Source organism: Gossypium hirsutum, chromosome A13 (assembly GCF_007990345.1).
Source record: "Gossypium hirsutum isolate 1008001.06 chromosome A13, Gossypium_hirsutum_v2.1, whole genome shotgun sequence".
Taxonomy (NCBI): Eukaryota; Viridiplantae; Streptophyta; class Magnoliopsida; order Malvales; family Malvaceae; genus Gossypium; species Gossypium hirsutum.
This window is the reverse complement of record NC_053436.1, coordinates 7,191,619-7,263,707: the sequence shown is the minus strand read 5'-3', so window position 1 is coordinate 7,263,707 and position 72,089 is coordinate 7,191,619. Positions and strand designations below refer to the sequence as shown.

General features: G+C 32.1%; 5 protein-coding genes across 7 annotated transcripts; all 5 read right to left on the bottom strand.

Annotated features, from left to right (window-relative positions):
• Window positions 1-22,685: 22,685 nt before the first annotated feature.
• LOC107956433 (protein PELPK1) lies at window positions 22,686-23,284 on the bottom strand. The gene has a single exon (XM_016892109.2). The coding sequence runs from the start codon at window positions 23,218-23,220 to the stop codon at window positions 22,867-22,869; it is 354 nt and encodes a 117-aa protein (XP_016747598.1). The 5' UTR covers window positions 23,221-23,284; the 3' UTR covers window positions 22,686-22,866.
• A 7,291-nt stretch (window positions 23,285-30,575) lies between these two features.
• Window positions 30,576-31,808, bottom strand: LOC107955739 (uncharacterized). The gene is made up of 2 exons (XM_016891548.1): window positions 31,574-31,808; window positions 30,576-31,441 (listed from the first exon to the last, which is right to left on the bottom strand). The coding sequence occupies exons 1-2, from the start codon at window positions 31,806-31,808 to the stop codon at window positions 30,576-30,578; spliced, it is 1,101 nt and encodes a 366-aa protein (XP_016747037.1).
• A 5,137-nt stretch (window positions 31,809-36,945) lies between these two features.
• On the bottom strand, window positions 36,946-37,299 carry LOC107956434 (protein PELPK1). The gene has a single exon (XM_016892110.2). It carries the CDS (start codon window positions 37,297-37,299, stop codon window positions 36,946-36,948), a length of 354 nt encoding a protein of 117 aa, XP_016747599.1.
• Window positions 37,300-38,748: 1,449 nt separating this feature from the next.
• LOC107944634 (2-oxoglutarate-dependent dioxygenase 19) lies at window positions 38,749-44,315 on the bottom strand. Of its 3 annotated transcripts, none has more exons than XM_041084669.1 (5): window positions 43,841-44,315; window positions 43,525-43,752; window positions 42,350-42,386; window positions 39,289-39,579; window positions 38,749-39,145 (listed from the first exon to the last, which is right to left on the bottom strand). In XM_041084669.1, the coding sequence occupies exons 1-5, from the start codon at window positions 43,900-43,902 to the stop codon at window positions 38,894-38,896; spliced, it is 870 nt and encodes a 289-aa protein (XP_040940603.1). In that variant the 5' UTR covers window positions 43,903-44,315; the 3' UTR covers window positions 38,749-38,893. The 3 variants fall into 3 exon arrangements, with proteins under 3 accessions (XP_040940603.1, XP_040940602.1, XP_040940601.1); XM_041084668.1 differs by having other exon boundaries at window positions 42,350-42,365; window positions 43,525-43,773; window positions 43,896-44,292; XM_041084667.1 differs by having other exon boundaries at window positions 43,525-43,773; window positions 43,896-44,288.
• Window positions 44,316-65,157: 20,842 nt separating this feature from the next.
• Window positions 65,158-67,409, bottom strand: LOC121212254 (uncharacterized). Its single transcript, XM_041084666.1, has one exon. It carries the CDS (start codon window positions 67,132-67,134, stop codon window positions 65,335-65,337), a length of 1,800 nt encoding a protein of 599 aa, XP_040940600.1. The 5' UTR covers window positions 67,135-67,409; the 3' UTR covers window positions 65,158-65,334.
• Between the last annotated feature and the right edge of the window lie 4,680 nt (window positions 67,410-72,089).

Sequence of the window (72,089 nt, the reverse complement as noted above, 5' to 3'; positions counted from 1 at the left end):
ATTATGAGTTTGGATGAAAATATATATGCATTCGACAATGTGTAAAATATTGATTGTTTTAAATGGTTCGTAGTTAAGTGGAAATGGAAGCTTGATAATAAAAAAATCTGTTAAGGATGAGTAAGAGGTATGTGCATTCGGCCATTAAGCATGTGCTTAATTGTTGATGAATGGTTGTAAAGAAAATACATATAGGTCAAATATAGCCTTGGATAAGAAGATTTTTATGTATTGAATTTGTAACATGGTTATGCCGATTGTGAACATGTGATAAAGAATTATTCAAATGGTTGTTTAAATAATATTCGGTTTATTAGTATATGCATAATTAGTTAAAGTGTAAACTTTGCATGTGTATTAAAGGTTTTTATGTGATATTCAGCCTTGGGAAATCTAAGCTTATAAAGGTTTGAATGTTAATTGGGTTGTCTCTTTAATGGCCGAATGTGCTAAAAGCTAATGCATGATTTAGTTTAATCGATGTAATGATACAAATTATGATATTTACTTGTGGTTTTGAAGTATAGAAAATTTGTTAAGTTGGTTAAGTGGTTGCCGAATGTGAAATTTAGGTAAGGAAATGTGTACAAATAATATTTGTATGGATAATTGGTTTAAAGGGGTCGGCATTATACATTGTTGATATGGTGTTATTAATGTAAAGCACTTTAGTATAGACGTATATACATATGGTCACTTAGAACGTATTGAGATGGCCGAATAAGACTAACGATGAGTATGCTTTGATTTTCTATAATACTTAGTAATTTGTTTAAGGTGATTAAAGATGTGTACGATTATTTTATATTGTACTAAAGAGAGTATTAATGCATGTTTGGTACTTGAGATGATTGAGGTGGTGATCTCGAAGCTAAATGTTATAAGGAATAAGTGTATTTCTTGCTAACCGAATTATAATATAATCGAATGTGGTTTTACACAATAGTGATGTGATAAGTTTAAATTTGGTTCATTAGCTCAAGAACTCAAGGAAACAAAGTCGGATCGCGGAAAAAGGGAAATTGGTCGAATAGTCGGAATTGACGTACATTAGCAATCGAGGTAAGTTTTAAGTATTAATGCCTATAATGTGATTGAGTATGATATGTTAAGCACATATTAAAAGAATCATAACTCTATTGTAAATCTTTATGCATATAGCCTAATGGTTATTATGAAGTATAGGTAAGTTATTGATATGATATGTTGCCAAATGGATATGATATTATGAAGTGCTGAAAGGATATGTCAGAAGAGTAAAATTGTGATAAACCTGCTCAGGACAGCAGCAGTAACATGAAATCAGAAAATCACCATAAATTCATGGATTTGAATTAGAGGCTGAATGAGACATGAAATTAAAGCTTAATGAGTCTGGTTTCTTATAAAAGAAACCGTGTAAACAAAGGAATTTCTGATAATGAGAAATTTGATTCGTAGTGAAGAGTGGTCAGATTAGTCAAACAGTGAAACAGGGGAAAACTTAAGAAAAATCTGGTGTTGATTGGCCCAACCTAAAATTCTGGAAATTTCATGGATGGAAGATATACGAGTCTATATTCAGGAAAAATTAACGGCAAGTGATTTGGAGTTTTGTAGCTCCATTTATAAACAATTTAGTGACCATTGCTCAGGAAAACAGCTCGTAGTGAATATGTGATGTTGTTGTAAACATGGATAAAACTTGTTTTAGTTACTCATAAGCTATTGATTAAACCCATACTTGAATTCTAAATCGTGATATTGTAAGCTTATGATAATTCGAATATGAAATGATAGTATGGCGTAAAATTGAATTATTCATTGGAAAGTGATGGATGTAGATTCGGTCAAGCCCAAGTCTGTACATGATAGTATATGTGGTATGTGAAGTCTAATTGAATAAATGTGAAAGTGTATATGTGTGAATAGGGCCGAATGGCCAATGTGATGAATGTGAACATGCATATATGAGATAAGGCCGAATGGCCAATGTGATGAATGTGAACATGTGTATGTGTGATAAGGCCGAATGGCCAATGTGATGAAAGTGAACACGTATATGTGTGATAAGGCCGAATGACCAATGTGATGAAAGTGAACACGTATATGTGTGATAAGGCCGAATGGCCAATGTGATGAAAGTGAACATGTGTATGTGTGATAGGGCCGAATGGCCAATGTGATGAATGTGAACATGCATATATGAGATAAGGCCGAATGGCCAATGTGATGAATGTGAACATGTGTATGTGTGATAAGGCCGAATGGCCAATGTGATGAAAGTGAACATGTATATGTGTGATAAAGCCGAATGGCCAATGTGATGAAAGTGAACAGGTGTATGTGTGATAAGGCCGAGTGGCCAATGTGATGAATGTGAGCATGTGTATGTGAGATAAGGCCTAATGGCCGATGTGATGAATGTGAAAGTGTATAAATGTGATAAGTCCCGAAGGGCATTTGTGTCAGTACTATATCCGGGTTAAAACCCCGCAGGCTTTATGCGAGAATATTATCACTGATTAATGTCCGTAAGCTTCGTGCTCGTACTATATCCGGGCTATAAAGACCCGATGACTGCGTGTGGGAATTTTGTCCGGGTAAGACTCGATAACTTCGTGTGGAGATTATGTCCGGGTAAGACTTCGTAATAAGAGTTGCTTATAAATATATTCAATGCGAAAGGTTAAACGGGTATGTACTCCAAGTCTATATGTGAGCTTGATTGCACTAAATCATAAGGTAGTTATGTGATGCATGTGAGAGCAATCTATGAGACTACTCTTATGATTATGTGATATCGGATCAGTGTGAGAGGTGATGGGAAATCATACGATATATCTATGTCACATGAGCTCACTTTTACGTGAAAGTTTATCTGCCTATTGTATATGATGAGACGTGCGTATTCGGAAAAGGGATGGTATGCCCGAAGGAAGAGTGAAATAAAATACGAACAACTATGTTATAATTTGATTGTTATCTATTGCCACTGCTTAAAACTTACTAAGCATTGTAATGCTTACTCCGTTTACTCTGTCTCCTCTGTTTTATAGATCTCATTGCGAAGCTACAGGCTCGGGGATCGTCAGCAACTAGTCACACTATCACTATCCACGGTTTGGTACTGCAATGTTTTGGATTGTCTTATGGCACGTATAAAATAGACTAGTGGCGGAAGAATATTTTGGTTAATGTATATAGCCATGCGAAAATGGCTTACATATGTTTGAGCATAATGTTATAATCATTTGGTATGGAATGGTTAATCACTATCATAATTTGCGCTATTCATGCTAAAGGGGCTAGTTGAACCATGGAAACTATTAAATAGGTAAAGTCTACCTTAAAGGCAGATGTTGGCAGCAGCAGTGATGTAGATTTGGAAAATCACTAAAAATAGTATGATTGGAATTAAATAGTGAATAAATTATGTAGTCGAACCTTGATGAATCTACTTTCTTATGGAAGTAACGAAACAATCATAGGAACAGTACAGTAAGAGATATTCGGGTTCTTGTGGAACAGGGCCAGAACAGTTTCTGGATTCCCTGTTCCGCCTTTGGAAATTCACTATAAATTGACCAGAGATAATTAGGGGTCATACCATATATGTATGGATTCCTCTCTGAGTCTAGTTTCCATAGAAATAAACGGCATCAGTATTGAAGCTCTGTGCAGAGAGATATCCCAGTCGTAATGGGAAAAGGTCAGTGTAGTCGACCCCTGTAACATGGGAGACTTTGACTAATAAACTGTACTAATTGGCCCGACCAAAAATTCTAGAAAAAAATACATAGGTGGGGACATGAGTCTAGTTCCAAGGAAAAATCACAAAACTGATTTTCGAGTTGTGAAACTCAAGATATGATTTTTGAAGCGACTAGTACTCAGACTGGGCAGTGTCTGGAAAAATTTTCAAAGTTTGTTAACATCTCGTGTCCGACTCCGGTGTCGGTCTCGGGTTCGGGGTGTTACATAAGCCACCCCACACGGGCGTGCCACACGGGCGAGTCCCTGTCGGGCCCAAGTCTAATTTTATTCAAAAAAGGTCACTCTTGAGGGTTTTGAAGCATTATAAAGCCTATATAAACACCCAGGAGGTAGCTAGAAGACACACACGGAGTAGGAGGCAAGGAATTACTCGAAGAAAGCCGATTGATCCATCTCAGAAGCCGGATTCTCCTTCAAGACTGAAGATCTCCCTTCAATTTCCTTCAGGGGTTTTTGGGTTTTCTTTATGTTTTGTTATTATTATTATTCTAAGATGTTTCCTTTTACACTTATGAACTAAATCCCCTAAATATCTAAGGGGAATGAAACCTAAGACTGGTCTTGTTATTATTTTCTGAATTATATGATAAATACTTGATTTGTTCTTAATTATGTATTCTTAATTCTTGTTTTAATATTCCAGGATATTGATTCAAGTTTTGATGCGCTTATTCAGAGGAGCAAAAGTCCCTGTCTAAGAGTAGATCTAGCATAATTAAGCAGAGTTGATTGCACCCCTAGACATAATGCGACATAAATCTACTGGATTAGGGTTGAACCTAATAAGGGAATCCATAAATCGAGTTAATGCAACACTAGGGGTTCTAATTAGAAAGAGACTTCAATTAATCAACCTAGGGTTAGATGTTGTTAATCTCGAGAGAGATAATAATATAAATTAGGGATTTCTACGGATCAAGTCAAGTGAATAAATCGTCTTATTTAGAGTCAAGTAACAAGTGGAGTCTAGGTGGAATTTCCCTTGGGTATTATCTAAATCAATCAGTTTTCCTAAAAGTATTTCCCCAATTTACTTATTGTGCATTCTTAGTTTAGTTAATTAGTTTAGATAAAATAAATCCTCTTATTTTTAGGCTAGATAATAAAAAGAAAGTTAATACTAGTACTTTTAGTTACTTTGGGTTCGACATTCCGGTCTTGCTATAAACTATACTACTGTTCGATAGGTGCGCTTGCCTTCATCGTGATAATAGTTAGTTTTCAAATACGATCGATCATAAATATAAAACTTATCACGCATACATCAGGGATTGGGGGTTTATATTCTTTAAGCACCAATTTTTGAATTTCTTCAGGTTTTACCCCCTCATCATTTGCCTTATCAGGTTCCTATTGTAGCTTCTTTTCAGTTTCAGCCAACACTTTCTCGTTCCATAATGTAATTGCTTTTACATGCTCTTTTGGGTTGGGTTCGGTGTTACTAGGCAGACTACCTTGCTGCTGTTTTGAAACCAATTTAGCAAGTTGTCCAATCTGATTTTCAAGCCCATGAATTGATGCTTGCTGATTTTTCAAAGCTATCTCAGTGTTTTGAAAACGGATCTCTAATACCGAAATAAATTTTGCCTACATCTCTTCAAGGTTCGGTTTCTTCTCTTGTTGATAGGGTTGTTAAAAGCCCGGAGGGGGTTGTGATCTTTGGTTTCCTTGACCACCCCATTAGAAATTTGGGTAGTTCCTCTAACCTATATTATAGTTATTACTATAAGGGTTATTCTGAGGTCTAGAATTATTACCCATATAATTTATTTGCTCATTCTCCATGCTAGAACCAAAAGGTAAATATTCTGGATTATTTATTCCACCTCTATTTGTATCACATTGCATCAGTGTATGTACTTGCTTAGAGACACATAAACCATCAATTTTCCTACTTAATAGTTCTACCTGATATGATAACATGGTGACTGCATCTAAGTTAAAAACACCAGCTGCTTCATCGACTTCGTCCTCATGACTTGCCACTGATAATTATTCAATAACATCTCCTCAATAAATTCATAAGCAGCTTCGGGTGTTTTATTATTTAGAGTTCCACCGGCTGCTGCATTGATCAACTATATAGTTAAGGGATTCAAACCGTTGTAGAAGGTTTGAACTTGTAACTATAAACGTAACCTATGGTGAGGGTATCATCTTAGTAAGTTCTTACACCTCTTCCATGCATCATATAATGTTTCTAAATCGATCTACACAAAGGAGGATATATCAGTCTTTAACTTAGTTGTCTTAGTCGGTGGGAAGTACTTTAGAAGGAATTTCTCGGTCATTTGAACCCATGTAGTAATAAAACCTCGTGGTAAAGAGTTCAACCACTGCTTAGCTTTGTTCCTCAACGAGAAAAGGAATAACTGTAAGTGAATGGCATCGTTAGTGGCGCCATTAATCTTGATAGTATAGCAGATTTGCAGGAAATTAGCCAAATGAGTACTTGGATCTTCATCTTGAAAACCATTTAACTGAACAAACTGTTGTACTATCTGAATAGTGTTCGGCTTTAGTTCAAATTATTTATAGCAGTGGTAGGTCTCACAATACTCGATTCAGCCCCAGTTAGAGTGGACTTAGCATAATCATTCATAGTACGATGAACAGGGTCTGGATTTGCAACAACTGCAGGAGGTAGCTGATTATTCTGGTCATCACCCATCTCCTCAATAATAATAATTTCCTTTTGTTCGTCTACTAAATTTTATCGACTGTGCCTTGCGTTTCTACAGTTTCTGTGAGTAGTACTTTCAATTTCACTATCAAATAGTAATGGTCCCGACGAGTTTCTTCTAGTCATAAACTAAAGGAACCTGCCAGAAGCAAATAAAAGAAAAATTAGAATGTAAAAACTAAACTAAAAACAAAAATAAAACAAAATAAAATAAAAATAAATTAATAAATTAATAAAAATAAAGCGTTTCTAATATTTTATTCTCCAGTAACGGCGCCAAAAAAACTTGAAAATCACTAAACTAATTATAAACACGACAAAGACAAGCGTACCTATCGAACAATAGTATAGCTATGGTGAGTAGAGAATATTGTATCCGAGAGGACTAAAAGTACTAGTAATTACCGTCTTCTTATTATTTAGCCGAAAAATTAGAGTGATTGTGTTTTAATCTAAAATTACTAAACTAATTCATCTAAGAACGCAACAGAAAATGAATCAAGGAAATAATCGAATATTAATTAATGAGATAGCAATACCCAGGAAAGAATCCACCTAGACTTCACATTTTATTATGAATTTGAATTAAATGATTTATTCACTTGTGTCTTGATCCGTAGAAATCCTTAAATTATGTTAATATCACTTTCGAGAGTAAGAACAACTAACTCTAGGTTAATTAATTAAAATCTCTTTCTAATTAAAACCCCTATCGTTGCATTAACTTGATCTATGGATTCCCTTATTAGATTTGCCTCTAATCTGGTAAATTTAAGTAGTCCTATTTCTAGGATTACATGCAACTCCACTCAATTATGCTAGATCTGCTCTTAAATAGGGACTTTTCCTCCACTGAAATAAGAACATTAAACATGAATTAATATCCTAGAAATATTAAAACAAGAAATAAGAATACATAATTGAGAACAAATAATCAAGTATTTACGCGTAAAAATAGAAATTAAATAAAAGGATTCATCATAGATTTCATCTTCCCTAGGTATCTAGGAATTTAGTTCATAATCCTGAATAGAAACATCTTAAAGTCAGAACAACCACAAGACATAAATAAACTTAATAAAACTTCGAAAGAAATTAAAAGGAGATATTCGATCTTGATGGAGATCCGCTTCTTAGTTGATTCCGATGGTGTTCTTCGAGTGTATTCTCTGATCTTCTCTAATTGTCCCCTTATGTCTTCTTCTAATGGGTATTTATAGACTTTAGAATGCTCAAAAAGCCTAAAAATTAGGTTTTTTCGCGTATTTGGGAAGTAGGATGCAAAATTGACATGGGCTGGCACATGGGTGTGTGTCCAGCTCATGAGGAAATGCCCAGGCCGTGTGGCCCCTGAAAATAGCTCTATTTGTCTAATTTTGGCTCGTTTTTCGAATTTATTATTTACTTATGAATATTAATGTGAGCTTCTTTTATCTTTTTTGTTCTGGATTCAACTAGTTTATCTTTTACTGTCACAATATCTGCTCATTCTATGTCTGTAACGCCCCTAACCCGAATCCGTCACTGGAAAAGAGTTACGGAGCATTACCGGAGTTACCGATTCATTTATCAGATATTTCATTAATCCGATATCTTTTCTTTTCCACGTTCAAGTCTCATATTCAAGTCATCCGGATCTTTATAAAGAAATTTGATCGTCGTTTTCATTTATTTCATGTTATTATACATTCAGCTAATGCTCTAAAAAAATTATCATTTTACCCCTAAACTTTTAATTAATGACGATTTCATCCTTAGGTTAAAATAAAATAAAATTATTGCAATTTAATCCTTATTTCCAGCCGTTATTCTCACACAAATTGATAACAACCTATGAATTCTATAAAATGTCAGAATTTTCCATAATTTCAATACTTTTCAATTTAATCCTTAAAACATGTTTTTCCCTGATCTTGAGCTAAATTAATAATTTCATTCAATTTTGTAATTTAAATAATAAAATAATCCATTTCATGCAAATTGGTCATTTCTAACATTTTTTTACACAAAATTTCCCATACAATTTTACTTTTATTCAATTTAGTCCATGAGCCTAAAACATACAAATTACCCATGCTAGCTGAATATTCATACATATTTTCCTCCTCCTCCTCTCCATTCCACATCCTTAATTTATATAACATGCAACAAGTAACATTATCAATAATTTCACTATTTACTTATGTATATTCAAAATTGTCCATTTGTGTCATAGTCACTAAATTATTTATATCTTAAGCTACAGAACTAGAAATTAAGATCCGCTAATTTTCCCTAAAACTAGACTTACTTATCTTATTACCATAAAATTTTCAGAATTTTTGGTTTAGCCAATAAGTACAGTTTATTCTTTAAAGTTGCCCCTGTTCTGCTGTCTGACAGTTCCGACTCTTCTTCACTAAGAATTAATTATCTCATCGTACGAGATTCGGATGATGTTCCCGCTTATTTTTATTGAAAATAGACTCTTTAAATATGTTAAAAATATAAATTTAATCCCTTAATTATTTTTCTCCAATTTTTTATGATTTTCCAAAGTCAGAACAGGGGAACCCAAAATCATTCTGACATTGTCTCACAAAACTTATTATATCTTATGATTTACAATTCCATTGCTTACACTGTTTCTTCTATAAGAAACTAGACTCAATATGCTTTAATTTCATATTTTATTCATCTTCTAATTAGATTTCTACAATTTTTGGAGATTTTTCAAAGTTAGACTATTGCTGCTATTCAAAACTGTTTTAGTGTTAAAATGTTGATTTTCATTTTGCCCTAAATTTCACAGTTCATACAATTCAGTCCTTACTTAATTAACCCCTCAATTAGACTAATTTTCTCAATTAATACTTTTCCTAGACATTATAAGTTATTTCATAACTATTGAAATTCAGAATTTTCACATAAAACTCTAACTTCAAACTCTTTTACAATTTAGGTCTCAAACATTCACTTTCTATTCAATTCTTTCAATAAAATCAGCATATAAACAATTTAAAGCTCTAATTCTATGTCAAATCATCATATACTTCCAGCACATATTCATAGAAACTTTCAATTTCTTTCATAGAATCAAGAACTAATGAATTCAACAAATGGACCTAGTTGTAAAAGTCATAAAAACACAAAAATTTCAAGAAATAATCAAGAATTGAACTTACTTGCAGTAAAAATATGAAAAACCAGCTTAAGGGAACTCTTCCATGGTGTTTTTGCTTATGAGAATGCAGAAAAATAAAGAGAAATCTAGATATTTCCACTTTAGTCCTAGCTTTATTAACTAAATTTTGCAATTTTCTAATTTTTCCCTTAATTTCCCTTATTTTCTTGGTGATTTCATGCTCTTGCCATCCAGCCCAAATAGAACTTGGGTCTATTTGCCTTTTAAACCCTCTTTCTTTTATCATTTAAGCTATTTAATCATTTCCCTCAATTTTGTATTTGATACAATTTAGTCCTTTTTGTTCAATTAGCTATCAGTACTTTAAAATTTCTTGACGAAACTTTAATACTAACTTATTAACACTCCATAAATATTTATAACAATATTTATGGCTTGATTTAAAATTCCCAAGGTCTCGATACCTCGTTTTCAATTTTAATTATTTTAATATATATATTTAGTACATTTCACTATTTCAAAATTTTTCCTAACTTCACATTTAACTTCTACTCACTAAATTAATAATCTACTCATTTTTCGGATTTAGTGATCTCGAATCACTATTCCGACACCACTGAAAATTAGGCTGTTACAACTCTTCCCCCCTTTAGGGATTTTCGTCCCCGAAAATCTTACCAGAAGAAGTTGCTTTCAACACTCATAAAACACCTTTACTAACTTCTCAGAATCACAATTTGATTTAACCTTGAATATCTTTTTCCATTCACCTTTGAACTCTAGAACACAATGTTGGAATATACTGTCAAAATTCTAAATTACCCTCTCAGGGATACATATACTCAGCTGATCTGTCAAATGAAAACTCTGTACCTACTGAAATGATCATACAGATCTTTCTTTGTCAAATGAACAACCATAAACTAAATAACATTTTCCTTTCTGATGTTAATGACAATCCTAATTCGAAATCTATAGTCATTCTATCTCATAACACACTAGTATTATCATTGACTGCAATAATCTTAAATGTTCTTAATGTTCGGTTTACTTGCTAACAAATAGACATCGGAACATGAACTCAAAGATATTATGTAACGCTCGTGCAATCACTAGTACATCTAACTCACAAGAAGATAATAAAGATCTTGATAATTTCTCAAAGAAAGCCAGAAGAAAAACACTGCTTACCGACTCTAGACTTCCATCATAATAGAGATAATATATTTCCCGCATGTATAAAACAAAATCATAAGAATTTTACCATTAACTTCATTTCCAACATATTAAAATAGAATTCCAAGAAGATGAAGAAATGACGATCATAAACCGACCAGACCAATAGGGCTTTCGTCTAACATCATAATTAACTAGCATTCTCAAAACATCAAAACTCCACCAGAGACTGAACAACCACACACATATCTCTGAGGATAAAAGAATATATAGAATACCTAGAAAAGATGATCATATTCGTTTCAACTGTAACTATCACACACAGACATCTTTACTACTCAATTATCATTTTTTTTACTAATTCTGTCATCATGAACCCCGCATCATTCCATTCACTAACGAAAACCAATTCGGGAAAATTTCAGCAAACACATACTTCAGACATCGTATCTGAATAAGTCGACTAGCTGAGGTTAACTTTTTCTTTAACCGTGACATTACGTAATCTGAATAATCTTTAGAATAATCTGATATCTTTTTTTTTAAACTGTATTCACTTGTCAAACTATTTTCAACTCCGTCTGCATTATTAATTATTCCATTACTGTACTCATTAGTTTCACATTTGTAAACTTATTCAACATTTTTTTTTTGTAAATTTTCATTATAAAATACTAAATTGGTAAGAGGGTGAGGTCGTAAAGCCTCTAACTGAGTTCTCATAAATACACACATATAACTTAGCGTTTATCATCAACATACATGATTATGTTACACGAACTTTTCAATTATCCATTTCAAACTAGTATACTTAAACATACATTCCATGAATTTTGAGTAAATTTACTCATAGCATTTACTTAACCAAACAAGTCAGACACATAATATCATATGAATGCCACACAAACATAGATAAGTTTATCACAATATAAACTTTCATTTCATTCACGTTTCCTCATTTCTCAACTTTTGATTATCTCATTTCGTACATTTCACATACATATCATGAACTTCTATTCTTACATTTCTAAGTTCCTTCTCATCATAAACACATTTCAAATATCTCAATATCACTAACTCATACTTCTCTTACCATATACATAATTTAAATTTAACATTTAATAATAAATAATTTGAATTATAGTAATACAATCGTACGTTGAGTATGTTTGTACTTAGTGGTATTACCATAATTCAAATTATAAATACCATAATAAATAATAGACATCAAACATGTAACAATATAAGTCATATGTGTTAATTATGCTTTAATTTCATATCTCGGCAATAGTCTTTCATCAAATGGCATCATATATCATCTATATTATCTTTAATCAATTCATGAACCTTTGGTTCAAGCTTTCAATCTCATATCTCTATTTCAATTCACAATTCACATTTCTTTTCATAATTCCACTTTTTCACACTTTCAATAGTTTAATCGATCAAATTCATTCGATTTTCTCATTTCATTTACTCAACCCTATTAACATAACTCGGACTCAGACGGATACACGGATCCAACCAAACACACCAGTAAGGCACATTGTGCCTAAAATGGTACATAGTACCTGATCAGAATATGACACATAAGTGCCTGAAACGACACACGAGATGCCTACTGCGACACACAAGGTGCCTGAAATACGACACATAAAGTGCCTGATCAGTAAAGCTGACAAATCCCGTACACTTGCAATTCCTATGGCATGCCAATTATATCCGACTAGTCCGACAAGTTAATAGGGAATTCAATTCTCATTTTAATTTCACTTAATATTCGTATTTACCCCTATTAACAAGACTCGGACTTTGGCGGATACACGGATTCCATCCAAACACACCAAAATGTCCAACCAAAACACACCAGTATAATCCTCCAAAACGCACCAGTATAATCCTCCAAAACACACCAGTATCATATAATCCTCCCAAACACACTAGAATAATATAATCCATCCAAAACACACCAGAATAGCACAAAGTGCCTCTTTGGATAAATCCGAAGGATATAAACATCAGCATATCCAAATCTCATCTCCAAATCCCTTCTCAAAATCCTATGGCATGCCAACTATATCTGACTCAGTCTGGTACAGTTAATAGGGTATTTAATTCACTTTCTAGTTTCCAATCAATACACATTTCAATTAATCACATATTCATATCAATTTCATCACATTCCCAATCAATCACATATATCCATACAAATTTAATTCAATATTGATACTTACCTTAAAATTTTACTTACTATACACATAAAGTTAAATATAATATTTATTCATACCTTTATGAGTTCGACTCATCATAATCTACTTTTGCTCATATATTTGAGTATCGTTTTCAACATTATCGTAATTAGCTCGGTTTGGAAAGTATCTCTATCTTTAAGTAAAATAAATCTCATCAGAGCTGGAAGATATTAAATTATCTTATCACAAGTTATATAATGGCATGTATTTCTAGACTTCACATATGCTACGTTCGGTCCGAGAACCGACTAAACCTTAGCTCTGATACCGATAAATGTAACGCCCCTAACCCGAATCCGTCACCGGAAAAGAGTTACGGAGCATTACCGGAGTTACCGATTCATTTATCAGATATTTCATTAATCCGATATCTTTTCTTTTCCACGTTCAAGTCTCGTATTCAAGTCATCCGGATCTTTATAAAGAAATTTGATCGTCGTTTTCATTTATTTCATGTTATAATACATTCAGCTAATGCTCTAAACAAAATTATCATTTTACCCTTAAACTTTTAATTAATGACGATTTCATCCTTAGGTTAAAATAAAATAAAATTATTGCAATTTAATCCTTATTTCCAGCCGTTATTCTCACACAAATTGATAACAACCTATGAATTCTATAAAATGTCAGAATTTTCCATAATTTCAACACTTTTTAATTTAATCCTTAAAACATATTTTTCCCTGATCTTGAGCTAAATTAATAATTTCATTCAATTTTTTAATTTAAATAATAAAATAATCCATTTCATGCAAATTGGTCATTTCTAACATTTTTTTACACAAAATTGCCCATAAAATTTTACTTTTATTCAATTTAGTCCATGAGCCTAAAACATACAAATTACCCATGCTAGCTGAATATTCAAACATATTTTCCTCCTCCTCCTCTCCATTCCACATCCTTAATTTATATAACATGCAACAAGTAACATTATCAATAATTTCACTATTTACTTATATATATTCAAAACTGTCCATTTGCATCATAGTCACTAAATTATTTATATCTTAAGCTACAGAACTAGAAATTAAGATCTGCTAATTTTCCCTAAAACTATACTTACTTATCTTATTACCATAAAATTTTCAGAATTTTTGGTTTAGCCAATAAGTACAGTTTATTCTTTAAAGTTGCCCCTGTTCTGCTGTCTGACAGTTCCGATCCTTCTTCACTAAGAATTAATTATCTCATCGTACGAGATTCAGATGATGTTCCCGCTTATTTCTATTGAAAATAGACTCTTTAAGGATTTTAAACATATAAATTTAATCCCTTAATTATTTTTATCCAATTTTTTATGATTTTCCAAAGTTAGAATAGGGGAACCCGAAATCATTCTGATATTGTCTCACAAAACTTATTATATCTCATGGTTTACAATCTCATTGCTTACACCGTTTCTTCTATAAGAAACTAGACTCAATAAGCTTTAATTTCATATTTTATTCATCTTCTAATTATATTTTTAAAATTTTTGGAGATTTTTCAAAATTAGACTATTGCTGCTGTCCAAAACTGTTTTAGTGCAAAATGTTGATTTTTATTTTGCCCCAAATTTCACAGTTCATAAGAATGCAGAAAAATAAAGAGAAATCTAGATATTTCCACTTTAGTCCTAGCTTTATTAATTAAATTTTGCAATTTTCCAATTTTGCCCTTAATTCCCCTTATTTTCTTGGTGATTTCATGCTCTTGCCGTCCAGCCCAAATAGAACTTGGGTCTATTTTCCTTTTAAACCCTCTTTCTTTTATCATTTAAGCTATTTAATCATTTTCCACAATTTTGCATTTGATACAATTTAGTCCTTTTTGTTCAATTAGCTATCAGTACTTTAAAATTTCTTGACGAAACTTTAATACTAACTTATTAACACTCCATAAATATTTATAAGAATATTTATGGCTCGATTTAAAATTTTTGAGGTCTCGATACCTCGTTTTCAATTTTAATTATTTTAATATATATATATAGTACATTTCACTATTTCAAAATTTTTACATTTCACTATTTCAAAATTTTTCCTAACTTCACATTTAACTTATACTCACTAAATTAATAATATTTCCTACTCATTTGTCGGATTTAGTGATCTCGAATCACTATTCCGACACCACTAAAAATTAGGCTGTTACAATGTCCATGTTTAGTGAGACTAATTTTAAGGAACGGAAAAGGCACTTACCTATAGTGCTTGGTTGTATGGACATAGATCTTGCACTAAGAGAAGAACAACATGCACCTCTCACTGCGGAAAACAATCCTGATGGTAAAAGAGATTTTGAAAGGTGGGATCGTTCAAATCGCATGAGTCTAATGATCATGAACCCAGCATTCTATAAGCCTTTGGGGCATAGAATCTAAAAAGATTACTCAGGCAAAGTGTTTTCTTGGCGAAATTGAGAAATGTTTTGCTAAAAATAATAAGGTTGAGATGACATCATTTTTGAATTCTTTGATGTCTATGAACTATAAGGGTCAAGGAAACATAGGGGGAGTACATTCTAGAGATGTTTCATGTTGCCTCAAAACTTAAGGCAATTAAGATCGAGCTTTCTGAGGAATTGCTTGTTCTTATGGTTTTGGTATCACTTCCTACATAGTTTAACCAATTTAAAATTGGTTACATCTTTCAATAGGAGAAATGGATTCTAAATGAGCTCATTTCTTATTGTGTGTAAAAAGAAGAAAGGTTGAAACATGATAAGTGTGAAAGTGTTTATTTGGTCAGTGCCTCTAAAGACAACAACTTACATTCTGAATGGAATACCCATTAAAGCAGTTGCAGAAACACCTTATGAGCTTTGGACATGTCGAAAACCTAGTCTAAAGCACTTTCACATTTGGGGATGTCCACTTGAGCCAAGGCCCTATAGGCAACATGAAAAAAATTGGACTCCAAAATAGTGAACAACTACATTATTGGTTATTTTGATTGATTTAGAGGCTATGAGTTTTATGATCCCACAATAAGGAATATTTTTGAGACGAAAACTATAACATTTTTTTTGGATGCTGAGTTTGGAAGGAGAAATAAAGTTAGAGACATTGCTTTTGAGGAGGAATTAGATTCTAACTCAGTTCCTACTATCAGTTTTGATGATGCTCAGATTCTCATATCTATCAATGATTAAGAAATGAATCTAGAACCTCAACAAGACAATATTGAACAACCATATTCAAGATGAGGTAATTGTTCCAGGAAAAAAAAACTCAACAACCTCAAGAATGAATGTCATTGAAAAGTTCCACTAGAGAAAAGATTATAGTGGATTTAGTGGAATATTTTGACCTTAAGCTGCATCAGATGAATATTAAGTTAATGGTTTCTCAATGGCAACATTAATCATACATTTATATGGTGACACGTCATAAAATTTTAAATATAACAAAGTATTATTATACACTCATCTATATGTAACATCTTCTCTAACTTAATTTAACTTTATTTAAATTACTTAAAATAATTAATTTTTTAAATTATAAACAAACATCTTCTTTTCTTTTGCAAATTTTAATCATTCTATTTTTTTCTATAAGTTAATATTTTTTATTTTTGTGCAACCAATTTCTAAAAAAATAGAAATATTTTGTGCAATTTTTCCATGTCATTAACACATAATTTTAATGATTATTTTACTTTGAACCCCAAACCCAAAATCTCAAACCTTGAACTGAAACTTCGAATCTTAAGGTTTAAGGTTTGGGATTTAAGGTTTAGGATTTGAGTTTAAGGTTTAAGGGTTTGTGGTTATGGTTTTCTAATTTAGGGTTTGGGTTTATGGTTAAAGGGGTTTAGGGTGATGGGTTTGAGTTTTAAAGTTTGTGCTTAGGATTTAGGGTTTAGTGTTTATGGTTTAAGGTTTAGGGTTATGTCTTCAAGATTTAGTGGTTAGGCTTCTATGTTTATGGTTTATGGTTTGAGATTCTAAATTTAGGGTTTAAAATTTAAAGGTTTAAGGTTTAAGTTTTAGGTTTTAGAGTTTAGAATTTATAGTTTATGGTTCAAGGTTATATGTTCTAGTTTAGGGTTTATGGTTTAGAGTTTAGTGTTTAATGTTATGGATTTGAGTTTAAGTTTTGGGGTTAAAATTTTAGTGTTTATGGTCCATGGTTTGTGATTTTAGATTTAAGGTTTATGGTTTATAATTTATGGTTTAGGTTTAGGGTTGATGGTTATGTGTTAGAGGTTTTATGGTTTATTATTTATTGTTTGGATTTAGGGTTTAAGTGCTTATGGTTATACATTTTAGTTTAGGGTTTGCGATTTTATTATTTGGGTTTAGTGTTTGTGATTCTAAATTTAAGGTTTATGGTTATATGTTTAAGTTTAGGGTTTAAGCTTTTAGGTTTTAGGTTTAGGGTTTGATATTTTAGATTTAGAGTTCATGGTTTAATGTTTATGGTTTAGGATTCAAGGTTATGGGTTCAAGTTTATGTACTATGTTTAAAGTTTTTGTTTAGGGTTCTATATTTTGGGTTTAGGGTTTGAGATTCTAGATTTAGTATTTAGGGTTTAGTGTTTAGGATTCATAGTTGTCGGTTCGATGGTTTAAGGTTTATAGACTTTAATTTTTGAGTTTATAGTTTAGGGTTTGGTTTTCTAGGTTTTGGTTTATGGTTTGGATTTTAGATTTAAATTTTAGGATTTAGGGTTATTAGTCTCAGTTTATGGTTTGAGATTTAGGGTTTTTGGTTCAATGTTTGAGATTTTAGATTTTAAGTTTGAGGTTTAACATTTAGGGTTTAGATTATATGTTTGAGTTTAGGTTTCGGGTTTAATGATTTATGGTTTAGGATTATATATTTTAGTGTTCATGTTTTGAGATTTTAGATTTACGGTTCATGTAACAGCCTGGTTTTAGCTAAATCGGAACAGTGGTTTCGAAACCAAAAATTTGATGTTTGAAAATTATTTTAATATTATTTTTGGTGTTTACAGCATGATAGTATGTATGTATGTATGAAAATTTCGTGAGCTAATTTTATCGTTTAATTGCTCAATTTGAAAGAAAAGACTTAATCGTAAAAAATGTAAAATGCATTTTCTATTAGTTAAAGGTGTCTATTGGCTTTGGATTTTAAATATGATGGCCTTAATTGGTAATTAAACCATTAGACACTTGAGTGGACATATTTGGACATTAAATGGATGATATAAATGTTTTGTTATTAAGGATAATTTGGTAATTTGTCAAATTAAGTTAAATTAAATAAAACCAAATGAATTTTACTTTTGTATTCATCTTCTTCACCGAATACTAGGGCTAGAGAAACCATTTTTCAAGCTTTTTAATTTCGACAACTTCAAGCTTAAATTGGTGAGTGATTTTAGCTCGGTTTTAATAATTTATATATTTTTGAGATCATTGCAGCTTAGTCTAGCTAGCCCAGGGACTATTTTGCAAAACTGTTTAAGATTTTAAATGTTGCCATTAATGAATACACGAGTGTTTTGATGACTGATGATAGATTATGAATATTTGTTGTTAGATATACAAGTTTTGTAAAGTGATTTCTGATGAAAATGCATATTAGGGACTAAATTGAGAAATGTTGAAAATGTGTGGTTAAAATGTGAAATAAATTAATGTTTTGGGTTGCTAGGGACTTATATGCAATTCGGCCAAGTATGGGTTGAGTGCAATTATGTGAATTTTGTGTATTTATGAAATAGGGACTAAATTGTAAAAATGTGAAAGTTTAGGGGCTAATATGCAAATTTTCTTAAACGCGTGTTATGGACTAAATTGAAAGAATATGTGATTGAATAAGTTAATTTTGAATATATTTAGATCAAGAAAAGAGAAATCCAGAATTTGATCAGGGGAAAGGAAAGATTATCGAGCAATTGACTTATTTCGCCATTTTCATACCCGAGGTAAGTTCATATGTAACGAGCTCTATTATAATCGTATTTAAATGTTTTGATATTGCATAAATTGTAAATTTTAGACTATGAACTTGTTCAACTATGATTTGACAATGATTCGACAGTGATTTGAAATGATTTGACTATGATTTGGTATTGGAAATTCTTGGTTGAACCTTAGGAATAGGCTAGAATATTAATGACATGTCATTACGGTATTAAGTTAGCTTCAGGCCATGATATTGGCACTTCAGATGCTAGTTATACCTTGAGTTGGCTACGAGCCATGGTATAGGTATTTTGGAGAGGAGTTACCTTGATTTGGCTACGGGCCATGGTATAGGTACTTATCGATTGATATCCTTAAAATATTTGAATTCTATTCCGGATGGTTCAAAGGGAAATTAAAAGATGTGGATTAGAATGAGATTGGTACGAGTTAGTACAGGTTTGTACGTAAAGTTTATAAACATTGAATCCATGAAATTAATGAATTATTGGTAAGCTATTGAATGAATTATTGAATGGTTTAAGATTTAATGTATTTGTATTATCTTGCATTTATATTGATTGAATTGTGAATGAATGGTAAAGTTGCTCATTAAGTTAATACGAACTTACTAAGCTGTGAAGCTTACTTTGTGTTATTTTCCTATATTTTATAGAGAATCAAGGCTAGCTAAGATCTGGAAGTCACCGGGAACATCATCGCACTATCGAACATCTATTTTTGGTACTTTTGAAGTTATGTATATATGGTATATGGCATTATAGGCTTGAGTCATTTTGGTATGTTTGATGAATATGTATTTTGGCCATTTGAGTTGCCATAAGATGATGAACTTGATGATGCTTATGAATGTGCAAATAGTTCTACTTTTAATGTTTGGTAATAGACCTATAATGAATGAATGGGATTGAAGTGGCTATGTATGTTTGGAGTGGTTTTGTTAAATGGATTGTACTTGTGAATTATGCTTAGTAAAGTAAGTTAAATTGTTTGGTATTTGAATAGGTAAATGGTATGGATTAGAGCATTGAATTTAGTTGAAATGGATGTGGTATGATTATGTATTGGTTGATGACTTTTGGCTACATAATTGTGTCTTAAAATGATACCATATGAGCTTGTGTAGGTATGCGCAAAAAGGGTGGCAAATTGGCTTTGCAAATGGCCTATTTTTGTCCACACGGGCAGAGACACAAGCGTGTGTCTTAGCCGTGTGTGACATACGGTTAGGTTACACGGCCGTGTGTCCCCTAGTGTTGAAATTGATTTGAAGTCAGTATGCTCCACACGGTCTCACATACGGGTGTGTGACTGGCCGTGTGGTATAAGTCAGTATATCCCCTTAAATAGCACACGGTCCAGCACACAGGCGTGTGTGGCCATTTCGTAGGGCACACGGGCTAGACAAATGGGCGTGTGGTTGGCCGTGTGACCCAAGTCAGTATAATCTCTAGTTTTCACATGGCCTAGCACACGGGCGTGTCCTCTGCTGTGTGATGTAAGTCAGTATGTTGCCCTGTTTTCAGACGACCTAAGACAAAGGCATGTCTACTAGTCGTGTGAAGCACACGGCCTGTTCACACGGGCGTGTGACTTCTGTTTACATGAAAAAAATTTGTAAGTTTTCTAAAATTATCGTATGTTATCGGTTTAGTCCTGAATCATTTCTAAAGCATGTTTAAGGCCTAGTCGGTCTTTATAAAAGACAATGTGGTTGTATAGAATGATGTATAAGAATGAATGCTATATATTGTGTATTGATCGATAATACCTCGTAACCTTATTCCAGCAACAGATATGGTTTAAGGGTGTTATAGTTCATGGTTTATAGTTTAAGATTGATGGTTATGGGTTTGAGTGTTCGAGGGTTTATTGTTATTAATTTTAGAGTTTAAGGTTTAGGGTTTAGGGTTTAATTATTAAATTTTATTATTTTGAGTTTAGGGTTTTTTGCTTTTATATTTTAGGTTTAGGGTTTGAAATTATAGATTTAGTGTTCAGGGTTTATGGTTTATGATTATGTGTTTGAGTTTAAGGTTTGGAATTTTAGTTTTAATTATTTTGGGTTTGAGATTTTAGACTTATGATTGAGAGTTATGGGTTTGAGTTTAGGGTTTATGGTTCAAGATTCTAAATTTAGGATTTAGTGTTATGGGTTCTAGTTTATGGTTTATTGTTATGTTGTTTAGGGTTTTGTTAGGGTTATGTTTTTAAGGTTTATGGTTTAAGATTTAAGGTTTAAGGTTTAGGGTTTGAGATTCTATATTTATTGTTCATGGTTATTTTTCAAGTTTAGGGTTTGGGTTTCTAGATTTTGGGTTCGAGATTCTAGATTGTGTTTATGGTAAAAAATTTATCAAATTTATGTGGCAATGACATAAAAAATATTTGTTGAAATGAAAATGTTTATATATCAAAATTATGTATCATAATATTGATAATTTTTTTACCCTAAACCCTAAATCTAAAATCTCAAAATCATGAACCCTAAACCCTAGTCTAAACACTAAACTCGAACCCATTACCATAAACCCTTAAACCATAAACTCCAAACTCGTAACTCGTAACCTTGAACATTTGAACCTTAATCCTGAACTTAAAACTCTTAACTATAAACCCTGAACCTCAAATCCAAAACCGAATCCTGAACTTAAATCTTAAACCCTAAACTTTAGGGTTTAAGGTTCAAGTTTAAGTTTCATGGTTCGAATTCAAGGTTCGGGATTTTTGGTTTGGGGTTCAGGATAAAATAATTACCAAAATTATGTGTTAATGACATGGAAAAATTACGCAAAAATTACTATTTTTTTTAAAAAAAATTGGTTGGAAAAAAATAAAAAATATTAACTTATGGGGAAAAAACAACATGATTAAAATTTACAAAAGAATAAACAATGTTTGCTTATAATTTAAAAAATTAATTATTTTGAGTAATTAAATTAAATTTAAATTAAGTTGGAGAATATATTAGATATAGATGAGTATATACTAATACATTGATATAGACCTATTTATACTTATGGAATTGGATCTTCGGTAAAAATATGCATTGATATATGACAATTTATTTATAATGTAATGATTTTCATTATGATTTAATATAATATATTTCCGTATATTATTTAATTTAAATATAATATAAGTATTTTTATAAATTTAATGTTTAATTATAGTTTAACTCAAATATAAGTTTAATTAATTTGTTTTTTTATTTATTTTTCATATAGATATATTTCAATTCAATATCCTTAATAATTATTTTCAATTTTAATCTCATTAGTAGTGTTGCATATGAATTTAAATATATACTACGAAGTTGATTTTAATTTTTCACTATTATAATAACTAATCTCATTATCACTATTATTTTTTATTTTATTGAAACCAAGTTCCCTGTTGATCTCGATTCACCCACTATTACAAAAATTGTCAATAAGCTATTGCCTAATGGCAAACCTCTTTAAACATCAAGGTTCAAATCTAATAAAAGAAACTCATCCTCTTTAACATTAAAAAAATGTAAACTAGTTTAATCTTAAATTGAAGTTTATTGGTCAACGAATAAGTTAGGCCAATTTACCCTCAGAATAATTTGAGTTAGTTTAATCTTAAATTGTGTCTTATTAGTCAGGTGTCTATTTTTTCCAAGAATAATTTGGATTGAATTGTTAAAAAAAATGTAAAATAATTACAGGTGAAGCACTAGTAAACTAAAACTTTGTATCATAATTAATTTATTTTGTCTATATTTATTGTTTCATTCTTATCTTACTTTCATAAACTCGTGTGTTAACAATGGATTCAATAATTAATTAATGAAAACAATATATATAATAAGTATATGATCCAATAATAAGCAAAATAAATATAAAGTCCAGCAAATCAAGGAAATTGGGGGAACTCCCATTGATGCAAAGCAATATCAGTGGTGGACAAAAAAATAAGACTCTAGATTGGAATAGCCACCCAACTCCTAGCGAAAGGGATTTTTAAGGACTAGAAGGAGAAGGTGGTGGAGGGAAGAATGGAATAGAAGGAATTGTAGTTGGGATTGTGGGAATCGAAGGCATGCTTGGTAGAGGGGGCAATGTGGCCCTTGGTACACTAGGCAATGTGGGCAAAGCAGGCATGGTAGGAAGTGGAGGAAGCGCCCCAGGCCTTGGGAAAGATGGTATGGATGGCTGTGGGAGATTAGGGATAGATGGGAATGGTGGGAGTGTGGTTGTAGGCAATGTTGGCGTCGGAGGCAGTTGCTGAAGGTGACGAGCTGCTAGGCCAACGTCAATGCTTGAAAACGACAAAGCCACGAAGAATGCCAAAGCAAAGCAATTGAAAGATGCCATTTCTGTTAAGCAGATGAAACAAAGTCTTGTTATCTTAATAGCTAGTTTTGAGTGAGGAAGAGAAAGCATGGTGTAAGGGGTTTATATAGGGTCTTGGAGCAGTGGGAATAGGCCACTGGAGTTGGTGATATTTGATCATAGATGGTTGAAAAAGGAGAAAGCTTGGTCAATATTAAAGATATTTGGTAGGTCATCTTCTAATGGATATTGGAGTTTAAAACTGGTGAAATGCAGTTGTGGTTGGCATGGAAGCTACCTCATGTAATAAGTTAGCCTCTTAATTAAATTAATAGCCTCTTAAGTTAGCTGATCAAATTAATCCTCTAGGTTGCCAATGTTTCAGCCAATTGCCTGTTATGTAGCCCGACATGGGGTTGTTTACTTAACTATGTAAAATATTTGGCTTTTTTATAAAAGTAACCCTAAAAAATAAATTAATTATTAAAATAACTCACCTTTTTAATTATGTACAAAAATAACCCATTTTCTATAGTAAAAAGTGGTGAAGCCATATGATATGGCACCACCATTTTGCCACTTCAGCCAGGGGTATTAAAAAATTATTTTTTAGTGGAGCCATTTTGAATGGCGCCACCAGTATAAAATACTAGAGAAATACCAAAAAATCTAAAAAAACGGGAGACTTAAAAAAAATTCATTTTTGGGTGGAGCTATTCTAAATAGCGCCACCACTTTTCTGATTTGCCAGGTTCTTAGATTTTTTTTATTTTTTTTTACTTTTTTACTTTTTTTTCTTATATTTTGCTCTCTCTTAGATTTTTTTCTTTTTTAAGTTTTATATTATTTTCTTAATTTATTTTGCTTATTTAATTTATATTATTACTTTTAAAAAATTTGTAATATGTATTTAAAATGTTTTATAATATTTTTTTAAAATTTTAATTATTATTTTTAAAAATATTTTTTAACTATATATATTTGTGAAATTAATTTTTTATAAATTTTAAAAATGTATTTTTTAAATTAGTTTTGAAATTATTAGTTTTATAATATTTGAAATGTATATTTAATATTTTATTAATTTTACATACAATTTTAAATATTATTTTTAAATTCTTTTTTTATCATTACGTATATATATTTAAATTTTAAAGTTTAAATTAAAATATATATATTTATTATAACTAGTCACATCATGTCAGTGATGTGACTATTAATAAATTTAAATATAAATATAAATTTTAAAAAATATATATTAAATATTACTTTATAAATATTAAATATATTTTTCCTTTTTTTACTCTTTTTATTGTTTTGTTTTTTCTTTTATGTTTAATTATTATTATTAACTTTAAAAAATTTGAAATATTTTATTAATATATATATATTTGTAAATTTTAGATATGTATTTTGAGATTATTTTTTAAAATTTTAAATACAAATTTTAAATACATTTAAAAAATTATAATTTTTTAATAATATAAGAAATCATAATATTTTTAATATTTTTTTAAAATTTTGTCTTTTTCCTTTTTTTTACTTTTTTGAAATTTTATGTTTTTTTCTTATTTTATTTTGCTTATTTATTTTATTATTAATTTTAAAAATTTTGTAATGTATATTTAAAATGTTTTATGATATATTTTTTACAATTTTAAATATTATTTTTAAATTCTTTTTTTAACATTAGATATATGTATTTAAATTTTAAAGTTTAAATTAAAATATATATATTTATTATAACTTGTCACATCATGTCAGTGATGTGACTATTAATAAATTTAAATATAAATATAAATTTAAAAATATATATTAAATATATTTTTTATTATTTTGACTCTTTTTATTGTTTTGTTTTTTAAAAAAAAATTGTTATATATACGTGTGGGGCTTGGTCCCCAGAACTTGAGTGAGGGAAAAAAAAAAGGTACGTTTGTTAAAATTTTATTTTTTTGTTTTTATATTTTATAGTTAATGTAATATAATAAAAAATTATATTGTATGTTTGTTTTTTTATATTATACAGATTTGAAGATGTCTTCTTGAGCAAATACGGATCACACTTCATCGATGATCGACGAAACAGTAAAATTTATTATAAATTAAAAAAAATCGGTTTAGTTTCCCAATTTTTTTTTGTTAATCGCTACTCTGTTGAACATGTTTTGACTGCTTTAAAATACTTATCTCTAATTAGTTGTTATTTAACTTCTGTTGAACATTTTAGATTATTAATTTGATTATACTTTGTAATACTTTATTTTTGTTATAATTGATTTAGATATACATTATTTGTAATTGTATTTGTATACTTTAAAAAAAAGTTAGTAGCACTCACCTCCAAACATCTAAAGTTAGTAGCACTCACCTCCAAACATCTAATTTAATCACACAAATTATAATAGAATAGATATATTATAAAAATAAATTAGGATATTTTCATTTTTTTTAAAAAAACTACCCCTTAAAATCGACTTACTTAAAACTTTACTCTATTTTTACTAATTTCATACTTAATTTATTAGACGGTGTGTAGGGATTAATACGCAAAACTATTACTTGACGAGCTCGATTTATGAAAAAAATTCTTTTAATTTTAATATATATATTATTAAAACAATAATAATAAAAGTGAATATATTTGATTATTTACTAGTTAATTTATAAATAACTAGAAAACATAAGTATTTGTTTAAAAAATACTTTATGTTTTTAAATTTTATCATATAAAAAATATTAGTATTCCTTGAAAAATAATTTTTCGCTATTACTCACTTTAAAATTTGAATAACATATCATAAAATTTTAAAATTAGAAATATATACGTATTGTAGCCATTGGTGTCAAATTAAACTTGCTTGAACCAATCATCTTCTCTTGGGTTGTTTTTGTAATACCCCATACCTGTACCTGAGACCGGGATAGGATACGAGGCATTACCGAAATTTTCAGAATAATTTCAATTAATTTATATTATTTAGTATTCATGTTTCATGTTTCATGTTTCATGTAACATCCTTTTCATATATTCAATTCAAAATATCATATAAAATACGATACAATACTTAAATTGTTATATTTACATGCTCATTCAGGGTATCCGAACCTACCTGACTAAATTACAGAAATACCAAGATTTAGGGGCATATTGGTAATTTACCATTTTCCCAAATTTCACCCAATCTTAAATTGATAATTTCATTCAATTTATTAATTTAGATAATAAAACAATTTATTCCCTTCAATTTAGTCATTTTCAACATTTTTACAAAATTACCCCCTAAAGTTTTACTTTTATTCAATTTAGTCCATGAGCTTAAAACATGCAAATTAGCCATGCTAACTGAATATTCATATATATTTTTCCTCCTCCTCCTCTCCATTCCACATCCTTAATGTATATAACATTCTTGTAAGTACGATTTCACAATTTACTTATTAATGCTCACATAAAGCTGTTCACACGAGTCATAGTCACTCAATTATTTATAATTCGAGCTACAGAGCTCAAAATTAAGATCTGTAAATTTTCCCTAAAACTACACTCACATATCATTCCACCGTAAAATTTTTAGAATGTTTGGATTAGCCAATTAGTACAGTTTATTCATTTAAGTTTCCCCTGTTTCACCATCCACAGTTCTGACCTCTCTTCACTAAAAATTAATTATATCACAGTACAAAACTCGGATAATGTTTCAATTGAGTTCTATTGAAAATAGACTCATTAATAATTCTAAGCATATAAATTTGAGACTCTAATTAATTTTCTCCAATTTTTAGTGATTTTCCAAAGTCAAAACAGGAGAACCCGAATTCATTCTAACCTTGTCTCACAAAATTCATTATATCTCATAATTTACAAATCCATTGCTTACACCGTTTCTTCTATGAAAAACTAGACTCAATAAGCTTTAATTTAATATTTTATTCATCTTCTAATTAGATTTTTAAAATTTATGGTGATTTTTCAAAGTTAGTCTACTGCTGCTGTCCAATATTGTTTTAGTTCAAGATGTTTATTACCATTTTTCCTCTAAATTTCACAGGTCATACAATTTAGTCCTTGCTCAATTAGTCCATCTATTAAGCTAATTTTTCTCAATTAACATTTTATTCCATCATTCTAAACTATTACACAACCTTTGAAAATCAGAATTTTAACACTAAACCTTAATTCACAACTTTTTCACAATTAGGTCCTAAAATCAATTTCTATTGAAATTACTTGATAAAATCATCAAACAACAAAATCAAAGCTTCAAATTCATTTTATTTCATCATAAACAGCTAACACTTATCAATGATAGCTTTTAATTCTGTTCATAAAATCAAAAACTAATGAATTAAAAACTTGTACCTAATTATAAAAGTCACAAAAACATAAAAATCTCAAAGAAAAGGGCAAGAATTGAACTCACATATGTCAAAGTATGAAAAACCAGCAGCTTTCAGACCTCCCATGGCGTTTTTGCTGAAGAAAAATGATGATATCTCTAGATTTTTTCAAATTTGTCTTGTTTTATATGTTTAATTTGCAAAATTTCCCATTTTGCCCTTGTTTCTCCTTGTCTTTTTTGCTGATTTTCTTGCCCAACCGTCCAGCCCATACAATTTGGGTCCAATTTTCTTTTAAATCCCTCCTTTTTAATTACTTAAACTATTTAATCACAATTTAATAAATTTCGTACTATTTTCAATTTAGTCCTTTTTAACTAATTGACTAACCAAACGTTAAAATTTTCTAACGAAACTTTAATACTAACTTAATAACGCTCCATAAATATTTATAAAAATATTTATGGCTCGGTTTATAAATCTGAGGTCTCGATACCTCATTTTTAACCAAATTTATCTGATTAATTCTTTTAAAATCGCAAAATTCACTAATTAAAAATAATCTTTTAAGTTCGCGCTTGGCCTATAATTATTATTTGTTAAAATTTATAAACTTACTCGTCGGATTTAGTGATCTCGAATCACTGTTTCCGACACCACTGAAAAATTTGGCTGTTACAACTCTCCCCCTTTAGGGATTTTCGTCCCCGAAAATCTTACCAGAAAAAGTTACTTTCAATTCTAAGGAAAAACTTCCACAAAATTTCTCAGAATCACAACCGAATTAATCTCAAACATCTCTTCCTAATAACCTTTAGACTATAACATACAGTGTCGAAGCATATCATCAAAATCTCACTTATTCCCTCATAATTACAACTCTGGTAAGGGGGTGAGGTCGTAAAGCCTCTAACTTAACTCTCATAACTACACACATATGACTTGACATTCATACATAACATCATCCTTTTCACATAATTCACTTCAAGAAAATTTATACACTTATATAGTCTATCAATATTTTCTGCCATCGACAATTTCAAACAATGAATTCACTTAGTTTAGCTCAATATCAACAATTAATCAATTTCAATCTTTTAAGTCCATTTATCACTTACCATTCTTAATCAATTTAGGGAACCATTTCGGAATTGAGTACTTCGTTTTCATCATGCCATAGTAAAATTATGGTCTTGTACATAGTCACATATCACACACCGTAGCCATAGCCCAACCATGGTCTTACACGAATCACATATCACACTGATGCCATATCCCAGATATGGTCTTATACGGAAGCACATAATCACATATCTCTGATGCCATAGCCCAGCTATGGTCTTACACAGATCACATATCACATTGATGCCATGGTCCAACCATGGTCTTTTCCGTCAATTCGTCTTAGCCACTGAACGAAAGTACTCAAATCCGTTGTTCCACTTAATTTGTACTTTTATTCAAATATCATTTTACAACTATCACAGTTTAATGACATTCATATGCAATAATATATTATATCATTCATGAAATTTTCATATCACAACATTAAATTTAGCCATGTGAACTTACTAATCATACTTATTCAACCAAGTGTACATAAACACACACTTATTCTTTTTTGAATAAAATTTACTTAATCAAACATGTTAGGCACATAACATCGTTTCTGCAGTCTTGGGCTCTATACAAGATGCCGTTTCTAGCAGCTGCTAGGCACCAACCATATTCGTGGCCACTTATAAATAGGTAAAAACAAAATTATACTTAACATTTAACGACTCATAAGTGTGGATAATATTTTTCAAAGTTTAACTACCAACGTGTTTATTTCGATTTCATATGGGCGACGTCTCCGGGAATTGGTGCAAGCCAGACATTAATCATTTACCATTAAATGATAGAGGCGTACGCCGGAGAGAAAGCAATATATATTAATATAGTTTAAGTAACGTTTATTTAACTTATCCACTTACAGTATGTGATGTGAATTGACTCATTATGTTATATTGTGCAGTTCTTGTGGAAGCCGTATTCTGCAGTAAACATTGCAACCCCTATTCCTCAGAGGGTTCACGCTGAAGCTCGTATGTGGTGCATTAACACGCCGGTGCTCAACTTCTTAACTGTTGAGTGGTACAACGGTGATCGAGTTATGCGACAATTTGGGTATAAACAATTTGTGCCGGTCGAGCCACAACAGTTTGCTGATGTCCACGGTAAAACCATGCAGGGGAGACATACATTAAATTGGAGCGTGGAACATCAATGTTATGTAGCACTATAGAATACCCGGTACAACAGGCGGCCTGAGATACACTCCTGCATATTTGACTTCAGTCCCTCGACTGAATATATGCAGTGGTACATGAATCGATGGCGAGTTTATTTATATGGTGGACAACTTATGATAGTACCAGGTCACGGCTACAGACGTGGAAATCAACCTACGGTGGAGGTAGAGGATCAACATATAGCGGAGCCCGACTCGGAGGACCAAGTTTTAAACACATTAGAGCAATGGGTTGACACTTTTTATGATGAGTCCCAGAGCAGTTCATATAACCCGGACATAGGTGGTTCGAGTTCATATCACCCGGACATGGGTGGTTCAAGTTTATATCACCCGGATATAGGCGGTTCGAGTCTAATTGACCTAGAGCGACCACCGACATCAATTGATATGTTTGGTAATAACATGTACTCCACCCCGCCTCAGGCCACGATCGACCCAATTGCCAATCCTTCAGATGTGTACAATACACCTCAACATCCACCCCGTCAACGAAGGCCCGTAAACCGTTATACCCTGAACGATGATACCACTCCTGGTTCTTTCCAATTTTAAGTTATGTAAATTTCAAGTATTATGTGATATTGTTGTATTGGTTTAAGGTTTCATAACTTATATATTAGTGTTTTTTTATTTAATTTATTATAAAATATTTTAAAGTATTAAAAGTTGCAACTATTAATTTTAAATATAATTTTAACACTAAGTAATACAAACTTTATTTCTAAAAGATCATAATATAGACAGACCTCAGTTACAACATTTAATTTCTTTCAGACCGTGAAGATTGGCTAGTGTAGACGTTTCCATAGGGACATTTGCTCCGATTGTGGCCAACAGTTCTACATATGGTGCAACGCTTTGGATCGACTTGTTCTCTTACATCTATGTCTTTTCGAATCCTCGTTATTGTCAGTCTACCTTTGACTCTCGTACGTAGTGGCCGATCAGGCAACATCTCGAATATAGGCGATTGCACTTCCCATGTTGATATATCCCTTAATACAGGGAACTCGTTACCCCAAATACGCAACGTACGTTCAAGTGTGCATACATCATCAATATATTGTTCGACATTCAAACTATAGGTAGCACAAGCTGCAACCACATGCGCACACGGGTACCGTAGTGCTTGGAACATCCCGCACTCACACCACCTGTTTCGGAGATCAACTCCATAGGACCGTGGCGAGATCCCTAACCTACGACTGATATACACTGTCACTCGAAAAGTTTCCAAATTTCGAGAATATAGTTCTACATTCATCAACTTAGCCCTTTGAGTGTTATCTTTCATGGCATCTCTGATTTTTTCGACGTACACGTGTCCTGCCTCTAACTGTTTTGCTTGTTTCAACCCCATTTTTGGCATTAAGGTTGCTAACCTGTAAAATATGGCTGAAAAAACAGCTGAAATTGGCAAGTGACGCGTACGCCTTAAGATGGAGTTAAAGGCCTCAACAAGGTTAGTTGTCATATGGCCATAATGGTACCCATCGTCAAAACATTGAGCCCATTGCCACGGCTCCATGCTACTCAACCACTGTATAAGAGAAGGTTTGCAGCCCGCCATATCAGTCTCTAACCTCGCCAACTTATGTCTAGATCGGTGTGGTTCCAACTCGTACCCTATGTATATATTCCGATAAAATGCGTTAAAATTAGGAAATGGACTAGAAATAATTACAAATACGAATTTAAATACGATATTTTTACCCATGTTGACAATTCATTTGCGCCAGTCTTTGTTCTTATACTCACTGTGGAAGTTCACAGCGATGTGACGAATACAATAGACAAACCTCCATAGAACCTCCGATTGCCGAATTGCAGCAACAAGACCCTTCGATCTATCAGATATAATGCAAATGTTGTCTTGCCTGACAACATGTCTCCGTAAGTTTCGAATGAAATATGCCCATGATTCAGAGTTCTCCGACTCTACGATGGCAAAAGCGATTGGTAGTACATTTCCATTACCGTCTTGTGCAACCATAATCAGAAGTATCTGCGTGTATTTTCCATAAAGCCATGTTCCATCAACTTACACTACCGGTTTGCAGTGGGAGAAGGCCCAAACACATGGATTGAAAGTCTAGAACAGTCGACGAAACACTCTTTTTCACAGTTCCAATTCTCCATTAGGGCCTCTATAAGGCAAAGTTTGCAAGTCCACAACAGTTCCTGGGACATACTCTACCATTGCTGAAATCCAACTCTGAAGTTCATTGTATGACTCATCCCAATCGCCGTACAATTGTTGCATGGCCATTTGTTTCGCCCAGCACGCTTTCCTGTATGACACTTTGTACTAAAATCGAGCTTGCATGTCTGCAATCAATATCGACACAGGAATGATTGGGCTATCTTTCACCAGTGGCATAATGCAGTTGCAAATACTTTTGGCATCCAATTTTCGGTGGTCTTGAGACATGCGTGCGACAGTACATGTATGACGCCCTTCTAATTTTCGTATTTGCCACTGTTGAGTCCTCTGTATAAATGCAGCACGAACTCGCCAACCACACCCATTGTCGGCTCTCCAACATTCCCTAACGTATAATGTCAGTGTAGATTTGGCAACCTTGTAATCAATCGACAACTTCATGCTGTATTGTTTGATGGTAAACACACAATCCGCCTTGTTCTCGAACTGTTGCCCAACGAACAACTCGTTGAACTGTGAATTTGATGCCAATCTATGAGTAGGTACTATATCAGCGTACTCAGGGAACTCGGATGCATGCGCTGCATCTGGATCTACGTTCAACATGTTGCCCCCAAGTTCATTTCGTAAAATAATACCATGACTTGGGTTACAGAATGAAGGGCCGTGAACATCTTCAACCTCCTCCGGGCCTTCATCATCGATATCATCCGGAACCTCATCAACATCGGGGTCACTAAAATCTTCAACGTCTTGATCAGAATCTTCACCATTATTGGACATTTCTCTGACATTTGTCTCAGTACTTATTATCACCTCTGGATGTATTTGTAGACGGGGACCGAGGGTTGGGTTGTTGTACGAACTCCCACCATAATTAGGAATTTTGGGTATCTGCGACGTTCCACCGCATTCTAATTGGCCTATCCATCCAACATTAAGATCAAAATCAAATTCGCGATGTTGACTTATTGGGCTAACATTCTCAATAGGCTCTAAGTCTGCTAACTCAGCAAATAATTCAACTGGTTGGGGGTTCACACTCTCATTGGACTACCATATTTCCATCATAGTGCCCAAGTCATCATCATCTAACAGTTGCATCGCACAAAATTTGAACGGATCTATAGAGATTGGAAACTTGTAAAATAATTCAGACATCGCCCTTCCACAACGGATAGCTATTTTCGCACTGATCTTCCTTTTCATTTCCGCTAGCTTCACATTTTTTTTGAATCGCAAACCTACTCTTTGCCGGGCTTGAAATACACAGCCAATATCACCTTCTACAATTTCACCATCAAAAACAACATACACCAAAAACACCTCATTATTCATTTTTAACAAATTTTTTGAACTTTTCCACTTAACACAACAACTACACCACTCTATATATAGAAGGGAACCAAGAGGTGGAGCCATAAAGAATGGCTCCACCAAAATACTGTGATTTTTTAAAGTATAGGGGCCCCGTAGCAATTTTGCCATTTCCTGGTGGAGCCAAATAATTTGGCGCCACTAGTTTTCAAGTCTGACAGCCAACTTATTTGTTTCAGCCTTTTTTTTTAAGTTTTGACTTTCTTTTTTCTTTTTTAAGTCCTTATTTATTTTATTTATTTCAAAAAACTTGAAATGTATTTTTTAAAAATGTTTTATGATATATTTTTTATAAATATTAAAAATATATTTTCAATTATTTTTTAAATATTAAATATATTTTTAATATTATAAAACATTTAAAATTATTTAAAATATTTTTTAATATTTTAAATTATTTTAAATATTTTTTAAAATTTTACATAGAATTTTGAAATTTATAATTTTTATTTATTTTTAAAAAAATTTAACATTTTTTAAATTTTTTATACAAATTTTATTTAAAAATTTAAATGTTTAAATGTTTTATATTATTAAAAAATAAAAACAAATAATAAATTTGAAAGATCATATCTTTAAATTATTTTAATATTTTATATTATTAAAAATATGGTTAATATTTAAAAAATAATATTTATAATTTTCAAAAATTAATTTGAGAAATATACATTTAAAATTTAAAAAAAAAACTCTAAAACTGATATTTAAAATTTTAACAAATATATATTATAGAACATTTCAAATATACATTACAAACTCTTAAAAATTAATAATAAGAAATAAATAAATTAAATAAACTAAAATAAAATAACAAAAAAATTATAAAATCTTAATTTAAAAATTCTATGTAAAATTAATAATATATTAAACATACATTTCAAATAGTATAAAACTTATAAACAAAATACAATAAGAAAATAATATAAAACTTAAAAAAGAAAAAAAATTAAAGAAAAAGACAAAATCTATGAAAAACTAATCTAAAATTTAATCTGAAATGTATAATAAAAATAAATAAAATAGATAAACAAAATAAAATAAGAAAAAAAATTAGACTTCAAAAAACTAAAAAAAAAGAAAAAATAATTATTTTTTTAAAATTTTAAAAATTAATTTGAAAAATACTTTTTTAAAATTTATAAATAATTAATTTCACAAATATATATATAAAGTTAAAAATATTTTTAAAAATAATAATTAAAATTTTTAAAAAAATATTATAAAACATTTTAAATATATATTACAAAATTTTTAAAATTAATAATATAAATTAAATAAGTAAAATAAATTAAGAAAATAATATAAAACTCAAAAAAGAAAAAAATCTAAGAAAGAGACAAAAAGTAAAAAAGTAAAAAAAGTAAAAAAAAATATAAGAACCTGATAAATCAGAAAAGTGGTAGCGCCATTTAGAATGGCTCCACTCAGAAATGGAAAATTTTTTTAAGTCTCTCGTTTTTCCAGACTTTTTAGTATTTCCCTAGTATTTTATACTGATGGCGCCATTCAACATGGCTCCATCAAAAAATAATTTTTTAATACCCCTGACTGACGTGACAAAGTGGTGGCGCCATATCATATGGCTCCACCACTTTTTACTGTAAAAAATAGGTTATTTTTTTACATAATTAAAAAGGTGAGTTATTTTGATAATTAATTTATTTTTTAGGGTTACTTTTATAAAAAAAAAAAGTCAAAATATTTTAAAAGTTGATTACATGAATTAACTTGTTGGACATTAATCTACATGACCTTTTAGTTGTGCATATTTATTTGGTTTTGGATCAGGTTAATTTAAATTAAGTTAATTAATATTTTAAAATTTTTAAGTTATTTTGGATTTGAGTCAAATCATTATAGGTTTGGATTGGTTTGAGTTATGGTTACTTGTTCTATTTATTTTGAACTCTAATCATTTTAACTTTAAGTTATTTAGAATTAAATCATTTTAAATATAAATTGTTTTGAATTCAAATTAATTTAAGTTTATGTTGAAGAAGTTAAAATTGTTAAGCTTTTACGGTGAAATTAGATAGGATCAAAGTCAAAATTGGCATTGTTACCTTCTTGTTTAACTTACCATTGGTATTGGGCTGCCTACAAGCAAAAATATATATATATATTGAAAGTTAGAACTCTCAAAATAATATTAGTTAGAAACAACAAATAAGATAATATTGGTGAGTTTATATTGGTCTAAGATCCAATTTGATTTTTATATATTCCTTATTTTATTTAATTTTTTAATTCATATCTCAAAAGTAAAATAAATTGTTAACTTGTTTCTTCCAAAAAATTTACTCAATTATTAAATTTGATTTCTCATTATAGATACTTTTATACCAACACTAACAAAATGTATTGATATAGGCTCATCATATATTAATAGATGAGTAAAATGTTGGTATAAATTAGTGTTGTTTGAACTGGATTGGTCGATTGGACTAAGAATTGATCGAGAGATTAATATGGAGAGTGACTTTGAACCGATTAGATCGAGAACCCATACGAACCGATTGAACTGGTTAAAAAACTGGTTGAATCGGAATTTAAAAAAATTTACTTTTAATTTTTAATCATTTTTAATCGAACCAGTTTAACCAATTGGATTGAACGAAAGGGTAGTCTAATCGGTTCGATCATCGATTTGATTTAAGAAAACATTGATATAAACCTATTTATACTTACGGAATTAGATCTTCAATAAAAGTATGCATTGGTATATGGCAATTTATTTATAATGTAATGACCTTCATTATGATTCAGTATAATATATTTTCTTATATTATTTAATTTAAATATAATATAAGTATTTTTATAAATTTAATGTTTAATTATAGTTTAACTCAAATATAATTTAATTATTTCTTATTTATTTATTTTTCATATATATATATTTTTAATTTAACATCCTTAATAGTGATTTTCGATTTTGATCTCACTAGTAGTGTTGCGCTTGAATTTAAATATATACTATAAGGTTGATTTTAATTTCACTACTCTAATAACTAATCTCATTACTACTATTATTTTAGTCTTAGCGAAACCAACTTCACGGTTATCTCAACGGACCCACTCTTACAAAAATTGTCGATAAACTATTGCCTAGTGCCAAAGTTCCAGTAAGCATAAAGGTTCAAATCTAACAAAACACTCATCCTCTTGAACATTGAAAAATGTAAATTAGTTTAACCTCAAATTGTAGTTTATTGGCAAGGTGTTTATCTTCTTTAAGAATAATTTAGGTTAGTTTAACCTCGAGATAATTTGAGTTAGTTTAATCTTAAATTGTGACTTATTAGTCAAGTATTTACTTTCTCAAAGAATAATTTAAATTTGATTCAGCGTTGCATCATAATTAATTTATTTTGTCTATATTTATTGTTTCATTCTTATCTTAATTAGTTAATGAAAACATTATATATATAAAAAATAGGTATATAATCCAATAATAACCAAAATAAGTATCAAAGTACAGAAAATCATGGGAATTGGGGAATTCCCATTTATACAAAGCAATATAAGTGGTGGACAAAAAAAATAAGACTCTGGATTGGAATAGCCACCCATCACCTAGCGAAAGGGATTTTTAAGGACTAGAAGGAGAAGGTGGTGGAGAGAAGAATGGAATAGAGGGAATTGTAGTTGGGATTGTGGGAATCGAAGGCATGCTTGGTAGAGGGGGCAATGTGGCCCTTGGTACACTAGGCAATGTGGGCAAAGCAGACATGGTAGGAAGTGGAGAAAGCGCCCCAGGCCTTGGGAAAGATGGTATGGATGGCTGTGGGAGGTTAGGGATAGATGCGAATGGTGGGAGTGTGGTTGTAGGAAATGTTGGCATTGGAGGCAGTTGCTGAAGGTGACGAGCTGCAACCCCAACATCAATGCTTGCAAGCGACAGAGCCACGAAGAATCCCAAAGCAAAGCAATTGAAATAACCCATTTTGTCCAGAGATTTTGAAACTAATTATAAGCTGATGAAAGAAATATTTTGAGTGAGGAAGAGAAAGCATGGTGTTGGGGTTTATAAAGGCCTTGGAGCAGTGGGAATAGGCCACTCGAGTTGGTAATATTTGATCATGTATGTTTGGAATGGAGAAAACTAGGTCAATATTGAAGGTATTGGTAGGTCATCTTCTCATGGGATTTTGGAGTTTAAAATAGGTGAAATGCAGTAGTTGTGGTTGGCATGGAAGCTACCTCATGTAATGAAGTCAACCTCTTAATTAAATTAAGAATATGTCAAATAGTATACTTCGACTAACCTCTAAGTTAGCAAAGTTTCCCAAGCACGTTAGGCATGAGACGATAACTTTCAAAGTTGATTATATATATATATAGAATTAGAATTAGAGTATTCTCTATACCCTTTTACATTTATAAAATTTAATTTCTTTTTGAGATTCATAAATATTTTTCTCAACAATAATATATAAAGAAACTATGTATATACCTCTCAACTATACTTGTAAATTGAATGAGTTGAGTTAGATTTGGATTGGATTGATGTGGACCAAATGAATTTAATTTTAAAATTTTCACATGAAATGCCAATTTAATTTTGGGTCATTCGGTTTTGGCAATTAAGTTTTTCAAGTAAGTTATATTGGATTCAAATCATTTAGAGTTTATTCAAGTCATTTAAGGTTCAAATTATTTCAAGTTTGAATATTTTTTGTTTAAACTGTTAATTTTTTATAATAAATTGGATTGAATCGAGTTTAAGTTCAAATTAATCGAAAACTAAAGTTTAAATTAACAAGTCTGCCTCCGAGTTAAACCTACCATATTGCATTAGGCTGCCTACAAGCAAGAAGCAATTGGAAGTTGGAACTACCAATTGAGGTGGCAGTGATTTTGTCTGGGTTAGGTGAGAACATAAGTTAATAACAAAAAACACTATTTAGAAATGGTACAAGACAAGATTGGTGGGTTTTTTTCCTCAACTCTAATTTGTATTTTGTTATTTAATTTATTATATATATATATATTTCAATTTAATATTTTTTATAGTCATTTTTTATTTTGATATCATTGTTATTATTGCATTCTAATTCACATATTACAATATAGACTTTAATATCACGGTTACTGCAATTAATCTAATTATCATTGTTATTTTTAGACTCATCATCAATTTCAATGAACCTGCTCTTCTAAAAATTGTCAATAAGCTATCGAGAAAACTCTTTGAATAATGTTTAATTGGTTTCAAATTAAAAATTAGTAAGTTAAAATGTTGTATCATAATTAATTTATTTTTTGTCAATAAGCCAGCACTAGAAAAAGGATTGTGTGAAACAAAATTTTGTTATCTTAATAGCTAGTTATGAGTGAGGAAGAGAAAGCATGGTGTTAGGGATTATGTAGGCCTAGGAGCAGATCATAAATGTTGAAAAGGAGGAAATTTGGTGAATATTAAACGTTATAGTAGCTCACCTTCCTACGGCTATTGGAGTTTAGAAGTGGTGAAATGAAATACAGTTGTTGTGGTTGGTTCCTCATAAAATGAAGTCAGCCACTTAACTTAAATCAACTCAAACTCTGTTTCGTATACGTTCCAAGAAAGATTTCCCATTGAGCATGGTACCTTGTTGAAACTCCAAATATTCCTTATATTTCATAGCTCCATATGCTGGTGGATTCCCCACATTTTCCACCAACTTTGAATCTGGGCTAAAAATGGCATCCAATGCTGGTCCGTGGGGCACTGCTATGGATATCCTTACATCTCTGTTGTTCACGACAGCTCGATGGAGGACACTTTTGTACTTTCCGTTGCTCAAAATCTTGCATTAAAATAAACCGTCTCAAATTAAGCTTTGGATAAACTATGCATGATATGGCTACTATATATGAAGTAAATGTGAATCCTATCAACCAAAACAAAACAAGATGGGGATAAAAAGTGCGAGGGAATTTGGAGTTGTACCTCAATATGGTCGCCAATGTTGGCTAGAAATGAATTGGGGATAGGGTCTATATTCACCCATTTGCCTTTGTGTTGCACTTGAAGTCCCCCTATTTGGTTTTGGATTAAGAGGGTCAAAAGACCATGGTCCGAATGTGGAGGCAACCCCATTGCCAGCTCCGGCTGTGGACATGGCGGATACAAGTTTGCTGCAATCAGTTGCAGGCCATTCTCAGGGTTTAAGGTTTCATAAATGTAGTCCTTTTCTAGCCCCAGACTTTCAGATATTCCTCTTATTATTTCTCTGGCTACTTGTAACACCCCAAACCCGGCCCAGACGTTATGACCGGATCCAACATGCCATATCGAAGTGTTCAAAACATTTTATATTATTGGTCCAGAAAAACTTAGTGTTTTAAAAGATAATTTCATTATAGGTTAAAGTGAATGGAAGCTGTGCACCAGGTAGGAAATCAGAAAAGAGGTGGTGAGTCCATCGGACTACTTAAGTACCAAGCTCCCTTTAGATCCAATCCTAGACATGCATACCGCCATTGCCACACCTTAACGTCATGGATATTTCTAGGAAACAGATTTGATTAAGTCATTTTTAGGAAAAGTGATTAATTTTAGAAAATACTTTCATTGCGGAAGCTTTATTTGTTGTCGTGTTATTTTGAAATCAATTGTTGTTTTTGAAAACGCGCTCTAAAGCTATCCAATTTCAACAGTTAAAATAAGTAATACCTATCTTAGTAATACATATTAAAACCATCAAAAATAATTAAGCGGCCTTATTACATTTAAAAACCCAAAACTTCAAACGTAAATAAAAGGATGTCCAGTTCACCAGAAGAAAATCAAACTTTCAAAACGGGTGGCCACTCCGAATTCCCTCACAGCTCCAAGCCCACTATGGTTGGGGATTTCCTGCGTGGATGAAAATAAAAGGGGTGAGTTTGGGGAAACTCAGTATGTAAGGAAAACCCATTCAAAGCCCAAGTCAGCTCAAGCCTATTGGGCCTAAGCCCATTCAGGTAACAGTGGTACTAGGCCAGAGCCCTTTTCAGATTACAATAAACTGGGCCTTAGCCCCTTATTCAGATAACAGTATGGCCCATAGGCCCATTTCAAAATACATGCAACATCAGTAAACATATGCAAGCCCATTTGGGGAGACTACTCAACCCACCAACCACTACACTCCACCCGTACCAGCCATACACTCCATGTGGGGAATAGCTCAACCCACCCAACCCAACACTCCACAGTTGCAGCATTGCTGCTCAGTTAACAGTAAATTGAGGCAAAGCCTCCAGTACGTGGACAAACCACTTTCAGTACTTCTTCCGTCAATATCCCAATCCCATGCATCAGATAATAACAACATGGCATGCAGTAAATAACAACAGTCAAACATGCATTTAGGTCAATTTAACCCTAGGGGTATTTCGGTAATTTATCTACTAGGAGTAAAACTGTAAATTTTTCAGTTTTAAAAGGTATTTCAGTAATTTATCTATTTTAGGGTTTTTCATGCATATTCCTACCTTTCATGTACTACAGAATCACGTACCTAGGGTTCTTACCGAATTGGGCCCGTTGGCCCATCATTCCAATTTTGGCCCATTAAGCCCAAAAATATCGAGGGCACAGAAATCATGCACTTTGCAGTCCAAATTTTGCAGCTTACCAAAAACATTAATCGATTTAGCTCACAAGCATTCGCACACTCGCAAATCTACAAAATACTGGTTTTCGGCATTTCGGCTTTTCGACTTTTACCGATCCAGACTAAGAAAGAGGGTGTTTAGTTACACACCTATTTGCGACGATATGCTGACAAAATCCACACACGAACCGCCTACAATTGGATTACTAACACGTTAATCTAACTATCCAAATACAAACTACGTATTAACCCCTTACAATATTCGGCCAACCACACCTACAGATCATAGTAAGCTTATAAGAAAACAATAAGCAACTCATTAACAAATTTTTGTCAATGTTTACCACATAATCATAATTTCACTGCAAGCTGTCTTCCTGAGCAACAGTCACTAAATCATTTATAACTGGAGCTACGAAACTCCAAATCAAGTTTCGTTAATTTTCCTTGAAAATAGACTCATATATCTTCTATCCATAAAATTTTCGGAATTTTTGGTTCAGTCAATCAATACCAGATTTTTCTCAAAGTTTCCCATGTTTCACTGTTTGACTAATCTGACCACTCTTCATTACGAATCAAATTTCTCATTGTACAGAATTCAAAATATGTTCTCATTTATTCCATTTGAAACTAGACTCATTAAGCTTTAATTACATAATTTATGCAGCTTCTAACTCATCTCCCACAATTTATGGTGATTTTCCAAAGTCACGTTACTGCTGCTGTCCCAAGCAGATTTATTACCAAATCACTCTTTCACACGTAACTTGCATGCTTGTTATTTAAACATGTATATCACCAATCAATCATCACATACCTATGATTTTACTTAAGTATAATCTCCATTTCATCATTTTAAAGCACAACATGTTAGCTGATTTTTCCCTTTAACATCTAAGGCACATGCATGCTCATTTGTTTGGCTCAACTTCACCTATCTTCCATTTTTCATCAAAAGAACATGAAACAACAACCATTTCCTTCATTTTAATTCATGACTAAATGCTCACAACACAACTAAAAACCAAAATATGCTTCAAGAGTTAAGGTAGAATCAAGAAGAACTCATGAACATCAAGATAGAAGCAAACTACCATGAACTTACCTTCAATTTTCTTCCCCAAGTGACCGAACATTCAAGAGCTTTCTCCTCTCCTTTCTCTTCTCTAACATTAGGCTATGAAGAACAAAGATGGACAAAACTTTGTTCTTTTCACCCCTTTTTCTTTTAATAAAATTTCATATTTCATCCATTTAATTCTTTAATACAAAAGACATGAAATGCCCATCATGGAACATTTACCTAACCCATTATCATGGAACATTTACCTAACCCATTATCAATTTGTACCATGAATTATGGATATCAAGTGCTCATATCCATAGGATATGAAAATTTTACACTACTAGCCGGACTCTTTTGCTATATTCCAATGCAATTTCTCTGAAAAATTTAGGCAAATGCTGTTGTAATCTATGTTACGTACGCATATTCGAAAATGAGAATAAGATAATGTAGTTTTAACTTTATAAAAAACTTTTTTTTCAAAAATATTTGAATATATTGATATAGGATACATCCACTTACCTGACACTCTTACCGAATTGGAGAGGTTCCAACCAATGGCACCCCGGAAGCCGGAAGCATGGTCGAAAAGGAAGATGCTTTAGATAAAAATATAAGCTCGAAAAATGAGTTTAGATAAAAAAAATAAGGTTAATTTAAAAAACAAATCAGGCATCAAGTAAACTTTTTTGGCTTTGACCTAACCCAACCTAGCTTGAAGTTGAAGAAAAATTGTTGTTGACTTTTCATTGTTTTGCTATCACTACAGTATTCTATTGCTACTATTTTGTAATTATTGTTTGAATATGTATAACTATTGTTTTATTGTTAATTTTATTACTATTTTAGAGTCATTTTTTTATTAAATTATATTTATTTTAATGTTATTTAAGTATAATTTTTTTTAATTTGTTGAGATATGTTTATTTTAATGTTTTTAGTGCATGATGTATTATAGTTTTTAAATTTATTTTTATATAAAAATAATATAAAAAACTTAATACACGTCGAATTGAGTTCGAATTTTAACCTTTTTTTTATTCAAATTGGATTTAGACAAAATTTTAGACCTACTTTTTAAATTGAGTCGAACCTAGACCGATAAAATAGGCCTAAAATTTTATTACTAGGACATGATGAACTCTAGTTACACCCAACTCCAAATAACAATTAAGAGAATGAGTGCAATATTGAATGGGTCTACTTTTGGTATTATGCCCTCTACTATGCTAAAATATATTTTCTACACTTAAAAAAGTTATTGATAGGTCTAAATAATTGTTGATAGAAGTGATTAAATGAACTCTTTTAACAATCTTAAGTATTCAACTAAATTAGTGTAATAGAAAGATCACAACTAATAGCGGTTCGGTTATCTTATAATTATTATATGCCTTTCAATTTCATTTCTAAGTTTTCTAGTTTACCGTTAATGGGATTTTTGAGAGCTTGATAAAAAGTTTGTGAATACACTTTCTTAATGGGCAACGGAAGATAAATTTGAACAACAACAAACCTGAAGGAAGGAGGCTTGTTGGGTGAGTGAAACTCAGGGTGCTGAAATATCTTCACATAATCTCTCCAACATAAAATTTCATCCACTGATTCATTGAAACTGGTTCCGAATCTAATCGGATCCAACACATGTTTCCCACTAATTCCTCGCTTCTCTTCCTCCGGTAGCTCTAAAAATTCCCGGCAAGCCTCGATGATTGCCTTCATCATCCTCTCTGGCACCCCATGGCTGGTCACCAGAGAATATCCCCAAATCAAATACCAAAAACAAATGATCAATAAAACTAACATCGATGGAAGAAGAAACATATATATACCATGAAGAAGCCCCAGTCCCGGCAGGCTTTTCCGAGTTCTCGGATGGTTTTAGACCTTTCATCGGGAAGACTAGAGGTGAGGAGGGAGAAATCAATGGTGGGGATTGGTTCTTCCGTGTCTGAAACTGGTTCGTGGTAGGGTTGTTTTAGGAAGGTGTAAATGGAAGGGATGGAAGAAAGTCCGGGCGATTCGGATAGTGCTTTAACGGTTGTTAGCTTCCGTGGTGGTGGCGGTGGGTGAGTAAGAGATGGTTGTGACGGTGGAGAACCGGTCAGAGCAGTGGCGGCCATGGGGAGACTGACGAAGGCGACGGAGAGAGGCTGAGACAGGGTTCTTTGTCGGCGAGGGTGAAGTGGAAATGCATGGTGTGTTGATGTGTTGTTATTAATGGATGTTTGTGGGTGGCTGCCATAACTGTGTCCATTTCAGTACTAGTCGCATTAAATCATTGTTTCTCAAATTGGATCATCCATCTCATCAATGCTAACCATCTCAATTCCATTCCATTCAAATATGTTCATTTCATTTAATTTCGTTTAAAGTTTGTTGATAATTTGGTTATTATATAAATTAATAATATTATTATTATTTTAGTTTTATTATTTTAATATTTATATTTAATATCTTAACTATTAGAAATATATTATTTGCTCGGTTATTCTACGTGTATAAATTTTTAATTGTTTGTGAATATATTCATTTAATGTTCAAAATAAATTTATTTAATTTAATATAAAAATATATCATTTTAAATAAAATGAATATAAACACAATAATAAAGTTCTTAATAAAAAGAAACCAAACATGAACCACTTTAAAAAGAAATAAACTAAAGATATTTCATTCAAGCTCAATTCATTTTTTCGCTCTACTTATAGTATTTGCAACTATCTAATCCAAAAGTTAGAGTTTCAAATCCGAAATGACTCAAACATAAAATTATCCAAACCCAAAATTAACCCAAATTAAGAAAGATTTACTCATTTGCAAACAAATATTACACTAGAAATTAAATCCCTCTATTTCGTATATGTTCCAAGCAAGATTTCCCATCAAGCTTGTTGCTTTGTTGAAGCTCTACGTATTCTTTATATTTCATTGCTCGGTATGCCAATGGGTTCTAACCATCTTCCATCAGCATTGGAGCCAGACTCACGGCGGTGTCCGCAGCCCGTCCATGTGCCAGTGCTATTAATATCCTTACATCTTTATCGTTTACCACAACTCGATGGAGAACACTTCTTAAATTTCCGTTGGTCCAAATCTTGCATAAATTTAAAATCAGATCAGATCAATTAGGAGAAATAACGATTTAGTTGACATCAATTTTGGAAAAAAAAATTGAAAACCAATTATAGAATGAAAGGTCAATTTATGGATTTAGTCCTTCTACTATACTAAATCTATATTAACATGATGATGTGGGAAATTCTCATTTCAACATTTAAACAAAATAGTTGATGGTGTTAAACAACTTAATTAACTAATTATATTATAAAAATAGAAAGATGAAATTAAATCAAGTTAAAGAAGAGTGACTATAACCAAAAGTTGAAGATAAAAAAGCAGAATTTGGGAGTTGTACCTCAATATAGTCCCCAATGTTGGCTAGAAATGAATTGGGTGTTGTTCCAATAGGGTTGGAAGCGTGTAAATTATTGTACTAAAAAATCACACAAAGTTTAATTCCTAGGAAAGAAAGGTGGATCACAAGGATCTCTTAAGTACAAAGTCTTTCCTTAGTCAAAATATCCCTTCTGTCTTAATTTAATAGCACAATTAAATACTATTATTATACCCTCAAATATTGAAAAAAAATAGGACAACAAAAAACACAATAGTTTTAACAAGGTTCGGTAAATCATACCTACGTCCTCAGGCGCTAACACCAGATGATAACTTCACTATCTCCAAAATATTACAAACAAATAGAATTCCTTAAGAATTCTCAAATGGGAGAAGAGAGAAAACTAAGAGAGAAAAAATGGTTGGGATTTATTTGAAATGAGAGATAGGAAGGCTTATTTATAGTTGAAGTTCAAGGATCAAACCATAAATAGCCCATTATCTCAAGGACCAAAAAAGAAATTATCCCATGCCAATTTTTCCAAGTCAATTTTTCAGTGTCAAACCTGCACCCTGCACCTCCTATTTTTGACATTGCTAGTCAATATTAATGGCTTCCATAAATGTTAACAATCTCCACCTTGAAGATTTGATTAGAATAATCACATCTTCATACACTTCCTTCAACTCCCCAAATCTAATAAAGCTATCTTTTGTAGTGCCTCCAAATGCGCTCACGAGCGCCATACGCCTAAAGGTGATCGAATTCTCAGGATGTTAATCAAGTTCAAACAATGATTGAACTTGATTGTTGTTACCACCTTGGTCACCATATTTGTGAGATTATTTGCTGTCGAAATCTTCTGAAGTAGAATTTTTCATTTTTCAAAGACTTCCCGTACAAAGTGATATCTTACGTTGATATGATTGGTTCTTGAATGATAAACTTGATTTTTCGCTAAATGAATAGTGCTCTAATTGTCACAATATAGACTAATGTGACTTTGAACAACTCCCAAGTCTTCCAATAATCCATTAAGCCAAATAGCCTCCTTAACAGCTTTTGTAACTGTCATATATTCTGCCTCTGTAGTAGACACAACTACGGTAGACTATAAAGTAGACTTCCAACTCACTGGGTTTTAGCAAGAGTAAACAGATACCCCGTAGTTGAACGACATTTTTCTAAATCACCAGCAAAGTCAGAATCAACATATCCAACTACAAACTGATCAAGTGTTTCATCCTGCTCAAAAACTAAACCAACGTTTACGGTTTTTTGAAGATACCGTAGAATCCATTTCACGGCTTGTCAATGTCCTTTTCCAAGATCACGCATATACCTGCTCACAACTATAACAACTCGTGAAATGTTAGGCCACGTACACACCATTGCATACATCAAACTCCCAATTGCATTAGTATATGGGACTTTTGCCATATATTCTCTTTCTTCTTCTGTCTTCGGGGATAATTGAGCACTAAGTTTCAAATGAGAAGTAAGTGGGGTACTTACATGTTTTGTGTTTTCATTTACACCAAAACATTGTAATACCTTTTTCAAATATTACTTCTGATTCAAACAAAGCTTGCATCTCTGTCTATCTCTACTTATCTCTATAACAAGAATCTTCTTGGCCTCACCTAGATCTTTAATCTCAAACTCTTGATTCAACTGAGCCTTCAGCTTATCTATCTCTTTTTGGCTCTTCGAAGCGATTAACATATCATCAACATACAAGAGAAGATAAATGAAAGACCTGTCATGCAACTTCTGCAAATACATATAATTGTCATATTTGCTTCTTGTGTACTTTTGTCTTCTCATAAAGCTATCAAATTGCTTGTACCACTGCCTCGGGGATTGCTTCAATCCATATAGAGGTTTGTTCAACTTACAAACCCAATTTATACCATCAGCGTCTTTGTATCCTTCGGGCTGAGTCATATAGACCTCATCTTCTAACTCACCATATAAGAAAGCTATCTTTACATCAAGTTGAGCTAGCTCCAAATTCAACGGTGCTACCAAGGCCAACAAAATTCTAATGGAGGAATGCTTTACAACAAGGGAAAATACTTCATTGTATTCAATTCCCTCTTTCTGAGCGTAGCCTTTAGCTACCCATATTGCCTTGTAGCAAACATCTTTCTTGTTGGGAGATCCATCTTTCTTTGCAAATACCCACTTACATCCGATTGCCCTTTTACCTTTCGATAATTGCGCCAACTCCTAAGTATTATTCTTCTGGAGAGACTGCATTTTTTCGTCCATGGCGCTTTTCCATTTTTCACTTTCTAAGCTTTACATTACTTCTTGATAAGTGATAGGAATATCATCATCAATAACAGGAAGGGCGTAGGCCACCATATTAGTAAATCGAGCAAGTCTACAAATTTCTCTCCGTGGCCTTACAACTACAACTGGTTCTGGTGTACTCAATGATTCTTGAATCAGGACCTCTTCATCCTCTAATTCCTTTATTGTGGCTAGTGAATTAGACTTATCAACTGGGAAAATCCCCACATGCTCAAACTCCACCTGTTTTGGAGTACACTCCACCTGTTATGGAATACAGCTTGTCTGAATATCTTTATCTGGTACTTTTTTCAACAAGCAGATTCATCAAAGGTATATCTCTGCTACAGATCATTTTCTTTATGTCTAAACATCAAAGACAAAATCCCTTTACTTCAGAGGTGATTCCTATAAAGAGAGCTTTCTTTGCCCTCGGATCTAATTTTGACTCCTTTACATGGTAATATGTAGTGGATCCAAACACATGTAAGGAATCATAATCTATAGCCGATTTTCCAGACCATACCTCTATAGGAGTTTTCCTTTCTAATGCAGATGATGGTAAATTATTAACAAGATGGCCAGCGTATGTCACAACCTCAGCCCAAAATTGCTTGCTCAACCCAGCATTAGATAACATACATCGAAATTTCTCCAACAGTGTTTGATTCATACGCTCTGCCACTCCATTCTGCTGTAGTGTATCCCTAACTATGAAGTGTCGAACAATATCATACTCTTGGCACACATCGAAGAACGGATCACTTTTATCTCCCCTCCATTGTCCGTCCTAAACCGCTTGATTTCCTGGCCAGTCTAGTTTTCGATCATAGTTTTCTATTTAAGAAAAAATCCAAGCACTTCATCCTTAGTTCTCATGATATACACCTAAACTCTTCTACAAAAGTCATCAACAAAAGCAAAAAAGTAGTGTTTTCCTCCCAACGAAGGTGTTTTAGAAGGCCCCCACACATCTGAGTGAACATATTCCAAAATACCTTTTGTATTATGGATAGCGGCACTAAATCTCACTCTCTTTTGCTTTCCCAGAACACAATGCTCGCAAAATTTTCATTTGCAAGCCTTTGCACCTTTCAACAATCCTTGCTTTGCCAGAATTTGCAAGGATTTTTCACTGGCATGTTCCAACTTCATATGCCACAACTGCATTGAGTCCAATTCTTTGTTACCGGAAGCTGCAGCTACTGCTCCAATAACTGTACTACCTTGATAGTAATACAAGTTATTTTTCCTGATGCCCTTCAATATCACAAGTGCGCCAGATGTCACTTTCAAAACCCTATCTCTCATAATAACAACTAAACATTTGGATTCGAAGGCTCCTAATGAGATGAGATTTTTTTTCAAAATGGGCACATACCGAACATTAGTCAAACTTCTGGTTGATCCATCTTGATTCTTTAATTGGATTGAACCTATCCTAATAGTTTCACAAACATTGTCATTGCCCATATAAACAACTCATCCATTTAGTTCTACTAAATCAAAGAACCATTCCTAGTTAGGGGACATATGATAGGTACAACCCGAATCTAATATCCACTCATCTGAATGGAACGATGATGATGATGATGATGATGATGATGCAACCAGTGATAGTTCAGAGTCACTGGTATCATGCTTTGCAACACAAGCATCTGGAGCAGCTTTTCTTTTATTCTTCAGCTCTGGACAATTTTTCTTCTAGTGGTCTTTCTTATGACAAAAGGCACATTCATCTTTCCCGAGTCTGGACTTTGACTTTGATCTCCCCTTCTGAGCTTTTCTCCGAGTGTATGAACAACCTCGGACTACTAAAGCTTCTGTGTCTCTGAATGAGTTTTTCTTTTTGTCCTTCTTTCTCTGTTCATAACTGTATAAAGCCGCGCAAACTTTGCTCAGAGATATATCACTCTTCCCATGAAGTAAAGTAGTTTTTAAGAACTCAAACTCCTCAAGAAGTGACCCCAACAGCATCAAAGCCAAATCTTCATCTTTGAATGTCTCATTCCATATTCAGCAAATCAGTGACTAACTGATTAAATTTGGTGATGTAATCATTCATTGTGGTACCTGGGATAGTGAAACACAACAGTCTTTTCTTCACGTGGAGCTTATTCTGACTGTTTTTCTTCAAAAAAAATTCTTCAAGTGCCATCCACAACTTATTTACAGAAGTCTCCTTTGAAAAAGCATACTTATACTCTCGAGAAAGGCATGATCAAATTGTGCCACATGCCAACAGATTGATCGCCTTCCAATCTTTCTCCTATACATCATCTGGTTTCTTTTCATCAATGGCACTGTCTAGACCCTGCTGAAAAAAGGCATCTAGAACCTCACTTTGCCACATACCAAAATGGCTTGTGCCATCAAAGATCTCCACGGGCAATCTTGTATTTGCCATTGTCAGTCTTGTCCACATGGACGATGTTGAAGCTCCTGAACTGTCCTTTTCTCCATAACCTTTCAATATACCCAAGGAAATCTTTTCTGATGTGGAAGATCAGTTTAAACTGCAACCACAGAGCATATTATGATTAACCTTCGGCTCTTGATACCACTTGTTGTTCCAATAGGGTCAGAAGCGTGTAAATTATTATACTAAAAAATCATACAAAGTTCAATTTCCAAGAAAGAGAGGTGGATCACAAGGATCTCTTAAGTACCAAGTCTTTCCTTAGTCAGAATATCTCTTTTATCGTAATTTAATAGCACAATTAAATACTACCATTATACCCTCAAATATTGAAAGAAAAATAGGACAACAAAAAACACAAGAGTTATAACGAGGTTCGGTAAATTATACCTACGTATTTGGGCACTAACACCAGATGATAACTTCACTATCTCCAAAATATTACAAACAAATAGAATTCCTTAAGAATTCTCAAATGGCAGAAGAGAGACAACTAAGAGAGAAAGAATGGTTGGTATTTACTTGAAATGAGAGATGGGAAGGCCTATTTATAATTGAAGTTCAAGGATCAAACCATAAATAGCCCATTATCTTAAGGACCAAAAAAGAAATTATCCCATGCCAAATTTTCCAAGTCAATTTTTCGGTGTCAAACCTGCACCTTGCACCTCCTATTTTGACATTATTAGTCAATATTAATGGTTGCCATAAATGTTAACATTGGGGATGGGGATATTGACCCATTTGTCTTTGTGTAGCACTTGAAGCCCTAGGGTGTCTTTTTGGATGAGGAGGGTCAAAAGACCATGGTCGGAGCGAGCGGGCAACCCCATGGCAAGTTCTAGTTATGGACATGGTTGATAAAAGTGTGCTATCATAACCTGCAGGCAATTTTCCAAATTTGAGGCCTTCTCAATGTATTTCTCTTCTAACCCCAAGCTTTTTGATATTCCTCTCACTATTTCTTTCAAAATTAATCATAATTTTCTAACCCCAATTTTCAGTGAATTTTTAAAATTCAAAAATAAGTTTTAATTTGGTCGATGAGCATTGTTGTTAATGTAAGATGATGTGGATTCAAACATGCTAAATCGCATTATCCTTCTATTTGTAGGTTAGAGAGGTTATGGGTAATTCTAAGCGTTGCCTAAAAAAATGATCAAAACATATAATAAAATTGTTAAAAAATAAATTTTATTTTTTAATTCCAAATTTTAAATTTTAAAATTACTTTTTACATTCAAAATCTTATTAACCATCTAATTGTTAACCAATAACATAATTTAATTTAAAACTACAACCACAACTCAAAATGAAAAATACATGTAATTACTCTTTTTCATATGCTTTCTTTTAAAAGTTTTCCATTTTTATATATTAAACTATCAATTTTTAAAATTAACCTAAAATGGATGTTATCCAATATCTTGACAAAATAGTATTTTTTGTTAACAAAAATAACCTAAAATTTAACATTTTACCATTACTTTTTACATCTAAGTTAATTTCAGTAACCATTAACATAACTTAATCATATTTATTAACTATTTAATTATACTGCTTAGATTGCTTTATTTTAATATTAAAGTTTAGGTTAGCATACAATCACATTAAACTCAATTATAAAATTTAACACCATTGTCAATTATTTTTAAAAGAATGTTTCACTATATTAACTAAAATTAGGCTACAATTATTTAAATCGCAATATTAAGATAGGAAGAAGTAAGGACCAAATTTAGACATTGAATATTTTGTATATAACAAATAAAAAATTGCCTCACATTTTTATTTCCTTTTTCGATAAAAATTAAAAAATTGAAATATTTTTTTGAAAGTGAAAAAGTGAAAAATTTACTGTAAATTTTCTTTACATTGCCTTGTGCCAAAAAAAAAACTATATAGAAGTAGGATGGAAAATTTCAACTCAATGGCACATAGAGCTGATCATGGGCTGGGCGGCCCGACCCGAAGGCTCGCCCGAAAAATGGGAGGGTTTGGGTAAAAATATAGGCCCAAAAAATGGGCTTGGGCAAAAAAACGAGGCCCTTTTAGAAAACGGGTCGGGCCTCGGGTAAGAGTTTTTGGCCCGAGCCCGGCCCGAATTATATATTAATATATTTTTTATTTTATTTTTAATCATTTTAAATTTTTAATATAACTATTTTTTATTATATTGTCAATTTGTGTATTGTTTTAAGAATGGTTTTAGTATCATTTTTATTTGTTTTAACATTGTTTTTATGTTTTTAAATATATTTGATTTATTATATATTTAATAAAATAAGTAAAAAAATTTAATATGGGCTGGGCCGGGCTTGGACAAATTTTTAGGCTCATATTTCGGGCCGGGCCGGGCTGGGCCCAGGCCTAATAAACAGGCCTAAAATTTTGTCTGGGCTCGGCCCGAACCCGGCTAGGCCCATGATCACCTCTAGCACATTGATAAAAATATTATTTTAATTTCATTTAAGAGTTCTCTCTAATACAATATATGAATTTTTAAATAATATTTTTTTTAATTTGTGAAAAATGTTATGAAATTTTAAATAATTAATTTTTTTTGTATATTTGGAAAAGATTAAGAGCATTTTTACTTATTTGTCACTGAAATCTTCTAATTTAAGATATTTTAAATAATTTTGTTCTAATAAATAATATCTTTGTTATTATAAGTGTTAAGTGGAGTAGTAAGACACATTGTATCCTTGAAGAGAAAACTCAAGTTAGAATCTAAAAAATGACATTATTAGAAGGGAAAACCAAAAACCTTAAAATTATTAATCTTCATGGTTCGTAAAATAAACAAGAAGGATACCTTAATTACACCCAAAAAAAATTACTTTCGTAGTTACATTTACCATTACACTATATCCAAATTCTCAAATTGATTTTAAAAGTTTTGTATTAAAAATTATACTTAAATTATCAATTGTCTCAACTTATTTAAAAAATAATAGTAACCAATAAAAAATGTAATACATGACACATTATTATTAACCATACTTTTTTTGATAAAATGAGACAAAATTGATAGTTTAAGTTTCATTTCTAATGAAAAATACTTTTAATACTAATTTAAAAATCAAAATATAATTTAGAGGAAAATTTGCTAATAAACTAAAATTCATCTTAAACGATCTAAATTTTTTATTACTAAAATATTACTATAAAAATTAAAGAATTATAACATACATCAATTTATAATTTTTCGTATAAATAAATTAAATGGGATATATAAAGAAAAAAAATATTCTCATGTTTTCCTAAAAATTCATCATTGAGATTTTGATTGTGTCAGCAAAAGTTAATGTTGGAATCTTGAGTGTCCAAGTTTGAGTTTCATTGTGTATAAATCATATCTTAATTCTCCTCTAAATTTATTTTGGTCAGTTAATTTGAATTAAATTATTAAAATTTACTATGATTTTCTTACAAAATATTTCAATATATAATCAAATCACGCAACGCGTGGTTATATTCCTAGTGTTACGTATTTTTAAAAGGTGTGTTCGTTTTTTATATTTATTGTTAGGGTAAATTACATCAACAGTCACCCAACTTTGGGGTAGCCGACAAAACAGTCACCTAAGTTTCATTTTAGTCACTCAACTTTCAAAAAGTTACAAAATAGTCCTTTTTGTCGTTTTCCGTCACAGACGTCACTGCAAAGTGACATGGCAAGTAACGGCATCCAATGGCAGTCCAGCTGGCCGGTTAGTCTAACTTTATCAGCCTGTTGAAGTACCAGTTTAGGGTTAGAAAAAAAAGTAGAAGAAGAAGAGAAGGAGGAGAAAGAGAAGAAGAAGAAGAAGGAGAAGAGGAAAAATGAAGATGCCTGAAGTGGTTCCAGTGTGCCATTGTAGAAACCCAGCCAAATTAAACATGTCTTGGTCCAATGACAACCCAGATAGGAGGTTTTTTGGGTGTAAGAAATTCGACAGTCGATTTCAAAAACCATGTCGGTTTTTCAGCTGGTTTGATCCACCATTGACGCCCCATTCAAGAATTGTGTTGTTGGGTCTTTTGAAAAAAGTGAGGACATTGGAGGATGCAAGGAAGAGGGAGAGAAGAACCTGGTTATTGGTGCTTGTAATTGTAACAGTTTTGTTGTTTTTAAAAGCTTAAAAATCATCTTATGTTCATTGAAAACCAGCTTATGTTTTGTAATTTTGTTGCTAGTAAATTGTTGCTTATGTTGGTATACATGGCTGCTGGTATATTGTTGCTTAACATATGTGATACATGGCTGCTGGTATACATGGCTAACCAGCTCATGTTGTTGTTTACAAACACTTGAAAGATTTGAAATCGGATATTTTTGTTGATTACAAATTATTTTGGAATATTTTTGTTGTTTAACATATGTTATACATGACTGCTGGTATACATGGCTAACCAGCTCATGTTCTTGTTTACAATTTGCTAGAACAAGCATTATACATGGCTGCTGGTATACATGGCTAACCAGCTCATTTCATTTGTATTTTTCAATACTCATATATCAAAAAAAGACAATAGATGGAAAAAAACCTATGCATTTGTTAATTTTTCACACGTTAGAAAAGATAACAGATGGAAAAAACATAAGTATTTCTCAATTCTCACACATTTCTCAATAGTCACACAGTTGTTAGAAAATATAACAGATGGAAAAAAGAAACATATGCTAGAAGAGAAAAGATAACAAATAGCATGGATCAATGCTCATATATTAAGGTGAAAACACCAAACGTTTACAAAAGGAATGAGGAGCAAAATATTGCCAAATTTTCCTACAATTCACCACAATTGAACAGATATGAATTGTAGGGAAATTTACAAAAAAATTCAGTGACTATGCCTAAGTTTATCAACAATAGCAATCATAGGCAAATTTACAAAAAAATTATCTGCCAAGTTAATAAATCAGTAGCAGACAAATTTACACATTTTCAAAAAGTTAACAAAATGCAGTCTGTTCACATCATCATCAATGGTCTGTCATGGATGACTCTTGAGTAGAAGGCATCCATCTAACAGTGGTTGGTTTTCTCTTGAATGGGAGCTTTTGTCTTAGGGTAGCTTGTTGATGAGTTGGGGCAGTAGGTAACTGAGTTAGGGCAGCCTGTTGAGTTGGGGTACCCTCTTGCTGATTTGGGGTAGCCTGTTGCTGAATTGGGACACCAACTTTATGTCTTTTAACCTACAAGAACAAGAGAAATCTGAAAAACAAACAAATTCATACATAGAAGTATATTGTAACTTAACTTAAAGCAAATGACTTACTGGAATGTTTTGGCCAACTTCCCCTTTGCAACTCCTCTTATTGTGGCCTACTCTTTTGCATTTACTACACCTTATCTCCACCCCTCTCTTGCTCAACCTTTATGTTGTTTGTGGTTCATCAGGTTCTTTCCTTCTCACCTTAGTAGGTCTGTCAGGTGGCCTTCTTAGTGGAGGAGGCAATATTGGTAGCATGTTTGACAAAGAGGCCCATTGTTTAGGACCCCTTACTAGACTTACAAAGTTGGAGTAAATTTGAAGCTGGGTTTGATTGGTATACTAGGTTTGTACATAGGTCTTTGGGAACTCTTCTTTTAAATGAATGACAGCTAATGCATGCATGCAAGGGATGCCAGTGAGATCCCAATTCCTGCAATAGCAGGAATTCTCAACTAAGTCCACCACATGCTGGCTGCCTAGACCACATTCAACCTGATACTTGTCCCCACCAGCATGTAATGTAACACGCCTAAAAAACAGTCAACATGCTTGTTTAAAACATAATCACTAAAAAAATGATACACACATCCCTAAAAAAACAGCCCCACCAACATGCATATTATAAAAAAAATCACTGCATGCATATTAAAAAATAGGCAACACACTAACAATCACTGCATGCATATTAAAAAATATTCAACACACCAACAATCAGTGCATGCATATTAAAAAAACATTCACTAAAATAGCATGTGATCAACAACATGAAGTTAGAATATTGGCATCAGAAAGAATCTTCATCTTAATGAGTCTTTTATATTTACATCCACCTTTTTTTTTATCTTTGGACACAACATTCCATTCTATTCCATTTGTCAGCTTTTTTCTTTCTTCTTGACAATAAGCAATATAATCTTGGTCCTTATTGTTTCCATCATGGTCAGAATAGGTTTCCCCCTTGCTTCCAGTATCATCTGTCAATAAACAACATAAATGATTAGTGAATTGTTAATTATTAGTAAGAAACATAAAACATAGGGGTTTACCTTGTTAAATGATTCGGAAAGATTATTCACCAACATGTCAGAATGGCTCCTAATTGAGAAGTGAGACCTTAACCAGTGAGTAGGGTTCTTTTCCTTCAACCAATCATAAGCATGTTGATTGGTTTTCCTCAGTTCATCCATGGCATCCTCAAACTCCCTTGTAGTGCTTGCTCTGGCAGCTTTCCAAAGCAAATCTTTCAATTCCTTTGTTTGAAAACCAGCCTTCTTGAAATTGGCATGTAGGTGTCTAACACAGTGTCTTGTTTCTGCATTAGGAAGAAATATACATATTGCTTCTACAAGTCCCTGCAATTAGGAAAAAAAACAGTTTAATTATTTGGCAAACCCTAATAGAAACAACATAAAAGAATAAATAAATGGAGTTTTACCTTTTGTTTGTCAGACATGAAAGATATCTGGTACGAGCTCACAATTTCCTAGTCTATTGAAAGCAACTCTAAGAACCAAAGCCATGATGCTTGGTTTTCACTTTCGACAGTAGCATATGCAAGAGGATAGGTGCCATTATTTGCATCTATGCCAACAGCTGCAAGCAAGTAGCCACCATAGTATCCCTTCAAGAAACATCCATCTAAACTTACTATCCTCCTACAACCAGCCTTATAGCCATCTTTGCATGCATGCAGACAAACATACATCCTTTGAAACAACTTGTTATCCAAATAACAAATTGTTGTTGTTCCCTCATTTTGGGTCCTAACCTCTAACAAATACTCATAATCTTCTCATATTGAGCCTTACGATCTCCTTCAATTAATTCGAATGCCCTAAGTTTAGCCCTCCTACATTTGGTTAGTGAGACTAAGCAACAAAAATCTTTTTTCACATCTTGTTGTAATGATTTCAGAGAATAATTAGGATCAGCAATTAATTTTTCTTTATAATGTTCACCTATCCAAGCTGAGGTTGCATTCCTATTTTTATAGACTTTAGAACAAGTATGGTTAGGGTTTGAACTCCTAATTTGCTAAGTCTGGTCAGTAGGGTTATTAGGGTTTAGCCTAGAAACCCATATGAACCAAGAACATTTTTCACTGCAGACTGCCTTTAACCTTTTTAAATCATTTTTGGGAAACTTAATAAAATAATTATTCAACCTACCATACTGCTTGGCAGCTTATTTTAGACTGTCTTTAGACTTAAATAACATTCCAACCTTCAGTCTAGGATTACTCATGTCATTCTCTTGGTTGAACTCAAGCCAATTTTTGCCATCTGAGTCAGACCCATGTGCATTATCTAACCTCCTAGAATCATCACTATCACACAGTTTATCTACTTTTATACCATCCATGTTTAAACCATCTAAACTAACTCTCTCAAATGCATCACTATCACTACCAGACACATCATTACCAGACATGTTTTCTTCATTCTCATTAAAATTGTCATCAATTAAACCTGCCAAACAAAGCACTCATCAATAAAGGCAGACAATATAGGCGAACACTTTAACCATTTCTGTCAGACAATAACAAATACAAAATACCCAATAATTTAATACAAACACTTCTGTCATGCACATGGCAGACAACAACCAATACAAAAATTAATTTAATCAAACACAACTATTTTTCTCATGCACATGGCAGACAATAATAGGCAATAACCAGTACAATAAAGAAGGCAAATAATAAATTTTGATTTTGCCACATACAATAGGAGCTTGGGTACAAACAATAACATATATACACAATAAACATCAGTTTGATAATGGCATTCATACAGTGGCAGATACAAACAATAACAGATATACTCAATAAACATCAGTTTGATAATGGCATTCATACAATGGCAGATACAAACAATGGCAGATATACACAATAAATCAGTTTGATAATGACATTCGTACAATGGCAAATACAAACAATGAACATCATGCACATGGCTTACAATACACATTATATGTCATACACTTTAAAAACCAAACCCTAATCTGTTATGCACATTAATAACAAATACAATCAAAATCGAAGTAACCCTAAATCGAAATCAAAATCAAATTCTAATTCTAAATCGAGATCGAAATCGAAATCAAAATCAAAATTGAAATCGAAATCTAAATCAGAATCAGTGAGTGTTTCAAAATTGTAATCAAAATCGAAATAAAAATCAAAATCAAAATCAAAATCAAAATTAAAATTGAAACCGACATAACCTTAATTAACTCTAAATCGAAATAAAAACATTGAAATCCAAAAAATTTAAAACTAAATGCAACAACTTACCCGTTAAAGTGGATGTAACAACACCGGTAGCTTCTCTTCTATTGCCCATTGTCGCTGACAATCAAAAACACTGAATGGTTTCTGGTTCGTCTTCTTTTCTCCCCAAACAAAATAAACAATCGTACCCTAAATATTATACCCTGTTAATCGATTATTGAACTGATTTCTAACCCTAAACCCTTCTTAATCAATTTCTAATTCAGTTTAAACCCTAAAAACCCCCAAATCACGATCGAAATTTCCCAAATTGATTTTCCTTTCCCCCTCCCCAAATCCCCTTAAACCTAATCTGCTTCTAACCCTAAAACATTAACTCATAACCCTTCAATTTTTTTCCCTAAACCTGCCCAAACCAAGCACCCATCAACAGTCGCCAACGTGGCAAGTTAACTTGCTACGTCAATTGGTTAACTTGCCACGTCAGCAATCACGTTAACACCCTAACGGTAACCGTTAATCAGTGACTATTTTGTCACTTTTTTTTAATGTTGGTGACTGTTTTGTAACTTTTTGAAAGTTGAGTGACTGAAATGAAACCTAGGTGACTGTTTTGTCAACTACCCCAAAGTTGGGTGACTGTTGTTGTAATTTACCCTTATTGTTATTTTAAAAAAAACTTTAAGGTAATATTTAAGAATTACGAGTTAAAATGTGGATTTAAAATTTTAAAATAGTATAAATTAAAAAGTAAACTATTTAGTAATAAATTTGAAAATTTTAAAATATTTTTGAATTTGATATCATTTTATAATATATTATATTAAATATCACTTAATTTTCTTATAATATATGGATCTCATTCTTAACCTTCTACATAATAATAAAATCCAAAACCAAAATTTAAAATATGTGTTTTCAGATGGAGTATAAATGATTTTTTTGGAGTGATTTTGTTGCAGAGTTCAATGTGATCAGGAATTCCTAGGATACTTAAATTTTTGTGTGAAATTGTATTTTTTTTTCAATTTTTAGGTGTTAATTTTAGCTTTTTTTTTAAATTATGCATGAATTATGGTTTAATGTACAATTGTATCATGAACTTTGATTTTGTGCAATTTTATACATGAAATTTTGATTTGATCCAATTCTTGTAAATTATTAACACAATTATTAATATAATATCATTTTATATTTATATATTACATACATAAATAATAATATTTGTCTAATATAAAAATAAATTGATGTATTTATTTCTTTAAATGTGTATGATTAAATCAAACTTAAAGTTTTAAATATACAGTTGAACTACAATTAGAGTTTCACGTGTATAATTGTACTAAATTAAAGTTCATGTATACAATTGCACATTAAATTAAATTTAATGTATAATTTTAAGATTTATTTTTTTTATAATTGCATATTTTAATTATTTTCAATTTCTTGGGTCATTATTCGTTTTGTTACATAAGATGTAGTAATTTTATTTTAATTCTAAAGTTACTGTTTAAGAATTAAAGAATTAAAATCAATTCAAATGCTATTACAGATTTTTGAAGATTGTGGGTTTAAATGCATAATCTTATTTCATTTAAAATTCAATGTATCCAAAAATCATTAATTAAACATTTAATTCTTGCCTATATATCGTTTGCACTTTGGCCCACACTATATTTTCTTACAAATAGTAGAAGAAGTAAAGGAAAAGTTTTTATAAGGAGAGGATAGTGAATAACAAGTAAAAAGAAAGATTTTTAAACTATTTTTTAATGCTCTCTTTAGGCTTTTTTTTCTTTTTTATTTATAAGAGAATTCTAAAATTCTATTTAATTTTCTTTGAATCTCGTACAGTTTTCTAATAAGAATCCTGTCCCATCATTAACATGGTTGCTTTCACGTTGTATTGTCTTATCACATCATTGATTTGATGGTTGCCTCCACATTGCAATTTTTTTTATTTGTATTTGGATGCTCTTTTCTTCAAGTTGCCTTTTTTTGTCCATTTGTTTTTCTTAGACTTTATTTTTCCACATGGCCGCCTGTTTTAGCTTTATTCTTCTTGAATATTATCTAGATTCATTTTTTCTATCTGATCTAGATGTAATGAATTTAATGACAGTCTTGGTAAACTCCAAGTTTCTCACGTATTTTTTATTTCTTCTATTATATGAGATGGAAAATCTTCAATCTCCATTTCAATTATCTTTTTTAATAGTTGCACAGATTCTTCATCTCATCATTCTTATATATTAAAAATACTTTATAATTAATTTTAAATAAACAATTTGCTTATTTAATTTGAATTACGATTATTTTAACCCAAATTCAAATATTTTATCCAAAGACTGATCTGGATGGAAGCCTACTTGGTGTAACAAATTAAGCTGAAACCATGGTAGAAAATTAAGACACGATAGATATGTAATAAATTGAAACTGATATTACAAGCATGCATGAATCATCCACGATACATATGTAACACAGACACACTGGATGGATCCATGTCATCTATCAAGCACCATGCAATCCATACGATAACTTCAATCATTATTATTAGTCATATACATAAAGAAAACGATGGACTCAAAGATTATTCAAGGGTTAGTGGTGGCGTGAGGTGGAGAAAAGAAAGGGAAAGGAAGGTCTTTGGGCAGCGTCGGGATGGTTGGTAATTCGGGCTTAGGCAAACCAGGAATCTCCGGCAGCTAAGGCAATTTAGGCACCGGCAGGTCAGGCTTTGGCAGAGTAGGAATCCCGGGGAATGGCGAAAATTCGAGCTTAGGCAACGTTGTTGTTTCCTGCAGGCTCCGCGCCTCGGCACCTAAGGATTTATCGGCATTGAACGATAATAAAGCGACCAACAAGGTGGGCAGAAGAAGGGAAGGGAAGTGGTTATAAGCCATGGGTGGATAAGTTTAGGGCAGAGTGTATGGAGAGAAAAAGGTCGGAGCTGTTGGATATGCAGAGAAGCAATATTTTGTGTGGATTTATATGGAAGGGAATGTGGTAGCAATTGGAAGGTGATGATGACGAGGATTGGTGGAAAGGGTCTTATTGTTGGCTCAACTTCCTCTCTGCATTGTGGTTTAATATAAGTTAATTAATACTAACATATACATTGTAATTAAGGACTTATTTTAATTATTTTGATATTGCCCTAGGAACGTCGGAGGATTATTGTAGACGTTCTTGTAAGATGAAATTGAAAAGGAAAATAACTTGAGAAGGTACAAATGAGAGTTGTAATTGGATACTTTATGCATTGTTTGTTTAATCATGCTGATTTGTGTCATATGTAGGAACCATTTATTTTACCATTTTTCTTGATAATTTTTATTTTTAGTGCTTTGAGGAGAAAGTGGTACACTCAAATAAAAAGAGAGAAAAATAGTTTGAGAATTCTTTAATCCGATATTCATCTAAGCTACGTCTGAGATAATCGACTTGAATATCTTAATTGTATATACTTCAATATATGCTTTTTGTAGTGCCATCTTGTAACAAGAGGAATCTATATTCCCATTTTTAAAAGATTTTTCATTATTGTGATTAATTTGTGTAGATTTTAAATGTATTTTTTTCCCTGTTAATGTACTCGATCTGCTTAGTAACCATCGCCACTGATTGTTTGTCTACTTGATCTACTTAGAAAAGTGTTTGTCTAATCATTTTTGAATTGCTCGACTTCTTTCCATTTTTTTAGAAATTTAACATTATCCAACCTAATGCCACCCAATATGCATAAAAAAAATCAAAATAGAACCAAGCAATTTAATTCTTTTTTTTTTAATACAATTGATCTCTCTTCAATTGATTTACTAGATTAAATCATAACTCTTATCAGTTTTTCGAAAGAAAAAAAACAGACTATTCATCCTATTTTCAACATCAACAGGGGAATGAAGGACTATCACCTTTCAGTTAGTCCTCTTAAAACTCATATTTCATAATATAATGTTATCTGAATGCTTTTTACACCATACCCTGCATCATTTATAATGTTGATAGCCCTGCTATGGATGCAAATGAGATATGTGAATAATGAGACCATTTAAACAATATTATATTGTCCATTGAATGATCAGCTGACACTCCAAACAAGACATAAATAACCTTTGAATACACAAACTGAGTAGTTTTCTTTATTAAGAGAGTTGGCAAAACTTTAACAAAGCCTACAATTAGTGTGGCATTGCTCATATGTACTATACAACAAACGAGCAACAAAATACAGCAGTTTGTCTAAGGGTATCCTAGCATGAAGAGAGAAGAGCAGATCAAGTGAATAACAAAGCCTAAGAAAGAAGAAAATACGACCAACACGACATATCCTTAATCACCTCAGGGGCTGGGTATTAGCATCAGCTTGAATATCTTAAACCATGTGTCAAAGGGATTTCTCAGGCAAAACTCTTCTTTATCAAGTATATCTTTTACAAGCTCTGTTTGAACATGAAACACTTCGGGGCTGTTCGCTAATCTAGTTTCAACCTTTGTGCTGTAAAGAACATATACACATATACATAGGGGGCGCAAATTCTATAAGGACAATTTAGTAAAATACATTCTTAGCTAATTTGACATTCGGTCAATCAAATTGCAAAATCTTACATTCCAACCAAATTACCCAAACAATGTAATATAACATACCTGGTAATGTGCTAAGGTAATCTTGCATTCCAATTATAGGATTACCAAAATACTTTTACATTCTCTGAACTAAATGCCCCCTCAAAGAGCTTCAAATTGGGTCATGCAAACAACACGTTTGGCCGCTGGCACTCTTGTCCAACAGCAAGTTCACAATCACAATATCAACTCTGGCTAATTGCCACTTTCATACAAAAGCATCATATTACCCATGATCCATGCCTAAGATTAACCAAATATTCGTCATACACCTTTAAATGGATGAGAGATGCTTAGTTAAAAGAAACAAAAAAAAAAAAGGATAGATGATATTGCCTTTAACACGTTCAAGGATAGTGTACCTTTTTGCCACTGGAGAAGGCAGAAATAAATTGCAGGCACTCTTAGATTGTTTAGTATGGTAGATGCTTGACAGATAAGAAAGCTGTTCAATTCCATCTCAAAGTGATATGTTCTAGACAACCGATGCAGTTTATGGACATCTTCGCAGCATCTAAAACTTTCACCACTAGGAAGAAGAATTAGCGGAAGCCTCCAATTTTCGACAGGTGAAGTGTAGTTCACAATCAGACTACACGCCGCATGTCTTCTTAGGCAAGCAACATTCAACACCCTTAAAGAGTCAATTACAACAATACAAAACCCAATATGAAGAGCAAAAACATATGGCAAGCAAAAGATTTCTTGCTCGCTAAATAAAACTTCAGGACAAATAGAAACCTGCCAAAGAATCATCAGTATGACCACTAACAAGAGAAAACCAAAAATCACAGAGAAGTTACCAAAAATCACAGAGAAGTTTAAAATCAGCAGACCCTATTCCAGCAAACTACTACTAATGATTAGAATGAATGACTTGTTGGCCTTTTTAACATCTAATCAAAATGTTAACCATCTCCATGAATGTTGCAATTTAGAAAGATGATGCATGTTGCAAGACTGCAACTAGAAGATGAAATTGTATACTTTAAACCAGAGTCTTACAACTTCAATGACAACTTCAATTGGGATTCCTCCATTTGAAGTCAAAGGGTGTATGTTGAGTCAATTAATCATGTGTTTAGGTCTTATTTTGGAGCAGATATAGCGCAGAATAGTAAGAATAACTCGTTCAGACCGGAATGTATAAACTCCTTGGCCAAAAGGTCCCAATTTACCTTAAGATTTTGATACTTCAGTTATAAAGAACATAAAGAGAGAGAGAGAACAGAAGGAAAGGTCATTCTTGAAGTGGATGTCAGGTTTCTGGCCCTAAATGAAGCCATGCCAGTATTACAGCTCCAAAACCAATTATGGGCAAGTCAAATTACTAAGTATGCAGTCAATGACTAATAGTTGGTTTAACAAGAGAAACTTTGGAACTGCCGAGCAAGACTAATGCAGATGATTAATTCTAGTTAAAGATTTCATGAAAAAAAAAACATGAATTACAAGTGCATGCAAAGTAAAAAAAACCAACACAATCAACAATAAAAAAAATATATATAACTACTTTTTTCTAGAAGGGAAGCGTTAAATGGTAGTGAAACAACCTCTCAAAACTCGCTACTAGAACAAAGGAAGCAGATTTGCAAACACAAAATCATTGGTAACTAAATTCAATAACCATTGAAGCTCTTTCAGCTATTAATACTTGGCAAAATTAAATCTTCTCAAATGCAAGGATAACAAATTGTAAACCTTTCGAAGCATATTTCTAACCTTTTACTCTTTTCCTTTTAATAAGAGGGAAACAAGGAGGGGAGAAAGCAAGTATCATGGTTAATAACTCTTTCGACTCAAACAAGAAAGAAGAGACCAGTCGGAGAAACTTACCACCTATTCCTGTCACTGCAAGAATCATGATGGACAAAACATTACATCTTCAACCCACAACAGTCATGATTTTGTACCGAACTTTCTAATTATCCTCCCAAACAGGAAATTTAATTCAGAGTAAATAGGCAGCACAAAATGATAAAAATATTTACAAAACATGGTGCTGCAAAATATACAGTCGAAGTCAACCTTGAAAAGGCTATAAAAGGAGGCCCTAAGCACCTCCACACGGTTGAATACTACAAGCAATTACAACAACTACAACTACTGCGAAAAAACAAAAAGCAAGGATCTTACTTCACTAAGTAGCCTTAACTTTATCATCCCCAACAGCTGAAAGTATAGGCAAGCTACTCAAAAACTCATCAAGACCCTCAAAGAACCCATTCCCTTCAATGTTATCCTCCTCCCCATAGCTGGGGTGATTCCCCTCATTCCTCCTCGGTGCCGGCTCTTCAACTTCATTACTAAACTCCACATTCAAATCCAACTTCCCCAAATTCTTTGTGCCCCTCGCCATCTGCTTCCTCCCACTATTAACAACTCCTCTTCTACTCGATTCAGCAGTCACCACACCTTCTGGCACAGTGGACGCACCACTCAAATTCCCACTACCATCAACATTAGCTGCCTCATTACCCGCCTTCTTCACTCTCTCACTCTGTGGTTTCTTAGCAGTTTTCCCCACAGATCCTTTCCCTTTGACATTTTTTGCCTTCTTCCTCTTCTCATTCTGCCAATCATCATCGTCGTCGTCATCCTCTGAAGTCCCAATCGAGTCAGAAATATCTACATATGCGTCATCATCATCATAATACACTCTTGGAGCAGGCTTTTTGGCAGTACTTTTTTTCCCAGTATTCTTGTTATTAGGGCAAGCATACATGGTCGAAATGGGTGACCAACTGGGAAATTGATCGCCCCTCGAAAATCCTAATGGGAAAAACCCCCAGCAGCTGAAACGCGAATCCTTTCCATTCACGGGTGGCGGCGGTATCACAACCGCATGAAAAGCTCTCCTGCAGTTCTTAGCCTGACACCTCAGTGTGCAATCCTCGTACAACTTCGGGTATTCATAGAGAATGTAACAGTACGGACAAGCCGTCCAGAAAGTCAGCTCCTCTGACTCAGCGGCTTCACTAGGCCGAGTCACACTAGTTGGCTCTGTCTGACTATTCCCCCTATGAGGAGGAGTTGTTGTCTGGTTAATTTGACCCGTCCGAGTTGGCTCATCCCTATTAAACTGACTCGAGATATCGGTTCCTATTTGATTAATCTGGCTCATCCGAATCGGCTCAGGCCGATTAACCTCACTCGCCTGACTAATCTGACTCGAACCAACCGATCCTGTCCGATTCACCTGACTCGACCCAGCTAAACTGATCTGACTCATTTGCTTCCTCCATGTTGGCTCAGCCGGCCGATTTTGCTCCGGCGATTTATTCTTTAATCCCAACTGCTCCTCTCCTTCTAAAGCGGCATTCCCATCTTTATCAGTATTTCTAGGGCTCCTTCTCATGAATAACGGTTGCGTAACTTGCGCCTGCGTTTCTTTCTGTGGCGGCGATTGCATGAACAGCGTTTGCGTTTCTTTCGGCGGGGGCGGCGGCTGCGGTTGCATGAAAAGCGGCTGCGGTTGCGGTTGCAGCTGCTGTTGCTGCATCTGTGGTTGTTGTTGTTGCTGCTGACCGAGTTGACTCACCTGACCAAATTGAAGGAGCCTCAACTCGTTATCGTAAACGGCCTTCTTAGAAGGGTTCGACAACACATTCCACGCTTCGGAAACAAATCGAAACGCCTGATCTGCGAAAGAGAGCCTGTTCCTCCCAGGATTCAAAAGAAGGGCGAGTTTCCTATACTGACTCGCCACAACTTCCATGGACTGAGTTAACGGCACGAGTTGGAGGATCCCGTACCAGTCTTGAGGGTTAGATTGAGCCGTTATGAGAGTGTCCGTCACGGCTAGGATTTGGTCGGCGAGGATAGGGGCCGATTCACGAGCTCGGATCGCGAAGGTTCTGGTCCCGTGCAAATCACGCGCCGCCAAGAGCTTCTCCGCAATCGTCAACCACCGCTCGGCCTCCGTAGTATTGCCATCCATAACGCCTAACCCTTCTCTCCGTCGAAGAATTCAGTTTCCTTTTTCCTTTTTTTTTTCTTTTTTCTTTTTTCTTTTTTTAATGGAAGAAACTCTTTGTTTGGTAATAATGGAAAATAGCAGAGAAAAATGGCAGGTCTATTTTTTCGATGGACGAAAAAGGACAGTTCTTTAAGATAAATCAAAGAGGGGTTTCCTTTGATTTGGATGGGATAAGAATATTTCTACATGGGTATTATTGTCATTTGAGGTTCTGTCTTTAGAACTTGGCAAAATAGAGTGGGAGTGAAAGTAGTAGGCAAACAGGGGAATTAAATAAAAAATTTAATTCTAAATTTCATCCCTCTACTTTACAAAATTGAGAATTTAATCTATCTAATACTTTAAAAAAGTTGAATTTAGTTCAATTAAACCTTATTATTAAATTGATGATCTGAAAATATCAACTCGATAATTTATTTATGAGGAATTAGTAAAAATTAATAATTTAATAATTTAAATGCAGCTAATTAGTAAAAATCAATAATTAAAGTTCATATATCTACTAATAATTGTACTAACTTTTTATTTTTTGTAAAGTATAACTATCATTAATAAATTAAAATAAAGGGATTAATTTCTAATTTTTTTTGAACCAGAAGCATGGAATTTAAATAAACCCAAAAAAAAAAGAAATGAAAAAAAAATGGCAAAGCTTTTGCGTAGCATTGCAGAAAAAGAGTCATTACGGTCATATGGTCGTCCTTTTATTTATATGGTGATGAGGTCGTTTTATAGAAAGTAGTAATAAATATAATGGTGAGTATTTGGATTTTATTTAGGCTTAATTTATAAATTGGCCCTTGAAGTATGTCTTTTTCTCACTTTAGTACCTAATTTTTTTTTTTCAATTAAGTATTAAAACGTTATGGTTTTTAATCCAAAAATAAACCACCATTTAAAAAATCAATCTAGACATTGAGATGATGCCATGTATCTGCCTTTGATATTTTCATAACATAATTCATCAGTAATTAACATTAGAATTAAATTAAAATAATTTAATCTAATAATGTAGTAACCTCTCCTCCCTCTCAATCTCTCGTTCACACCTCTTTTCAAGTTGCAGAAAACTTCAAAAATATTTGAAGGTTTGAAACTTAGGTGAATCCGTCTCGATATTCAAGGTTGGGTATCGATGGTTCCAAGTGGAAATTGTCGTTCATCGAGGAGAAGAAGAATAATTTGACAACGGATTTGACTTAATGATGATAATTTTTGGGTCGATGATGAATTCTTTAACGAAATTGAAGGAAGAGTTGTTGTTGCGATTATTGTCGTCGGTGAAGAAGTTGAAAGTTTTAGTCTTTAAAGCCAAAGCTAAATTTTCAAACAATTTCAAAGATTTATGGGGACTTAAATGGGTGTTCATAGCCATTCATTTTTGTAATAGGAATGGCAATGAAATAGAAATGGGGGGAAGGTTTCATTGCAGCTTAATTAACAAATTGAGAGGGATTAATTTCTAAATTAAGCTTTTTATTTAGGTTAAATGTGAGTAAGAAAGTTCGTCTATTTCACTAAATTTTTAAAAAGTTGACTTATTTTATCAATTAATGTTTTCTTTTTTACATATTTGACTAATTTAGTATTTTATTTAATATAAATAAGATTTATATTTGATATAATAAGTTTAATATAGAATGAAAATTGTGTTTCGTTGAAATTACAATAATAAGGCAAAACACAAATAATAAACGCAACTCGAACCCATGAGAACAATGAATACACTTAATCATCATGCCATCACATAAGGTTTAAAAATTAAGAATGATTTTGATTCATCTAAATTATAAGTAAACTATTCGGATCTTATCTATAATTATTTTTTTCCCTAAAATAATTATTTTTATTTAATTTTCAATATTATTTTCCTTTTTTATGATTTTTTAAAATAAAAAATCTTTTATATAATATGTATATATAAAAATATATTAGAATTTGTCACACCCATCATTTGAGTAGCATTTTAAAAATAATATGTCATATATAAAATCTACATTTTGAGAATTATAATATTTAAAAAAGAATAATAAGAATTGATTAAGTTACATAAATCATAATAAGTAGCTTTGACGTGAATGTATATATTAGTTATTTTTTAAATTTTATTAAAATAAAAATAGTTTTTATCTTTTTAATTAAAAATATTTAGATAATATTTTTATTGAATTAATATCTTAACTTGGTATAAATATAAATGAAAAACAAATTGAACTCGAATTATTGGACCTTGAAAATTAACAGAGGCCCAAAAGAGAGGCCCAAATAATAATTTAAAATGCCCACTCAACATTGTTTGGTCTGAAGTTAGGCCTGGGCTGAACAAGAAACGAACTAACGAAGTGAAAGTGTTTTCACACCGAATAAATTTAGGGTAAATTACAATTAAGGTCATTAAATTATTAGAAAATTTACATCTTGGTCATTCATCTTCAAAAAGTTACAAAATGATCACTAAACTATTCAATAGTTTTCATTTTAAGTCACTGAGCTATCAAATGTAAATAACAACGACTTTAATATCCCAGTGGCTTCAATGAAAACTTTCAATAATTCAGTGACTAATTTATAACTTTTTAAAGATGAAAAACCGAAACGTAAACATACTAATAACTAATGACCTTGGGTATATTTTACCCATAAATTTATTGGTTACTCGTGTTTCATCCAAGTAATGTGAAATTTCGATATAACATTTCTATGATTAGATTTTAAATATTACATTTAGCCATTATTTTATCTTCCTAATAACTCCTATTCCTTAGGTAATACTAATATTCTTTTATGACAATTTTATCATTTTTCTATTATAATTTTGGTAACTTGATAATAACATGTGTTGTTAAAAATAAAATAAAACTCGTGTTTTTATTATCTTTTAAGGGAGAATATTAGGGTTTTTTTTTTATAAAATATGCATCGTGTCCATGCAATTACAACAATAAATTACATTTGGTTTCTTGGTATTGGATCATCAGCCTCCTGTTTTAAGTCACCTAAATGTGCTAGGGTTCATTTTTAATTAAGGGGTGTTTGGTAAATATTATTTTGGATTTTAGCTGATTTAGACACAAATATTAATATTTTGGATTTTAGCTGATTTAGACACAAATATATGATTGAGTTTTTATATATATATAATAACTCTTAAAATTTTGAATAATTACAAAAACAATTCACTTTTTTGGTGATGTAGGTAAATGATCTAAAATTAATAGTGAAAGTGAAAGAGATTGACACCACTAATATGCCATGTCAGTCATTAAGATTAAAAAAGTCAATTTTTTTAGTGGAGCCATAGAGAATGGTGTCACTTGTATAAATATCAGAGAAATACTAATATTTCTCAATAATTGAGAGACTAAAAAATAAATAATGGTGGTGGAGCTATAGAGAATGGCAGCACCACTTTAATGTGTTAGTTTCTTTTAAAAGTGTTTTTTTTAATTTAAAAATAAAATTAATATTTTATTTTGGTAGAGCTATGGAGAATGGCACCACCAGTGTCATTTGTCAGCTTTTTTTATTTTTTTTTTAATTTAAATTTAAAATTTATATTTTATTTGGTGAAGTCATATAGAATAGTGCCATAAAATTTATACTTTTAAATTTAAAAGTGAAATTATTATTTTATTAGGTGGAGTCATAAAGAATGACGTCACCATCTTCCACAATTTTTTTGCACAACTTTTTTTTTTAATATAATACATGCACATCAAAATATATTTACATACATGAATTGTATTTATTAACTTCGAGCCAAACACAATTGTTTTTTTTTTCTCTTCTCTTCTCTTCTTCTATTTCAAAACAAAAGGGGACCAAAAGAGAGCCTCACCTTCCCTTTTAAAAGAAGCAGTCGACCTCAACAACAGGTAAGTTTTTCTTCTTCTTTTTACAAAAGAAGTAGCCACTCCCTCTCCTGACCAGTCACGTCTCTAACGCAACTGACACAATATAACCGGTCAATAAACTTTTTTATATTTATTTTTTGGTCTTTTATTTTTTTATTTATTTTGAAAATGCCCCAGTATATATATATTTTTAAAAATCAATATTTCCTTGTTCTTTTTTTCAGCCAACTCACTCTCCCACTTTCTTTTTTTTCTTTCTCAATTTTTTCCCAAACTTCCTTATTTTTTGGTCCGCTCTTTTTTTATTTCTTTTAAAAATGTCCCTTATCAAACGATTAATTCACATTATACAAATAATTTAAATAAAATTATTTTACATTTCCAACATTTCAAATAACTATCAATTTACATAATTCACAAATTATATTTTATAAAAATAATTTTACATTCGCAACATTCCAAAATAATTTCACTTAACTTACAATATATAATTTTACAACATGAGCAACTTTCTCAATACTAAAAAAAATTAAACGATTTTGTTTAATACCAACAACATTGTGTCTTACAAATAATACATAATTAAACGATTTTATTCAAGACCGACATCATTCTATCGTACAAATAAAACATAATTAAATAGTTTTGTTCAAGACCGACAGCATTGTATCTTATAAATTGAAAAATACAATGTTTAACCGCAACACGAGCAAGTTTCTCGGTTCTATTATCTTGCAGCTCGATTTAGGATTTCTTAAAACCTTCAAACATCTCGCCGACCTAGAGAATGCCAAATAATCTATCCGTTGGTTGCATAATCAATTTGAACCAGTTACTGAATAAATAACAAAATCGAGACTCCTAATTTTAGTTGAAATTGCCACCGAAAATAACCATTAAATTTACCAGTGTTGGAGCTCCATTGGATTATCTTTAAATAAATAGACCTTCAATTTATAAAATTTTCTAAATAAACAGAAACACAAAAACATAAAATAAAATAAAAAAAACACTTCTCATCTCTCTCCCATTCATCCTTTAACATAATAAAAATTTTCAACT

Excerpts from the sequence above, each read along its gene's own strand:
- LOC107956433 (XM_016892109.2), bottom strand. The coding sequence starts at position 23,220 with ATGGCATCTTTCAATTGCTTTGCTTTGGCATTCTTCGTGGCTTTGTCG.
- LOC107944634 (XM_041084667.1), bottom strand. The coding sequence starts at position 44,131 with ATGGCCGCCACTGCTCTGACCGGTTCTCCACCGTCACAACCATCTCTT. Across the intron at positions 43,774-43,895 it reads TCTAGTCTTCCCGATGAAAG|GGGATATTCTCTGGTGACCA; the intron begins GTCTAAAACCAT and ends GTATTTGATTTG. Across the intron at positions 39,146-39,288 it reads ACATTGGCGACCATATTGAG|ATTTTGAGCAACGGAAAGTA; the intron begins GTACAACTCCAA and ends TTTTAATGCAAG.
- LOC107955739 (XM_016891548.1), bottom strand. The coding sequence starts at position 31,808 with ATGGTTGCACAAGACGGTAATGGAAATGTACTACCAATCGCTTTTGCC. Across the intron at positions 31,442-31,573 it reads CATCGCTGTGAACTTCCACA|GGTACGAGTTGGAACCACAC; the intron begins GTGAGTATAAGA and ends ATATATACATAG.
- LOC121212254 (XM_041084666.1), bottom strand. The coding sequence starts at position 67,134 with ATGGATGGCAATACTACGGAGGCCGAGCGGTGGTTGACGATTGCGGAG.
- LOC107956434 (XM_016892110.2), bottom strand. The coding sequence starts at position 37,299 with ATGGGTTATTTCAATTGCTTTGCTTTGGGATTCTTCGTGGCTCTGTCG.